The following is a 72,089-nucleotide window of genomic DNA, read 5'->3' as shown; positions in this document are numbered from 1 at the left end:
CTAATTTTTTTCCCATGGCAAAGGAGCCTCCACTGAGGAATCGCCCAGAGCACACAGACCTGTGGACATGCCTGCTGGTTATTGATTGATTATTTAGTGATGATTGGCGGCGGGGGCTCAGCCCACTGTGATTGGCATCATTTCCTGGGCCCAAGGGCCTGAGCTGTATAAGAAGCTGAGCCTGAGCCAGTGAGTGAGGCAGAGAACAGCGTCATCATCCCCCATCCTCCATCCCCCATCCTCCATCCTCCCCCATCCTCCATCCCCCCATCCTCCATACCCCCCCCCTCCCGCTTCAGCTCCTACTTCAGTTCTTACCCTGCTTCCTTCAGTGATGGACTGCGCCCCGGAAGTGTAAGCCAAATCAACCCTTTCCTCCACTGAGTTACTTCTGGTCAGAGTGCTGAGTCACAACAGCAGGGTGAAATAAGAGCACTGTCTTTACAACACCCTGCCTTGAAAATTGAGGTGTTTGGAAGTGTACCTAACCCTGAAGCACCCTCTTTTCTAAGCCATTTAAGGTTCAATTTATTTAACATAAAATTTACCCATTGCACTGACTTTTAGTAAACCTGCAAAGCCATGTAACAACATCACATTTGTATAATATATATTCATATATATATGTATATACTATTATATCTATTAATAGTTATATATTTATAAAAGATTGGTAATGGAATTTTTCAGCACCTCAAAACTATCTCTCACATCCACAAACAGTGGGATAATTTCCCCTCATCCACAAACCTAGACGTCTTAGTTAGTTTCTATTTGCTGTGATAAAACACTAACTAAAGCCAACTTGGGGAAGGAAGGGTTTATTTGGCTTACAGATCCCAGACCATCACTGAAGGAAGCCAAGGCTGGAACCTGGAGGCGGGGACTGACGCAGAGGCCACAATGGATCACTGCTTCCTGGATTGCTCCTTATGGTATATGCTCAGCCTGCTTCTTATCCAGCCCAGGACCACAGTTGGCAGGGAGGGCCCTTTCACATTGATCATTAATAGAGAAAACTTGCCTACAGGCTCACATGATGGAGACAGTTCGTTTACTGAGATTCTCTTCCCAGGTGACTCTAGTCTCCGTCAAGCTGACGAAAAGGCTAAAGCACATGGCAAACACTGACCCTTTTTCTGTCTGTACACATCTACCTTCTCCGGGCGATTTGTGTAAATGGAATCCCACAGTGTGTGGTCACTTGCGTGTGGTTTCTATCAGCTGACATGATGCTCTGGGGACCTAACCCATGTTGCAACATGTATCAGAATGCCTTTTCTTTCTAACAGTGGTTCCTCAGCCTGTGGGAACACAACTGGCCTGTCTTCCCCCTGTGGACAAGCATGTGGACTGTGCAGGTCCTGAAGGCTCCAGCCCTGGGGGATGGTGCTGGGAGGCATTGGAACCCTACGAGACAGGCCCAGTAGGAGGTGTTTATGTCACTGGCATTGCCTTTGAAAGGGGGTGTGGGGTCCCACATTTTTTGCTGTCTATGAGGTGAGGAGGTTTCAGCCACCCAATGTTTCTTCCTTGGCAAACTGACTCATACAAGATCAAAGGAACGCAGATGAATGACCAAAATGACCATAGACTGTGAACTTCAGTGTTTCTTCTAGTCTTCACATTGTAAGGTCTTGGGTGTTTTGTTTTGATAATGGGGAGCTAACTAGCAGCTTGTTTCTAACTTTAGCCACAAATCAAACTTACACATCTCAGCTGCTAGGAAGTAGGAGGCTTTCAGTTTACTCAGAAAATACTTGGTGTCTTAAAGCACTTGGACCAACATCAAAAGACTGGAGTTCCCAAAGTCATAAGTCATCAAACGATAATGTTTTGCTTACACACAAGTTATTTTCTACATTTCCTCTTTCTTTTACTGACAGAAGGCTTCAAATATTTGAGGCTAATCTTATTTTGCATTCATAATCTCATTTAATTCCCCAAAATAACCCAGAAAGCTAACACTACTTTTGTATCTCCTCAGTAATAAAGGGGTCAAGCCCTGGGTGATGTGTGAGAATCATGCAGCTAGGAGTAGGAGTGTATGGCTACTGTGGCACACGGACACCTCACACCTCAGCCAAAAACCCTAGAAAGCCATTTTCTGTTCTCAGGAAGCTGAGACACACCTAGTAAGTGCCATGGAGGCCTGTGTCTCCTGTCGCTGGAAACCAGCAATTGATACCCACATTTCCTTCCAGACAGTTGAGAAACAGGCCTAACTTTGGTCTCTTTCTTCTCTGGCTTATGCTGGTCCAGCTCTCTCTCAAATATATGATAGGCACTCAACAAACATGGGTTAAAAAACCATGGTATGGGTATGTCCTAAAGATTATGCTACGATATGTTTGTGAGCGAGTCTCCTTACACATCTAAGATACGATCCAGAGTATTCACCTCAGTTGGTTCATTGGATACCAGAACTCCAATGTTACAGAAAACTTGCTCAGTGAAACGTTTTATTTTGGAGTATTTGGGACAATCACAGCCCTTTAAAGCAAACTAAACAGTGGGATTGCTTTCCTCAATGGACTTGAGGTATCAAATAATGCCATTAAGCTAAAGAGAAACAGTTTTCCTTAGCTATCAGTTAAGACTGTGTCTGCCTGTGGGTTATAGAAACCTGATTAAAACTGTCTTCACAGGATCATTTTTTAAATTTCTTATGTGTGTGTCTATGTGCCTGTGTGTATATATGATGTATGTGCACTGCACGTATGCAAGTGCCTGTAGAGGCCAGAAGAGGGCATCAGACCCCCTGAAACAGGGGTTAAAAACAGTTGTGAACTGTCATATGGGAGCTGGGAACCCAACAAGTCCTCCTCTGTAAGAGCAGCTAGTGCTTTTAACCATGAGCCACCGCTCCAGCTCCTAGAGTCATTTTGAGTAGGACAATGTCCTAGCATCAGGTTATCCAGGGTGGTGTAATGGCCAAAAAGTCACAGAGACACAGATTGATTCTTGTTGTCTCTCTGGGTATCCAATCCCTACTAGCAAAGGGGATGCCATAGCGGCCAGTGGCCCCTGTAGTTTTCCATTGATCAAGGCTGAGATTCAAATAGAGAATTAGAGAATAATCGCAGACGCTAAGCCGGAAAGGAGATAATTGGGGGTGACACAAAGTCTCCAGAGCCATCTCTTTATTCATCTATGTAGCACATATGTGTTGAGTCTACCAAGTGTCTATCAGTGACCTGAACTCCAAGGATCCAATAGGAAGCCACAGAAGATATTCTCCATGCCTTCCTGGAGTGTGTGGTCTTCTGGATAGTCTCCAAAAGCTCATGTATCCTGAGCAACATAGTCAAAGTCTACACCAGGCTTCCTACACTCTGTACCACTGGCATTATGAGGTACATTGTAAAACACTCAAATACACCACCGAGCTCTGCAAACTGAGTGCTGGGAGCACCTCCCTCCTTCCCTTCCTCAGTTCGATCATCAAGGATATCTGCAGACATTGCCAGATTTGCCCCTGTCTTAGGGTTTCTATTGCTGTGAAGAGACACCATGACCATGGTAACTCTTATAAAGAAAAACATTCAATTGTGGTGGCTCACTTACAGTTCAGAGGTTTAATCCATTATCACCGTGGCAGGGAGCATGGTGGCATGCAGGTAGACACGGTGCTGGCTACGTCTGATCAGAAGGCAACAGAAAGTGGACTCAGACACTGGGTGGGATCTTGAACACAGGAAATCTAAGCCCCTTCCCCTCAGCACTGACACACTCACTCCAACAAGGCCACACCTACTCCAACAAAACCATGCCTCCTATTAGGATAGGATATAGGTAGATTATAATTTGTTTATCATCTTCTATGTATATATGCTTTATATATGTTTGAGACATTTTATATATTTACACAAATTAATTTTATTTTAAGTCTAAATATTTTCTTTAGACTAAAAGGGGTATTGTAGGGAGAGATCTTACGCACCTGTAGTGCTGACCACACCCGTGTGGGTGTGTTCACAGGTACATAGACCATACGGGTGGATAAAAAGAGCTAGGGGGAGGAGACTCTTTCTCTTTGGGTTCCGGTTTTCAGCCTGGAGAGCAGCATGAGGACCTTTGGTTCTCGGCTATCTTGGCTTCTCACGTAGTGATTTCTTCCTTAATAAAGCATCATAGGGCATCCCTATTTTATGTATCTTAATATTTCTGCATTACCCTATGAGCTTATGAGAAACAATTACATTCAAACTACCATAATCCCCCCAAGGGGCAGGAATCCCTCCATTGATGAATACTGGTGAAGTCACTTCCCTTAAGTGTTTCATGTGTATGAGCTCTGTGACCTTTGCACAAAGTCCATGAGGTAGTCACCATTGTCCCCATTCAGGAATCTAGAAGGAAAATCCACAGTCACTGGGACATGCAGTCAATTCTCCACATTTGCAAAGTTGGCCCAGAAACAGCTCCTTATCTGGTCTACCTGACATCCTGACTCTCACTGGGCAGTGGGGACACCATGGCCACCCCTGGTTGTATAGAATCCAGGGGCAATGACGACATGAAACATGTGGCAGAATCCAAATCCATTATGTACATGTTCTGAGTGTCTGGGACGTGGCAAGAAATATGTGAGTTACAGCCATTAGCATCATTACTCTCAGATCAGAGCACCTTGCCACCCAAAACCAAATTGAGGTTCATTAGCAAGAGAGAAGCTTGGTTGGATGTCACGACAAAGTGACAAATAACAGTGCATTCTATAATGGCACCTAACAGTGCTGAAAACACCCTGTTACCTAAAGTTGAGGGATCAATTTCACGTAACAGCTCTACCAAGTTATTGAAATGTAAGTAAAGTGGGAAGGAAGTTAAGAGGGGCCCTCTCTTCTGCCATTTCAAACTGGAAATCCATCCATCATGAGAATGCAGATGTGAGCATACGTCGCAGGCTCTAAGAAGCACTGAACGCTGGCATTATACACGGAGAGTGTTCAGTAGCTGTTGTTTCTATCCGCAAAGCCAAAAATGGAAGAGAGCCGCCCAAAACAGAGTGCAGCAAACGCCATCACCCATCACCTACAGACACAACTGGGACATGCCCAAAGTAGTCTCTTACTCTAAAGTCATGTAAGTGCTCACACATCCATGTACACACACACACACACACACAGGCATGCACGCATCCATACGTTTTTGTAGTTAAACTGTTGTACACAGGTCAAAATAAGAAAGAGAAGGGGCAGAGGAGATGGCTTGGTGGATAATGTTCTCCCCATACAAGTGCAAGGACCCAACTTCAGATCCTCAGCACACATGTAAAATGCCTGGCACATTAGCACACACTACAATCCTGGCTCTGGGGAAGTAGAGGCAGGAGTAGCCTGAGAGCACACTGGCCAGCCACTCCGGCCAAATCATCAAATTCTCAGTTCATTGAGAAACTGCCTCAAAAAGTAAAGTGGATGAGCCTCTGGTCTCCACGTGCATGTGCACAAATGAGTGTGTACACATATGTATACATGCATACCACACACACTCACACACACGTGTACAGGCACAGCACACACACATGTATACATGCACACCACACACATATGTGTACATGCATATCATTCACACATACATGTATACATACACACCACTCACACACATATACAAACACAACCCCCCCCACACACACACTCACACACATGTGTGTACATGCACAGCACACTCACACACACACACAATCACATATATATGTACACACCACACACACATACATGCACACTACACACACACATACATACACACCACACTCTCACACACATATGTATACATGCACACCACTCACACACACATGGATACATGCACACCACTCAACACACACGTATACATGGTGAAATGACACAGGACCACATTTGTTACTTGCAGTTGGGACCCTGGCTCTCTCTCTCGCCTCTCAGTCCTGCTCCCTCCCTCCCTCCCTCCCTCCACTGGCTTTGTGTTCTGAGACTCACCCTATGAATCCCATGGAGAACCCTGGTGGCTCCAGGATTACATGCTGTGCTCAGCTCTGCAGCCTGATTGACAGATGAGAGTCCAGCTTCACTGCTGTGACTGCACTTCACCACTGTGTGGCTTCCAGCACTTTCCTCCCGCCTCTCTGCCTGTCACTCTTGAGAGTGATTAGATAGCAAAGCTGGGCCTTAACACGCCATTCTGGAGACAGCACGGGGGCGAGTGTCAGACCTTAGTATTGCTGGTTTATTCATTCAGTCACACATACTGGGCAAGGTGGGCAGACATTAGGTGAGTGGCAGACCTTAGTACTGCTGGTTCGTCTGTTCCATCACACATACTAGGCTATGAGATGTGTACTTCTGCCCCAATCACTCTGGATAAACATATCCCAAGTATCCAGGAAGATGCCCAGGGTCCCCTTGGGGTCATAAGGGGTGGAAAGATTCTGTTACCTGTTTTTCTGTTGCTGTGATAAAACGCTGTGACTGGAGTCCACTTCGGGATAGTTTATTTGGGCTTATGGTTCCCGAGTCCACCATGCCGCAGAATGGAGGCATGGCAGCAGCACCAGGGAGCTGTGAGCTCAAATCTTGAACACAAACACAAAGCAGATGGAGAGGCAGACTACAACCTGGAAGTCCTGGGAGCATTTCCTCCCACAAGCCCACACCTAAACTTCTCTGAACAGGGCTGCCAGTTGGGGACCAAGTGTTCAAATGCAGGGGCCTATAGGAGACATTCTTGTTCAAACCACCATGGAGGTGGGCCAAGTCTGTTTTGAATCTTATAAGCTGAAAGCAAGAGAAGTGCTGATCTCCAAAAGAGAGTAAGTGAACTCTACCTCAGAGACGGCTCGATACAGAAGGAGCTACAAAATCGGGGGCAGGGGGAGGTGCTACCTGTGCTTTTAAAAATTAACAGGAGACAGAGTAGCTCACTCAGCTCCTGCAGTTGAGTCTCATTTCTCCCACTCTGTCTCCTGCTCACTGTTAAACCCATGTGACAGGACAACACACCCTAGGGCATCTTTGACACAGGCCAGAGTTTGAATGAGGAAACAGGGTGGTCACCTTTGCTGTTAAATTTGTCCCGAGAGCCTCCTGTTGCCTTATTCATTTCCTCTGGGCAAAACTACAGGAAGATTCTTGAAACTAGCTCTATAGCAAGCTGGTTTTACAGGGAGCAATTTGGGTCTCAAACGGCCTGGCCTGACCCTGTGATCCCCTTAAAAAATTTTTACAGAACTACACAACACTAAAGAATAGGAAGACTGTCTCATGCCACAGATTTCTAGTCTCTTTTAAATGAGATGAGACCTTGCGTTATAGGGCTAAACTTCCACTGGGACACAGACACTGTTCTTTTAGTAAAGGAGCAGTCCATGGACCAGCAACATCAGCATCTCGTGGGAACTTGTCACAATGGCAGACTCTCCAGTGTTACCCCAGACCTCCTCAGTCCTGGTAATTTGAACGCATGCTCAAAGGTAAGAGGCACAGAGTTGGCTCAAAGCATTCTCCACCTGGGCCTCCACATGCTCTCAGCAAAGGTTAAAGTGGACTTGGGTGAGCCAGGACAGGTCAGGGAGACTCTCACATTCTGCTTCACTCAAGGGCGTCTTAACATCCCCGCGTCCCTGGGCGAGTTTCTCTGCAAGCCTTGTGCCCTGGCTATACTGCTGGTTTGAGCCCAGTCCCAACCCAGTTGAAGAGAACACTGCTCTTTGTATCCCAAACACATAGTGCCAGGACTTGGCAGAAGTACAGAAAGACCTAGCAGATTTCCTTATGTTTGCAGTTGGAAATTTAAAAGGGAGAGAATGGTCTAAAGTTGAACTTCTGATGAGTGGTCGATCAGAGAAGAGAAACCACGTGTCACCAAGTCCCCCGATGCATGCCCCCCCAGCCGTAGTCTAGTGTACTGCAAAGCCTGCGGTCTGGGAAGTTAGCAGTGGACCACGAAAGCCATGCTTTCTAATTCGACTGTCAGCAAACCATTATCCATGGCCATCGCTCACAAGAAACTTGATTACACAACCAAACAGAATACAAAATGGAATTTCAATGTACATTCTCTTTTTCTTAGTGAGAAAAAAGTCATTTTTTTTCAAAAGGCAAAGGGGGAGAAATATTGCTTGTGATACCAAAATTGGGGATTGTAATGGGGGCAAGAAAAAACAAAAGGTGCCAAATTATACTTGATCAAATTTAAAAGACAACGATAGGGGGAGGAAGACAAACCTACTATACTATGGAAAAGAATTTATAAAATATGCATCTGATAGAAGACATGGGGACAGAGTATACAGGGAATAAGAGATGGGTGCCAGCAGTGGACAAAGGATTTGAGGAGATACGCCAGGAGGGAAGCTGTGTGGGTGGCAATGAGCTCACACATCGCCACTAATGGTCATTAGGATGTTAAAGGAGAAATGCTGCTCTATAACTTTTCTCTTTGGGATTTGTGTGTGTGCTGTATTGTGTGGATGTATTCGTGTGTGTGTGTGTGTGTGTGTGTGTGTGTCTGTGTCTGTGTGTGTCTATGTGTGTGTGTCTGTCTGTCTGCCTGTGTGCATGCATATGTAATTGTGTGTGTGTATATATGTGTGTGTGTGTGTATGTCTGTCTGTCTGTCTCTATGTGGTAGGTGCAGGGGCCACAGGTGGACATAGAGTAGCTTCCTTGTTCCTTCTCCGCCTTATTTTTGGAGACAGGCTTGTTCACTAAAGCTGCAGCCCACCAAATCAGCTAGACTAACTGGCTAGAGATCCCCAGGGATCTGCCTGTGACAGCCTTTGCTCAGACTTGGGGTCACTGACACGGTATGCCCAGCTTTCCACATGGGGACATTTTCCATGGTGCTAAGCTCAGGTTTTCATGTGCACATAGCAAGAACTTCAACTAACTGAGCTATTTCCTCAGCTCCCGCAACCTTGTAGTATCTGAAACTGAAAGGCTGGCTCTTCCTGGTTCTGCAGACACATTGCTTACCTCATGCCTGGCCAGGGGAGTGTAAACTGGTACACACATTTTGAGAAACAATTTTTCAGCTTAAAATACATTAAACCTCCACTTCCCAATCCAGTTATCCTTCCAAGAGCTTTTCCAGGAGAAATGAAGACATGTGTACACAAAAGGACTTAGTGGAGAATGCTCATAGAACTCTGATTTTAGAAGTCTCCAATGAAAAATGGCTCAAACATTCACCCACAGATGAATAGATGGATATTCTTCGTGGAATATACATAATCAGAGGATACGCAGAGAAGAGAAATGAAGTTGGGATGCCTACGGCCGGGACCAAGCTCAGAACCACTCTGCAGAGTGATGGGAGCCAAACATGAAAGGGTGTTAGGTAAATGGAGTTATATAAAAGTCTGTAAAATGCAAACTAAGTCACAGCTACATAAATATAGGTGTATGGTTTTATATAGCACATAAAGGATAGACATATGATCTCTTTAGTTGGTTTTGTGTTTTAGAATAGGCTCCCTAAGCAATCCAGACTTGAACTCATGAGCCTTACTCCCCAGTCTCACAGGTATTGGAATTAAGATGGGCACCACTGTGCCTAGCTTTCACCCCTCAATTCCTGTTTGAAGTTAAGGGACATCCCAGGAGGGCCATGATACCAGACCCAAGCCAAACTCTTAGCCCAATATCATAGATGTGATGAGAAACAAAGGCACGGCTGGGACTCCCCTAATGTAGTCACTGAGTTGAAGCTCTGACTACCAATTGAGTGCCTTCCTTGTCTTGAGGCACTGCTCTTGGCACACGGATGAACTTGACCCTCCCCTTGTTGTGTGCCCTAGGGTAGAAGGGCATAGAATTAGTGCCTGTTAGACACCCACCTTCTGCCTGTGCTCCTCCATGGAGGTGGTGGGTGGATATAGTTATATAGTTATATATATATATATATATATATATATATATATATATATATTACAGCATTTGCATGGGGCTGAGGGCCCAGGGCAGGGATGTATGGAAGTGAGTGGTCACCAAGGAAACTTCCAGAAGTGATGAGTTTATTTGTTGCCACAGAGACGATTTCGTGAGCACTCTCCTATAGCAATATGCATCACATTACGTACTTTAATGGGTACAATTAATCGCATGTCTGCTGTACCTCAGGCTGTTAATATTTAAAGGACGACAGCACAAAAGTGCCAGGGTTCTCTCCCACTGGAGCTCCTTGCTGTTCCTCAGACAAGCCACGGCATCAGCTGGTCCTTCTCCCTGGAACGCCCTCCGAATATCCCAGCCCTTCCTCCTCCCTTTCCCAGATTTACTTTGCTGGTTCGCACTTACTGCCTGATGTATGACATATTTCGCTTGTTTGTCTAGTCAGTCAACCACTCCTGCCTAGTAGAACGCAAGCTCTCTGAGCACGGGGAACTTACGACTTATCTATCCCTGCTTGTATTTCCAGCATCTGGAATAATGGTTGCCAGAAGGAGGAAGTTGATAACGAATGGGTGGGTCCCTGTAAGTCTTCCCTGTTCGGGTGTTTACAGCATCTTATGGGGACATTTGTGTGACCACCTTGTAGATATGTATCGTTAGATTTGACTGCTATCCAGAGCACCCATCAAAACTGTTCTTGAGTTACATGTCACGTAGCAGAAGTGGTCGGAAGATCCCAATTAAGTGTGACACGATGGAACGTTACAGTACCCCCAGACTTGTGAATCACTGTGAGATAACCCATTGAGTTTGGGGTGGCTTCACTCAGAATGAGACTCTTCAAGGAGTCTGGATTGTGGCTTCATCCTGTGTGAAAACGTATACACTCCAGCCCAAATGTTGATTAGCATCTTTGGGAAGCTGTGCAGTCCTTGAGAGCGTGTGCTGCGTGGCTCAGAGCTGGCCTCCTCACACCTTGTTCTGCCTGGCTACAGATCTCTGGCAATTCCTTTCACTCTCTATCCCTGCTTCCGCAGCTGTCAAAGGAAGGGGAAAAAGCTGTCCCATTCTCATTGGAATGTTGTACGAACAGAGTCAGATGATACTTGAAATCTGTCAGTCATACAGACCGTCCTCAAAAAACGTTATGCACCGTATCACTCCATCTTCCCTTTCGTTTTAATCTAGTTTCAACTCTGCACCAGTCTCATCTGATGCCTAGAACCTTCTCCCTACTACAGAGCAACTCGACCTGAGTTTTGATTTTGATATTTATGAATCTGGAAAGTGAATGCATTGGAGCAGCGAGTCAGTAAAAGTTAATTAGTGAGTGCTTCCAGGTAGAAGGATTCAAAAGAGACGGGGATTGCATTCCACCCACCCATCTGGACCCGGAGAGTCGGGAAGTTTAACCAGATTCCACACGGCTCCATTTTCAATGCCACAGTGAGCAGTACAGACTTAACTGCAATTAAATAGTCCCAACTGACCACTGAATATACAGTACGTCATGTCAGGCGAGGCAAAACTGTCAGATTAGTGGAAATTCATTTTGGGATTGCTGGGTAATTTCAAGAGCTGACAGCCAAAGAAAAATCTGTGATCCCTCGTGTGTGCCAGTATCCATCACTCTTCACCGGCAGTTGTCTGGGCTTGTAGCTCACTCCAGACACCAGCACTGGCTTCTAGAACACAGCTGGAAAAGAGCATGGCAGATCTCTCTTTTATATTTTATCTTATTGTCTTTTATTGGAGACAAGGTCTTGCTATGTAGCCCAGGCTGTGCCCAAATACACAATCCTGAGTACTGTGGACTCCAGGAAAGAGCCTGCACTGCCACACACTGGGAGGCGGTGGGGGGAGGACCAGCTGGAGATAGGGAGGTGACATGGGAGGACAATGGAGCAGGGAACCGGTGAGAAAAATGCACAATGGCATAGATTTGATGAAACCCATTAGATTGACTTATAATCTAAAATGCTGACTTAAAAATATAAAGTCTCTCTCTGTGCAGTCTAAGAGAGGTGAGCGTGAAGCCGGGGTGCACATTAGGAACCGGCCACTTCCCAGCTGGGCACTAGGGCTACTTAGTTGGATAATGGCCAGATATGGGTCAGAGTACTGGAGAAAACTTTGAGGCTTTGGAATTATTTCTTTAAATGGAAAGTTTTTGGCTTTTCGTGTAAGTTTCTTAGTTTACATCCCAACTAGCAACCAATCTGATACATCCTACATGAAGCTCCTTTGAGACAGACTCTCATGTAGACCAAGTTGGTGTGAGCTCCAACCCTTGTACCTCAGTCTCACCCCACACACTGGGATTAAAGTAGATGCCACTCCTCCACTCTGCATGGGAAAACTTTTGAGAAGACATTGAACTAAGCAAATTAGAAATGGAGTATTTAAAGCAATAACTAACTAGATGGCCAGTGTACGCACATAAAGGATAGACATATGATCTCTTTAGTTGGTTTTGCTTTTTGGAAGAGTCTCCCTATACAATCCAGACTGCCCTTGAACTCATGAACCCTTGCCTTGGTCTCTCAAGAATTGAAATTAAGGTGTGTACCATTTCACCAAGCTTTTACCCCTTAATTCCTGCTTGGACACTTTAAGGTTCATATTCTTACACCACTGCATGGTAAAGTAGTCTGGAAAGGTCCCGTATAATAGCCATGGCCATATGATGCTAAGAGACTGAGATTAGAATCCAGGTCGTCCCACCCAATAGCAAGCTCTCTTGATGAGGGGTGACTGCAGCTCACAGAGAGCACTGAGAGACACTTGGAGACATCTTGCGTTATTTGAATTCAGAGAGGCTGCTAGCTAAAGTCAAGCTAAGCTCACCTGTGATGGTACTGCTATGTTGTAATCCCTGGACCTCAAGCAGCATCAACAGGAGCAGTAGTGACCTTGTTGCGTCAGAGATGTAAAATAAAGAGCAGAAGAAAACCAGCCCCCTGAGGGGTGGGGTAGAAGCCGTGTCCATCCATCAGCCCCGCAGGGAATTCTGGTGCAGGCCAGAGGTTGCTATCAGAACAAGGGAGCTATGGCCTCCGCTTATTCTCAAGGAGCTCAGAGACATGAAGAGTCTGAAATAAAATTATCCATGGAGAATCTGATTTGTGGAATTATCTCTCTTGAAACTCTGCCTAACCAGGTAGCCTATTTTCTGAAACTGCAAAAGGATGCCACTAGCATGACGAGAACTTCCCCTGTGATGTCTGGTACCAGATTGTTCCTCCTAATTGAAGCATTCCACCCCTAAAGGAATCCTCTTAAGACTTGGAAAGTAAAAACAACTCACAAGTCTCAGTAAATCCCTGATGCACAAGGACCCTCAAGGTTACATAAGGAGTAAGAGCTGAAGGGGAGAGGAGACTCTTTGACCTGTCAATTTGCCTGCAAATTGTGCAGAAAGCCCCAGGCTAATAGCTTTTTTGAGTTGTCACCCACCCTGTGGTGGTTTTTCAATGATGCAGCTGCCTTTGAGTCATTCCTTCTCCTGCAAGTAATCCCAACAAACTCAGTAGCTGACAAGTTGGACTTGGGTATCCTCATCTTTCGGTCTGCCACCAATTCCCTCTCTTGGGATGAACAAATATTTGTCCTTATGTTCCTAGGAATACAATGGCATGGTGACAACTTGCTCAGCCATCTTCAGAGTCCTCATCATGATACTCAGGATGCCAAGCTATATTCCAAGGAACATGGACGAGATATATACCCTCCATGTGTGTAAGATCCTTAGCAGAATACACAGACACACATCACCACACCAGCTATTGTTAACTTAAAGCTAACAATTGCTATGTCGCAGCAGGATTTTCCACATGCCAGATGTCCCTGCTAAACATTTTCCCTGTCTGGTTTCACTCTTTTTCACTGCCCAGGGTCATAGGTTTTGTTCTCATGCCTCATTTAGAGACAAAACAAAGCTTATGACTGTGTCAAAGATGTTCTACCTGGGTTGCCAAACTCCAGAAAGTTCACCTCATCTATTGCTAAGCACAAAAAATACTGGACAGGGATCCTGGAGATTTGCCGCTCAACCAAAGCAGCTTGCAAATGTCTCCCCATACCAGCAGTAGGCATGACAAGCTGTAGCATTTTTCTGTTTTCTAAAGATCTGCACAATAACTTTACGTTGATGTTCACATTGGTTTCATTATATAATATTGATAGAGCATATTGAATTTTTTGGAGTGCTTTTTTACCCGTGATCCCACTTGAACTGACACCCATTCTGTGAGCTCCAGGCAGCAGCACAGTGGCTTCTTTGGTTCTTGGACACTAGTAGAAAGAGTCATTGGTAGCCAGAACCTATTGGATTTTTCACATCTGCTGAACAGTCCTTGTCCATTTGACTGTGACAATGACATTTTGATTTAATGATTACTAACACAAAAACTTCTAAAAATTGTGTGTGTGTGTGTGTGTTGCACATGCACACGCACATATGGGGTGAATGTGCCCTCAGAGAGCAGGAGAGGGCATCAGATTCCCTGGAGCTAGAGTTACAAGCAATTGTGAGCACATTCCATCACGTGGGTGCTGGGAACCAAATGGCTCTTTGCAAGAACAGTACACACTCTTAGCTCTTAACCACTGAGAATTCCAGCCCCACAAACCCACTATTTAGACAAGAAAACTGAGTTTCAGAGAGAGAGAGAGATCAAGGTCCAAGAGGGTCATATGGTTAAGTTCCATACCCAAACCAAGCTCTTAGCCCAGTATCATAGATGTGATGAGAAACGGAGGCACAGTTGGGACTTCCCCTAATGTAGTCACTGAGTTGAAGCTCTGACTACCAATTGGGTGCCTACCTCGTGTCTTGTGGCAGGCACTGCTCTTGGCACACAGATGTACTTGTCCCTCCCCTTGTTGTAGGCAGCAGGAGAGAAGGGCATAGAGTTAGTGCCTGGTTCATCCCACCACATCCCGATGATAGACATGTAGCTCACCTACCCTCTGCCTGTGCTCCTCCACGGGGGTGGTGGGTGGATCTACATGGTGTCTGCTCCCTTTAAACAGATGCAGTGGCCTCTTGGGAGACGAAGCTCGTTGGTTCTGTCACTTGTGAGTAATGCGCCAAAGCTCCCTAGTGGGGGGAATGCCAGATTATACAATAGCGCGCCTTGGTGTGCAACTGTCTTAGAATAACAAATCTCCTCTTCTGCTTGTGAGCATTATGCTTTAATAAAACCAAAAAGAGTGGCCACAAATCCCAGCTCGAGCTAAAGGGCATGTCGTGTAAATTCATGTTCGTTCCACCTCTCTCTGTGCCCTGCCTCCAACACACACCTTTCATAACTCATGGCGGTTGGGCAGTGCGTAGCTTTATTTATCTTTGTCTTTTTAGTTGGGGTGAGCGGGGGGGGGGCTGTTTCTGGGCTTGGTGGGATAATTCCTCACTGAGTGTTGGGGTAAGAAAAGACTCTGCTCTGTATAACAACGGGAGTTTATCTGTGCTGCTGATCTGGAACTACCACCAGTGATTTGGGGACAGTCCTCACGTGTTGAATCATGTCTTTGTTTGAGTGGAAAAACCCAAAATGTCTCCAGATAGTGCCAGGTGACCGGGGAGTGGGGTAGAATGCAGCTGAGGACCTCTGCAGGAGTAGAAATCCCCCAGCCAAGCTATGGAGAAACTTATGCAGACGGCATGCTTGCCCCTGTAATTGTGTTTTTTTCCCATTTATTCTGTATTCCCTGCTTTAGTTAGCATACACAAAGATGGACCTCAGTGTTACATTGTCAGACGTGTGTGTGTGTGTGTGTGTGTGTGTGTGTGTGTGTGTGTGTGTGTGTATACATGACTTTGGAGACCAGAGGGTGACACTGGGTGTCTCCCAGTCTGTCACTACTGACGCAGTGGACTGGATTCAGAATAGCCAGCAGCTCCCATCTCCATCTCCCCAGCTCCAGAATTATAGATGCATAGACTGCAGCTCCTAGCTCTTGCACAGACTTTGGGGGATGGACTGAGGCTCTCTGGGGGATGCACCCAGACTCTCTGGGAGATGGACTGAGGCTCTCTGGGGGATGGACTGAGGCTCTCTGGAGGATGGACTGAGGCTCTCTGGGGGATGGACTCAGGCTCTCATGCCTCCACAGCAAGTACTTCACCAGTGAGCTGTCTCCCAGACCCTAGTAATTATGCTTTGCTTCATTGGTCCTCCACATCTGTCCTTGATCTCCTTCCTTCTTCTAAACAGGCCCTTTCTGCTCTCATGTTATATACACATACGTGTGTATACACACACATAAAGGCATCTACATACGTGTGTTTGTATCCACAGATACATACATAGCTAGGTCCAGATTCTAAATATGACTTTCTTTTGTTGTCTCCTAGACACTCTAGGCACCCCCTCCCCATGGTCTCCCCTCTACTTTCCCACCATTCACGCGTGTCTAGATCCTGCATAGTATTTTTCCTCTACGGAAAGCCTTCCGTCCCAGCAGGGGTCAGCATGGCATGCAGCCTTCCAACACGACCTTACATCACTAAGATCAGCCATTACTCCCCCAGAGCCCTTTATGAAGGTGTTACCAGCATCTCTGCAAGCTGGCAGAGGGCACAGACAGAGAGCATGCTGGGGCAGAGCCCCCATCTCCCCTGGGCTCACACCACCTTCACACCTTCCAAAGTTAGAGGTGCAAAGTGCAGGTGAGAGCTGCGCAGCCACCCAGAGGGTGGCAGGTTGCAAATAGCTCTCTCCGGGGATGCGGATGCGGATGCGGATGCAGAGAGGATGGGTTTTCCGCCTGCCTTCAGAGCGGGGCAATATGGTAGAAGTAAAATTAGACACTCTCGTTTCGTGTGGGCTCAGAATCACGGTTTGCTCCCAGCGCTTCCTTTCAGGGGTTGAACATGTCCCTCCAAAGAACTGTTCGCCTCTGCAGTCTTTAAAGTTGGAAACCGCGGCCAACATTTGAAATCTGAGATATTGCTTATAAAGGTACAGGTGTCGGGCTTCTTAAGAAACAGTGTTGAGCTCTCAAGCCTGCTAGGCGACCTGAGCTGTGGCCGGGTCAGGGCGCCCCCTGTAGGCGGAAAGGTCCTCTGCAGTTCACCTAGGGCCGAGTCCCATTTGGACCAGCCTAGATTCTTCAGGGGCTTGGCTTATGTGCCCTCCTTTATGGTATTAAAATGTATTATAGAAGGTAATTCTCATTGGTATATCTGAAAATGCATCTAACGCATATGCAAACACCCTCTATGAGCCTACCACTAACTTTACAAGAACTTACCTAGAGTAGACTCATTTTTTTCCCTCCCTCTCTTGGCCTCCTGGTATATGTCACTTAAATTTTGGTTTCTCACATCCTATCTTTTTTGTATATGATTTTATCCCTTATGTATGTGACTTGAAGCCACACATTGTTTAGTTTTTTTTTAGGTTTGGTTTTATAAAAATGACATCATGGGAGGTTTGCTTTTCCACTCAACTCTAGGTTTCTAAGACCCTTCCACACGGCTGTACACAGTTATGGCTTCTTCCAACCCTGCTGTCTGGTACTCCAGCATCACTTGTTTTATCTGTCTCTTGGGGATCAGGCTGTAAGAATCCTGTCTCAAAGAGTCTTTGAAACTATCTTTCCAGAGACGATGAGTCCTAATCATTGACTATGAAACTTTTAGGGTTTTCTTCTCTCAAAACACTGGTGACATTTTCCCGGCACTCTTTACAATAGCTCACTCATAGCTTTCCTAAACTGCACGTTGTTCCAAGGGGAGGACCTGCCTGCCTATCAGCACTCAACAGTGGTCTTCACACACAATAAACACAGGGGAAAGAAGCAGTGTGGTGGTGCCTGCATAGCAACATTCCATCCTGAGACCTTGACAATGGCCATGAGGAGAAGCCATCATGGTCTATACTGTTGGAGACCATCTTGGGCATAAGGTGAGACTCCAGCTCCAAAAACACAGAACACCAAAACGCACATATAAGAATAGACACAAGACAATGAATATATTTTTCCTCAACATCTGATGTTCATGGACAAGAAAACGAGGTAAACTTTCAATCGATGCTGGATACTGGAAGTGATGACTAGACAGTCCTCCTAGTGGTGCACAGCGTGCAGGCACTGAATAAATGAATGCCAGGGCTGTGGTAGAGAAGTGGCTGGAATTCTGGGTCACGGAGCATGATCACCATGCTCATCCTTCCCGATCACTCCTTTTCCCTAGCTGAAGTATGCACATGACTTTGAACCATTTTAAGTCACACAAAGGATTGCCAACAACTGACAGCCCACAGGAGAGATGGGGGCTGAGACTGTGGGGCTGCTATTGAGGCTGGAGGTGAGGTAACAGAACAGATGTCTTTCTTCTTCTTAAAGTCAACGTCATATCCTGTCTGTACAATGGCATTCAAACTCCTATGCTCATGAGTAGAACCCATTTGCTGAATACCGATGGTAGCAGAGGGACTTCTGTTCCCAGGGAGATGGACCTGATTCCTGACAAGCCTCCTGACTCCACCTTCATTTCTGACACCCCCATGCTAAGGTGTGAACATGCACCCCAAGTCCTGCGTTCAAGTTTCTCCTCTATGATGGGAGATGTTATTCTGTAAATCTGTCTCTCTTATTGGTTGTTGAATAAAGCACTGTTGGCCAATAGGGAAACAAGATAGGTGAGACTAGGAGTCCAAGAGGACTCTGGGAACTGTAGTGAAGAGGCTGGTCGCCATGTGACTCCTGGGAGGAATGGGCATGGCAGGAACATGTCCTGGCAAAGATAAGTTCTTATAATATATATATATGTATATATATATACTTATATATATATGTATATATATGAGTAAATATGGGTTAATAATCAAGTCAGACCTAGCCGATAAGAAACTAAACAAATGGCCAACAGCTTCATAATAAATATAGTGTCTTTTGTGTTATTTGGGGGTTCAGACAGCTCGACAGGGCCAAGGCCATTGGCCGGAAGAATATGCATTACACCTCTGTTTTGTATGTTGATGGCATCTAGAGGTGAGGTTTTGGGAGGTTAGGGTTAGATAAGATCATGGGGGTGGAGTCCCAGGATGGCATGACTGGCTTCATGAGGAGCAGAATCCAGGGCTAGTGTCTGTCCCTCCATGTGAGGCCCCTGTCACATTCTGATGCAGCTGGAAGAGGCTCACCAGATGCTGGACAGATGTTCATGTGTCCTTAGACTCCCAAACTCCAAAACCACAAGCTAAAGAAACTTCCAATTTTTTTTGTTCACAGATTACCTAGTCTCTTGTATTTAGGATATAGTGTCAGACAACGAACTAATACACCCCACAGAGGTGTCAAGTGGGACCTCAGGACCCAGGGTCCCTCTCCAAAGCCCTGCTTCCTTCCCTTTTCCCACACTTTCTCAACAGCTGCTATGTCAGCAGGTTTTAAAATAGCACAAGAGGGTTGACCTAGCTTAGTTTTTGGAGTATCAGAGGGGCTGACATCAACAAAACCACAACCTTGCTCCGAGTAGTGGCTCACACCTGCCCAGAATTCAGAAGCCTCAAGAAGGAAGATTGACATAAATTTAAGATTAGCTTGGAATACATAGTGAGTTCAAGGCCAGCCTGTGCTACATGGTGGGAAACTGTATTTTAAAAAATAGTGATTGAAGAAATGGCACAGCTGTTAAGAGCACTTGCTACTCTTGCAGAGGACCTGAGTTCAACTCTCAGTACCCACATGATGGCTCACAACCACCCATACCTCCAGCTCCAGGGTATCTGAAGCTCTCTTCTAGTCTCTGCGGAAGAGTAGGGAGAGCAGGAGATGGATGGGGTGGGGGGAGAGGAGGAAGAAGAGGAGGAAGCAGAATCATCAGAAATAGAATTTTGAAACCCAGATTTCACTCTGGACCTTGCTCTGGAGCCATCCTGAGTTTTAGATCAGCTGAGATTCCATGGGTTTTAGATCAGCTGAGATTCCATGGGTTTTAGATCAGCTGAGATTCCATGGGTTTTAGATCAGCTGAGATTCCATGGGTTTTAGATCAGCTGAGATTCCATGGGTTTTAGATCAGCTGAGATTCCATGGGTTTTAGATCAGCTGAGATTCCATGGGTTTTAGATCAGCTGAGATTCCATGGGTTTTAGATCAGCTGAGATTCCATGGGTTTTAGATCAGCTGAGATTCCATGGGTTTTAGATCAGCTGAGATTCCATGGGTTCTGACATCTCCTTAACTGCCACAGTCCAGAACTGTTTGTGGCAGACAGCCAGGTGCCCTTCTTAACCAAGCAAAATGTGAATAAACCGTCCGTAGCTATGACAGCACGCTTTTCAATGCTCACAAGATCAGACCACCTGTGAACTGTACAGCAAAGGAAGGGACTTCCTGCGTGGGTCATTATTTGTACACCAGGAGAACGTTGAGGAACACCTGCCATGAACAATCATCTTAGGAATGTCGGCCTGCGTGTCCAGCCAGCACACAGTAATTGGCCAGCAGGAGTCCTTGTCTGGTCAAGGCCACTCCAGGGTGGAGATAATGAAACCAGACCATTCAAAAAGAGGAGGAGGCTGACTCTTCAGTTCTGGCAGTGTCCTTATTACCTTATTACCAGGGCTTGTCAACAACTCAACTAATAGTGACATCAGCCCACAGGAATCAAGACAGAAGAGTAACAACAAATGGTAGCCATGCTCGGAGAGCTTCCTACATGCCAGGGAATAAAGGAAGAGTTCTCATGCATTACCTCATTAAAGTTGTCCATGTACTGCCCTCATTTCCATCCAGGCTTGCAAGAGCCAAATCACATGGTGAAGGTCAGCCTAGCAGGGAATATAGATTCAGGATTCAAAGCCACTTACTTCTTAGCAATGACAACAACAGCGTTTCTCACACTCTATCCATGTTTGTGCCACGTGTGTCCTTTCCCCGTGTCTGTATAACAAATGTGTCAAGTGTAGCAAAAAATGTTTCAATTAGTGTTCTCTCTTTTGCTCAGCTGACTTTAGCTACAGAAAGTGCTAGGTGAAGACCATGTAGGAGGAACACCAAGAAGCCTTTGTCTTAGAGATGACCACCCAAGTTGTGTCCTGGTGTAGACAGAAGAGCACTGTGAAATGCCACACAGACTTTGCAGTGAAAGATCCCAGCCTAAGTCTGCTCTTGAGCTGATAAAAGGACATCAGCAAATGGGAAAGTTGAGGTGGGAGCTATGCTGACCTTTTGTCCTATCTCAAGAAGAAAGACCTGAACAGATTGTGTGGGAAAGACTCCGGCTTGTCCTGATGTTCCCTTGACCAGAATCTCTTTGTGTGTGTGTGTGTGTGTGTGTGTGTGTGTGTGTGTGTGTGTGTGTCTGTCTGTCTGTCTGTCTGTCTGTCTGTCATGAGCTCTGCCTTCATTACACACACACACACACACATCAGGACTGTATGGATACTTCTGAGGCTCTGCATCAATAATCTAGAGCTACACTGAGGTTTGAGCAACTATAAACCCATCACTAAAGTCTGATCACAGTCTAAAACTCAAAGCACAGCAGTGAAAGTTACAACTTTCTCCTCTGTGTTTACACACGTATTTATTCATGTGGGTGCAGGTGCACAAGTGTGCATGTGTCTGTGGAAGACAGCTTTATGTCAAATGTCTTCTACCTTATTTTTCATACAGAGGCTCTAACTGCACCTGGAGCTCACTGATTTGCCTAGACTGGCTGGGGAGTAACCTGCTAAGATCCTCCTATGTCCATCTCCCCAGCACTAGGATTACAGGTTTGAATTTCCATGTTCAGCTTTTTTATGTGGGTGCTGAGGATTCAAACTCAGGTTCCCAGACTTGCACAGCAAACACTTCATGCACTAAGCCAACGCCATCACCATCAAGATGGATTTTGTCCATCAACGAACACTCATTGAAAGTCACAAGGGCTGAGGATTTAAAAAATCCGGATATTCTACTGACTTCACGTTGCTTATGAAATAAAGTAATGGTGTGACTGTAGCTAAGCTAGGGAGTCAAAGTTCTATAGCAGCAATGGGATCATCAGAAATGAACCCTCTCTGCCCCCTAAGTGGGGAGATGTTAGACTGTCAGCAAGACATGCAGGAGAGATCACCTTGTGGCCTTTATGTCATGTTTTGAAGATCAATTGCCTTCAGAGTGCCTGTCCTGGGTTTGCTGGTTGGAGTGGAGTCAGCCTCTTGGATGCATCATTCAGATATGAGCTCCGGCTGTTGGAATCTCTTCCCTCTTTCTCCAACAGGAGAGCCCCAAACCTATATTTCGTGACTAGAGAAGCATCAAAGATCAGCCTGTGAGTGTCTGAAATCCAAAGGGCCCTGCCTCAGGTCTTGACTCTGTCACTCACCACCTACGTCATCTAGACATCTGAATCTCCTACTTTCTTCATTTGTCTGACAGGATCACAACACAAAGAACCAAGAGACAGAGACAACACGCTGAGCTATGATCACCGAGGAATCAAAGACATGTTCCTGCAAATTCCATAACTTCTGGATGCTGCAGGCATGCAGAAGTGGGTTGGCTAAGACCCTGAGCTCCTACATGGGAAAAGGTGAAAGAGCTTCAGAAAAAAATACACATGGAGATCTGGACGTTGGGGGCTCCATAGCAACTTGTTCCTGACGAAGAATCATAGTCACCACTGAGCCTGCTGCAGGGAGTCTTGAAGTGGAGAGATGTGTCAGGTTAGCTGCATTTTTGCCAAGACTGAGCTCCTTGTATGGGAAAGAGCTCCACCTGCCAGTCACGACACCAGGGTCTCTCAACTAGGGACTCTGTGGGCCTGTATGAACATTTGAGGATGTCAGGAGATGTCAGCTTCCCTGACTGGTTGAGGATTACTGCCAGCCTGCAGAGGACAGAAGTCGAGACGCACTCAACATTCTCTGGTGTCCAGGCCTGTCCCTAACACAGATGTAAGCCATCAGGGGAGTCATGTCACAACATGATACTAATAAAGATATTTGTATGAAAACAGCGCCTGTGGTGATCCTGGGCCCTGGGATGTCTACACAGGATGCTCAGGTCCCGAGAAAGACAGCGAATGTGAATGAAGGTAACAAAGACAACAGAAGGAGACAGGAGAATCAGACAAGGCATCTTTCTGCGACAGGAGAGATCTCTGCTAAGTGCACCCATGAATTCACGAAGAGTGGAGGAAGGGGTGCAATTGGGATTGTTCTGTTTCCTTCCTTTCCATCAAACCTCATACAAAGCAAAGGGCATTAAATGCAAACAGGGATTATGTGAGGGATACTATAGTACATGTGTTAGCTGCCTCTCCATTACTGTGAAAAAAAATACCTGAGATAATCATCTTGCAAGGAGGAAAGGTCCATTGTGGCTCCTGGCTCAGAGCTCTTGGTCCATGGTCACTTGACCTGTGGCCTTTGGGCTTGTAGGGAGGCATCATACCACCACAGGAAGCATGTGTAGGAGTGGACTGTTCACCCCCATGCCTGCCAGAAAGCAAAGAGGGAGGACAGAGTGCTGGGTTCCAATTCCCTTTTAGGGTGTGTCATCCAGTGAGCTAGCTTCCTCCCATCAGACTCCACCTTTTAAAGATTCCACCACCTTCTAGTCATGCCTCAAGCTACCCACTAAATCTTTAACTTGTGAGCTTTTGAAAAACGCTTACCCAATCATATAATTGTGATTCAATGATGCTTCACACTCTTCAGGGACCTCCGAGGGATGGTAGTAAGTGGACCAAAGATGTCTCACAGACAATTTTTGGGCCTTCAAGTTTTAACCAACCCAATTAAATAACATAAATATTAAAGAAGAGGAGGGTGACAGACAGCGTAGCAGCCTGAGTTAGACTTGATTCATCTAAGGGCTTATTATTAGAGGGGGCTTGGAAGGCAGTAGACAAGGCATAGAAGAACCTGGAAAGCAGAGAAAGTGATGGTTTCACTATTCACCTGGAAAAGTACTGATGTCACTAGGCCTCGGTATCTCCCTTTGACAAACAAAGATGCTGGGACCCCACCTTATGGCTCTCTAGGGAGTTGGGGTGACTAGGGGATGAGTGACTAGGGGATGGAGTAAGGTGGTGAGGATGGATAAGACTTCAAGGTTCAAGATAAAGAGACTATAAACAGTGATCATGCTAAATCTTGAGTGCGAATGTGCCTGCTTGATGTTGATATAGGCACCCAATGGTGAAGAAATGCTACCCACAGGTAGAAGAAATGTTACCCACATCTTGGCCTGCTATTGTTCTGAAAGAGAGGTGGGGGTTTCTGTTTTTGAACTTTCTAACTGAAATGAGATCCAGTCGGGGATAGATCACACACATACACACACACACACCTTCTATTTTCTGTCCAATTTACAAGCCAGATTTTCCTGTAAAACGTTGTTCTTTGGGGTAGCATATTCTTGAGACAGATGAAATTGTAGACAGCTCTCATTGCCTTCTGGGTAATCACATCTTTAAACTAAACTCCCGAGGCTTATTAAGAGACAAATTGCATTTTACCTATGTCCTTGGAGAGAAGTTCTAGAAGGATGGTGTTGGAGTGGGGGTTTCCAGGAGCACGTGATCTCATTTCAGAGCAGAAGAATACACTTTCAATGTTTTATGCTATACAGTGGATTCCTCTTACACCCATTCATGACTCTTTCACTGGAACAGATAATGGCTATCTGCTGCCATGATGGGAAGGACATTTTCCACTCTAATAATCTCAATCCCGTCCCATCTCTATGATGTGCCTAGAATTAGCAACTTTTGACCTGCCTTCTCCTGGAAGTATAAAATTCAGCGGTGGCTTCTGCGATGTAGCTCACTGGACTATAGTGTCTGCATGGTTTAAGCAGACGAAGGTATAATTGGAGTGACTGTGAAAGAGAGGTGGCAGGGACTGAGAACTGAGAATTGATGGTCATCCTTGGAGTGTCAGCTCTGTGTGTGTGTGTGTGTGTGTGTGTGTGTGTGTGTGTGTGTGTGTGCTGCATGCACAGACTGGGAACATCAGCAAGACATGGATTATGCATCTGGAGTAGTAACAGTGGAGTCGATCAATGAACCAGGCTTGAGTAACAAGGACAAGTGCCACCAAAGTCTGGACATGTGACTGCAGGCAGAAGACCCATAGACATTGCAATGAGTGACACTGCCACACCTTGGACATACAGCTGGGAGAGAGGTGGCAGAGTGGATGTCACAAATTCCCATGATCACCTTCTGGTCTTTGATGCCCTCCATGGCTACAGTAAACACAAAGCTGGAGGACAAAGACCCCGCAGCCAGGCAGGTGCCGGGAATAGAAGACACCCAGCCTGTGGTCCAAGAGAATCTTCACTCTTTGGCATTGCGTTTTGCACCAGGACAATGCACTCAAAAGAAGAAGGCAAGGGAGAAAGAGACAGGAGGTTTTAGGGTGGGGGCACCAGAAAAGGCAGCTACAGAGAGAAGAAAATTAGGTACAGCAGTAAACACCAGTTGCTATGGGAAAGCCGAAGAAGAGACCCTCCCTCAGCAGAAGGGAGTCAAGTCAGGCCACCTAAAGAAGGAATGTTCAAGTCGAACCCCGAAATGCTGGGAGGGGTGAGCCAGGTCAGAGAGGAGACTGGGGTGTTTACAAAGGCCTCAGAGGGAGCCAAAGTACAGTACGGCTTGTTTTCCGAGGTCAAGGGTGAATCTGGAGAAAGATGAGAAGCAAGACTGGAGAAGGAAATAGAAGGAGCTGGAAAGAGCTTTGGCTGTGACAACAAAGAGCTCAGATTTCATTCTCTAGACAAGGAGGAGACACAGCAAAGAATGACAAGCAGAAATTGCTACTTTCATGTTTTTCTCCAACTCTACTCCCAGGAAGTACATCCGATGCTGTCAACCTCGCAGCAAACACAGACCTGTTTGTCCCTATACTTGACAAGAAGAAAGTGAGTGGGGAGATTGGTTTGTCTCTTTAATCCATGGCAAAGATCCACAGACACAGACACACACACACACAGACACACACACACACACACACACACACACGCACACACACACACAGGCACATGCACGCACTCATGCACACACATACTCACGTGCATGCACACACACACATACACACACACACACATGCACTCACTGCTCCTTTGGGTAGACATACGTCTCCATGAGAAAGGAAATTACCAATGTAGCTCTCTGTCCTCACCACAGTACGCCTGAATAGAGATACCAGTATCTCAAAGGGCAACCTGATGGACCTTTGGCATTTAAGAGATAGAAGTCTCAAGACATCATGAGCCAAGGCTAGATTAATGGCCTTTCAGACTACAGGCTCACAGAAACAGAAGTAGGTCAGCCTCTCTGGGACACTGCAAAGTGGCAGCTTCCCATTGGTGGAAGCCACCTTAGGAAAGTGACCCTCAATACCTCCTAGTTGCTTTTAATTGATCCATTCTCTCCATCTCAGGTGTTGGGAGAATGAATGCAGACTCTCTGCAAAACACTGCCTTTGGGATTTTAAAAAGGTCACATACAAAGAGAAGCATGTGGACTCCCTCTTGGGTTCACCATTTGCAAGCTGCCCGCTCAGGTGGGAATGGGGGGGCTGGAGGCGCTCATTTGCTTTTTCTGTAAGTTGCATTTGCATGACTGCTTTGACACGGGTGTATTTATACAATAAACAAACCAATCTGGCCAATCAGATACCAGGGTCATGATTTGTTTGACTGTCATAAAAAATGTGTCCTGAAATTCTGAATCCAGAAATAAAAGTCTGACTCCTAACCCTGGCACTGAAATGCCCTGGGAGAAACTCCCAAAGCCTGCATCCATCCTGAGTGTGTTCTGATAACTCGGGCTGGACAGCTTTCAAAGTGTGGCAGAGTTCTACCAATTTTTTAAAACCTTCTTTTCCTGGATTCCTAAATTCTGCTGTTTAACATCAGGACTTACAGCAAGTCATTTCCAAAGGAGCAATAAATCTTCCCAAATTGAACCCATTCCTGACCTCATTATGCTAAATGTTTGTCAACATTTAGATTTATGTTTCTGCAAGGAGCTGTTTGGGCAAAAACATGGCTTTGCCACAAAGGTTCTATCTAGAATGATGACTGTTTCCTGGGAAAAACCACTCTCCCTGTGTGGTTCTGAGACAGGCAGGGGGACCCTCTCTATCCCTCCTGACACATGAGCAAGGTAAAAAGTGGGCTGATGATTCCAGCAGATCCCTTGGTCATACATCGGTCTGGAAATGGTTCTGTGTCTGATGTCAAGGCCAGTCGGAGAGACCCGGAAGACTGTACTAGGTCGTCAAGTCCTTGATTCCATTTCCACCAGTGTGGTGCCAGGAGCTAAGAACCCGTTCATTCTCCAAAGGAAGTGTGTAAGGACACGGGCTCCTGGACCTACCGTTGTCCCCCAGGGCTACAGCATGGGATAGGACACGGGCTCCTGGACCTACCGTTGTCCCCCAGGGCTACAGCATGGGATAGGACACGGGCTCCTGGACCTACCGTTGTCCCCCAGGGCTACAGCATGGGATAGGACACGGGCTCCTGGACCTACCGTTGTCCCCCAGGGCTACAGCATGGGATAGGATCAGAAAGATGGAGATGGTCCCCATTTGCATGCAAAGCCTGATAAGATTTCCCTGAGCCTATGACTGAGAGTGTCCTTGAGGAGCAATGGTTCTATTAAAGTTCTGCAGCTGCAGTCTTGAAATTTACCAGAGATTTGAAGACCTTTTGCATTATAGTGGGTCCTGGAAATTAGACAGACAATTGTGACAGCGTTTAGTGCTTGTTGGCATCCCAGAGCTCATGAGGAAATGCTTCTGTGGATGGTGGCAAAGCTCCCAAAACTGATTTGGTAAACATCTCTCACAAAGCCAAGAACACTGAAGATGCCCACTGAAGGAACTGGATATGGGTCTGTGAGAGGAACTCTGTTGCGGGGAGGGTGGGGAGTCTAGAAAAAACTAGGGAGACTTTCTTGGGTTGAATGGGAAGGGGAGGGTGAGACTCTTGCTCCGCATCCGAGTTGATGAGGGATTCAAAGCTTTCAGATAAGGACTGATGGAAACCTAAGTCCCCAAGTCAAGATCACAATGGGGAAAGACACAGAGACATGTGACCCGAGCTCATGGAAGCTCCTGAACTCTGGACTGACAGCTGGGGAACCTGCATAGGACCTCACTAGACCTTCAGCATGTGAGAGACAGTTTTGCAGCTTGGTCTGTTTGTGCGGCCCCTGACAGTGGGACCAGGATCGATCCCTAGTGCATGAGCTGGCTTTCTGAAACTCATCCATACAGTGGAATGCCTTGCTCAGCCTTGACACAGTGAGGGAAGGGGTTGGTCCTGTCTCAACTTGATGTCCAGGTTTCGTTGACTCCCATGGGAGGCCTTACCCTTTCTGGGGAGTAGATAGGGGGGAGACTGGGGGAGACAGGGAGGAAGGGAGAGCAAACTGTGAATGGTATGTAAAAATGAATTAAAAAAGAAACCTAAGACCCATGCTGCCTCAGTTTCTCCTCCTGTTACTGTGATGAAGTTCCCTGCCCAAAGCAACTTAAAGAAGGAAGGGTTTCCTTTGGCTCACAGTCTGAGGGCACAGCCTATCGTGGTGGTGAAATAAAGGCAGCAGGAGCTGGCCATAGTTAGCCACATCGCATACACAATCATGTAGCAGAGGAAGACGGACGCTGGTGCTCAGCTCATCTTCTCCCCTCTGTTCAGTCCAGGACCCCAACTCTAGAAAAAGGAACACTCACATCTCACAGCCAAAAGTGGGTCTTCTCACCTCAAATCACCTGATCTAAATCATGTCTCTCAGATGACTCTGGATTCCACGGAATTTATAGTCAGTGCTAACTATCACATGTGCTCAGGAAAGAGAAGGGGGATGCCCCAAATCAGCCCACCACGGGGCTCGTTTCTGCTACTGTGTAGCTATGGGACTCTGGTTGAAAGCCTAAATAAAGTCTCTAAGGTTCCATTTTCTATAAAATAAATCTACAATTGCATCCATATCACCATCATTTTTTTCTGATTTGTATTACATAATGCATGGAAAGCACATGACAGAGCTGGTCATACAAGAAGGCTTCAAATTTTTAATTAACTAATTTAGTTAACGGGTATTTGAAGTTATCGTTGGGGAATGAATAGTTGTAGTTGTCTGAATAACTGCATAACAGAAGTGAGGGAGCGAGGACTGTATACTCTCTGTGTTAAACAATGTTGTAGAGCGGCAACTCAAGCTTTTAGCTTCAGAAATAATGAGCTGGGGCTAGAGAGATGGGTCAACAGTTAAGAACGTGCCTATCTCTTACAGAAGACCTGAATTTAGTTCCCAGACCCACACTGAACAGCTCATAACTACCTCTAGCTAAAGTTTCAGTGGGTTCAACAGCTCTGGGTCCACTCATATGCACAGGTCCCCCAGAAACGTGTATATATATATATATATGTGTGTGTGTGTGTGTGTGTGCGTGTATAATCATATATATCATTAAAAATAAAAGTAAATCTTTTAAAACATGAGCATTCCAGAGTTTTGGTCTACATGGCTCATATTGGTCAATACTGCTCAGGGGAGAAACAGAAACTGGAAAATTTTTAAAGTAAATACTTACTTTATGTTAAATAATAATAAACTAACAATACACTATACAAAATCTGTTTCACATTTGCATAGATACCATATTTGTAAATAAATCTAATCAGTTTCCAAACAACAACAACAATGACAAAAAGATAGAAAGAAGTGCATTTGAAATTGTCTTCTAACAAGCGGCCAGCTTATTGGATCTTGTCCTACATTCAGACTGTTCACGTGTTGCCGTGGCTGAACAGGGAAGAAAGTCCAGTCTTCAGCATGTATATAGTTTGGAGAGAAGAAAACATTTTAAGAAGTGTTTGAGCTGAGTCTATACTACCACAAACTTTTCTTCTATAATGTTATGCTCAAACAGATGAGCTTTGAAAAGCTTGGTTATAATATTGAGTCTGAAATCGTCATAATAAAATTGTCTCCTGTGACAAACTTGCTTCACTCATTACACTGTCCTGCAGAGTTGTGAAGATGTGTCAGTCTAGTTCTGCACTGGGACAGTGAAATGCCTGAAGCAATCGATTTACAAGGAGAAAGGTCTGTATGAGTCATGGTTCGGAGGTTCAAATCCAGGATTGGTAAGCTCATTGACTTGGCTCTAGTGAAAACTGGGGGTATCAAGGGGAAGAATGCATGTCAGGATAAATAGTTCCATCACAAGTCAAAGAGACAGAGAGAGAGAATGAGGGAGGGAGAGAGGGAGGGAGGGAGGGAGGGAGAAGCACCTGGATCACCTTCATAGGCGTATTTCCAACGACCTAAGAACCTCCCCACTAGGCCCCATCTCTTAGCCTCCATATGGACCTCTGGGAGGCATGCAACCAACCCTAGCAAGGTATTCTGAATGTGGTCATGTTTTTATCACCCCTACTTTAATCGTAGAGATATATAACTATGGTGATCAGAACAATGAAGTCCAGTTTTTTTCTAAGTTGTGATTTTTGCACAGAAATAAGAATTTTGGTGATTGTCCAAAGTACCATCAGTTGCAGTTCTTCCAAGTCATTTTATTTGAGAGACAGAGAGAGAGATACAGAGAGAGAGATACAAATAGAGAGACAGAGAGAGATACAGAGATACAGAGAGATACACAGAGAGAGATGCAGAGAGATATAGAGAGAGATACAGAGAGAGATACAGAGAGATATAGAGAGAGATGCAGGGGGAGGGGACTCTGATAGACACTCAGGGCTGAATAGTCATAATTTTGCAGTCATTCTTCGAAATAAAAATGGTGTCTCATGTAAACAGGAAACGTCAGCTCCCAAATCAATTTCCTGATTACTTTCCCTGGAGACAACCAATGTGATGGTTGATTTTAATGTCAAATTGTCTGATTGCCTTGATTAGCATGAGAAGACTGACATGAGGAGGGGTGGGCAGTGTCTTCCGCTCACAGAGGGGCGTGGCAGAAGGAAGCTCACTCACTCACTTCTGTGGGTTTGGCCTTGCCTCTTGCTGGTAGTCCATTGACCAGGTCACAGCTGGTGATTCCTTTGCTTGTATCAGAACTAGGGTGTCCAGGCTTCCACAGCTCCCCAGGAAACCCAGTTTTCAGCACCAGCCTGGAGCAACTGGGGCACTGAGACCCGTGGACGGAGAAATCTCCATGTTGTCAGCCTCTCCAGTGTGAGGCAGCCACTCTGGTGTTATTCCCACGGCTGAGGCACCAGCCTTGGGAACCAAGCAGACACAGGTGAGTTTCCAGAGCTTGCTGGCCAGTCAGTCTGGACAACAGACAGTAGTTAAGCTCCAGGTTCTGTGATAAACCCTGTCTCAAAAACTGTGATGGAAAATGATTGGGGAGGACACCAGGTGGTGACCTTTGACCTTCACGTGCACATTCAACATGTTCTGCCTCTCCAGTGTGAGCCAGCTGTTGTCACTGTAGCGATGAGAGTTGATTTTTACAGTTCTTCTCTTTTCATCCTATAGATTCTGCTCCTATAGCAAGGCCTAATATAAGCGCCATGATCTCATGTACCATAGAAGTATATTCATGCACTTGTGTGTGCGCGCGGGATTTTATGTCTTTCTGTGTAAGCACCCAAGAAGTGACTTACTTCTACTATAGGTGATGCTTTCACCTGCCTTCAATGTTGGGCACCAGCATTCCTACAGGACATTGTTCCTGAACAGTTTGCGCTAAAGTCAATTCTCCCGAAAAAGCAAATAACCTCTTCATGTTTGTAATGGAAATAGTCTCAATTTGATACAGCACAGGCCTCTTCCGAAGTGTTCACACCTTCTAAGCATGGCTACGACAGACTGTCCACACACGCTGTTACAACTGCAGAAACCTTGGCACAGTGTTAGTGCTGTCCCCATTCTCCAAGTAGTAAGAAGAGGCAGAGCTAACCCGCTTGAGATGAACGGAGCCACCAGGGAAGGAAAAGGCTGAGAACTGTCTGCAGTGCAGGCTCGTACTCACTATGGTGATATAAGGTGTTTTTAGCACCATGTATGTATCAGCGCTTTGAGGTACAATGCAGTGGTGTGAAGAAAAACAGAATAGAACAGACTGAAACGGAAGCAGACCTGGGACTAAGGAGAAAGGCGAAAAGAGGAAGCCGTTTCTGATGGAAGATTATCCGTCATCCCTGAGCTTAAGAGACTTCCCCAGACACAGTCACACAGCACACTTAAAACAGCCTTAATGTAAAATACAATTTAGATACTTCAAAATCGGGTAATATGATCATGACAAGTGTAAACCCAAAGCCTTAGATGATAAACCTAGGTCAACACGCAGGTTCGAGGCGAAGGTGCTTAGGACAAAGCTAGTGTCTCTGCCGGCTGTACATTCCTTTCTCTTTACAGGCAATTTGTCGGGACTTATCCAAGCCTGTAAGAGCAATCCCTTAAGACCATCCAATTTCCTTTCTTTCTAATTCCATACTTAGCAGAGAAACCCTCTGATAATTAATTTGGTTTCTTAGGTAAAGTCAATACCTGGAAAGAGACCGACTAGAGCTATTGTGCCAGCAATACTGCCTGCTGCGATGAAAGAAATAGACCTGGGAATTTAACAAGCCACCACCCAAGAACTGAGCGTGCAAATGCCCTGTTTCCTGGGGGCAGCCTTGCAGTCTTTCAGGGACGCCTGAGCAAAGCAAGCAGGGCTTTGTTCCTTTCTTTTCTCTTCTGCACATGCGTGGTGTGCATGTGCCCCTATATGTGCGGGGCCTCTGCGTCTCCCTCTGTCGCTCTCCACCTTATTCCTCTGAGACAGCGCCTCTTCCCAACTGAGACTTTTTTTGGCAGGCCACAGAGATGCCCTTGGCTCCACCTCTGGTGCTGGGCTGCAGGTGCAAGCAGACACTCTCGCAGCTTTTGATGTGGGTGTTGGAGATCTGAACTCGGTCCTCAAGTCGGTGTGGAAAACGGCCATCATCCATGTCCTCAGGCCGCAGCCAGGCTCTTTGAAGCCTTTCTTTATACATGTATCAAGACATCACATGGTGCGTTATCATGAGGTACAATTTTTACTCATTTCACTAGCACATGCTAATTATACGCAGTAATTTTCATACATATACTTTGACATTATTGACAACTCATCTCTTTTCTCCTCCCAACTATCCTCCTTCTGCTGTCATGGCCGTGTTTTGTTTAGCATTTTGTTCTTCGACCCACTGAGTTCCATGAAAGTCATGGACAAGGGTGGTTTACGAGAGCATGAGTAATTTAGCAGTGGCCACATCATTAATGTCGCCCCACTCTAGGTAAAAGTCTGAGGGCGGGGTCTCACAAGTCCCTCCCCTCTCCATGACATGATGTTGATATTCCAATCTTGCACAGATCATGTGCAACTTTATGTGACGTTTAGAAAGATGACTCTCTTAAACATGGTCACTTTCGTATTACAGTAAGTACATTCAAAGATAGCCATGGGGCTGCCATGTTGGGGAAGCTAAGCTGTGAGTGGAGCTTGCTGGAACTGGGTGGTCCATAGCCCTGCTTCCACCGCATGGCAAATAAAATGTATTCTTTAAAAACAAAATAAGTAGAGAGTCTATGAAGTCGGCCACATGACGCTGGGTCACTCATTTCATTTGCTTTTAGCCGAAAGTTCCCAGCAAACAAACTGCTTGCTGTGTAAGTACACGAGCCTGAGTTCTAGTTGAATCACTGAGCTCTGTATTTAGGAAGAGAAGCTGTCTCAAAAAGTAAGGGAGGGGTGATTGAGGAGGACACCCAATGGCCACCTCTGACCTCCACATGGAACCCTGTACGTCACACACAAAATAAACAAAAGAAATCCTAGGCTGAAACGGTCTCCTTACACGCTGTATCAACTGGAGCCCTCTGGCTTCGGCGACTGCTCCATGTGTACAGTCGTCCCCAGCGTGTGGGAGACCAGGAGGTCCCTCCTTCCCCAGGTCTGACCCTGCAGGCATGATACACCTCCTTTCTCAATGCATCCCACACTCTTGACTCCTGCTTACTACGTGTCTGCTCGTCCCCCCTCCCCCATCCTCCTTAATTTACAGCCCCGTGCACCTCACCTATACCAAAAGAACTATGAGACAGAAATACAGCGATTGCACACAACCTACTGAGCATCCCAGCCGAGAAGCCACACAACACACTACAGAGTAGTGTCTTTTCTCCATGAAAACAGGGTGGACTGTGCTCAGTGCTCCTCGCCTTCAGGGAGCACCAACTGCTTATCGTTAGGAAAGTCTGTTATCAAAGACTTCAGGGGAATTTTCCCCCAACAGGCACTTGTGCAGTGTTGACAAATGAAAAATTATGGGCCAGATCTTCCTACAGTAGGACCATCTTTATATATATACATACATATACATACATATATATATATATATCTTTAAATTAGAAACAATGTCAATTCACATGTCACTTCCAGGTCCCTCTCCCTTTCCCTCCCCTCCTCCCGCGCCCTCCCACCAACCCCCCCAATACCCCCTCATTTCCCCAGGGAGGGTGAGGCCCTCCATGGGGGTGTCCATCGTCTGTCATTTCATCCAGGGCAGGGCCTAGACCCTCCCCCCAAGCTCCATCAAGGCTCAGCCTCCAAAAGGTTCCACATGCTCCCCAAACAGCGCCACCAGCAGGGGTAGAGGAGGACCAAATGTTCCAAATATGAGCCTTAGTGGGAAACACTTCACATGTGAACCACGACTGCACCCGTGGTGTGGTTTCCATCGCCGGGCTTCCGTGATGTCATGATATGGATCTGTAGTGGTGACTGACACCTCCCAGGGTCTTTCCCTTCCCCTGCTCCTCCACTTCAGTTGATTCCTCTGAAGGAAGTTCTCCCTAATCCCCTTGCATACGACCCTCCCTCTCAAACTCTGCTTTGGAGAATCTAATCTGAAGGCCTAGCAACAGCCTCTACTCTCACACTTGCTTATGTCCCTGAAGAGAAGTGACTGCAGCTGCCACTGTCCCTCGAAAGGACAAAAGGGAGAATGAACCATGTGTGCTTGTGTTCTGTATGCCTAGCCATCGTCGGGCACATCTGAAGAGGCAAAAATTACTGCATGGAGCAGGTAAAGAAAATGACTGCAAGGTGCTTAGGAGCTCAAAGGTTGGGAAATAATGCCAAAATATTGAGCGATGGGTTCAAGCTCAGTGCTCCTGCAGATCTGTTACCTGGCCCCAGATGAGTCTCCCTCTGATGAACGCAAGCTACTTTGCCCTCCCAGAGCTGGCCTGTGCTGAGCTTTTGATTCTGGCGAGGAAAATTATACAAGTGCACAGCTCTTGTTTCCAGCCTGCTTGCTTGAATTACAGCTTTGCAGCTTTTCAGCTGGCGAAATCTCGGGGGAGGCGTGAGCATGTCAGGGTAATTAACTCATCTGATGAGAGAGGTCTTGTTTACTTCCCCTACAAGATGCAGGTGGTGGGGGAGGCCCCTATTTTGGCAATATGAAATGTATTTAGAATAAATCACATTAAATAAAAAGGGAGACAAATGCATCAAAGGTACATTTTTTGTTGTTTCAAATTAAATTTGGAAGTGAACATCTGCAGACCCAAAAGCCACCAAGCTGCCACCAGCTTCCAGCCTACTCCTCTGAGAAAGGGTTAATTGCATTCTCAAGTTTAACCAGCGAAGAGCAAAAGAAAGTTGAGAATAGTTTTCACGCTATAAATTACTCACTGGATTTCTAAGTGCCCTCTCCATGCACTGGACAAGGCCAACTAAACAATTTGCATAATCACCTAAAGTAACAATACGCAATTCATTTCTCAAAATCCACAATGACATTTGTAAACACCATGGGCTGGGCATCAAGTAAACAAAAACAAGCATGGCAGAGTCTTGGCCACTGGGAGTCCACAGTCCAAAGCAATGTGGTTGACCAAGAGGTACTTCAAGGGCTGGAGAGATGACTTGCTGCTCTTCCAGAGGGCCTGGGTTCAATTCCCAGCACCTACATTGGGCATCATACCACTACCTGAAACTCCATCTCCAGAGGCTTCAACGCCCTCTTCTGGCCTCTGTAGGCAAACAGGTGTGCACACACATAGGCACACACACATATGTACATATGTAAACAAAAATAAATATTAAAATAATCTGTATTCTAAGAGAAAGACAGGTATGTGATAACATGGATATTCAATTCCCAAATTTTCATGGTGGAAGCATATTTGTGGTGAAAGATTTAAAAAATATAAACATGTATAGTTCACAACATTTATTATGAGTTAAAAAAAGCCATGAAGGCAAACACACAACTAAAAGAGGTATTTTTAGGTGGTAGAAACTTAGGTCAGGACAAAATGCTGATAAGAGGAAAATGTTTGCGGGACTGAGGAAGGTGACCACAGGAAGGCTTTGAAAGGCAGAAGAGACTAAGTCAAGAGCCTGCTTAATAATCAAACAATCCCTCATTTAGTTCTCACAATAGCTCCATGAGGAGTCTGCCTTTACACTACTTTGCAAGTGAGTGATGGGAGCCTTGGTGGTTGACACAGCTCCGCTCTCCTCACTGTTTCTCCATGTTGCTAAAGGTCTGTGCTCTCTGACTGCTTGTGGCCATGAGACCATCACGTGTCCCTTTCACACTTGGCTGGCAGGAGAGTCTTCTTGCTGTTCCCATGAGTGTTCTGGTCCCGTCCATCTCCCAAGACCCCTTTGCTCATGTTCTTGATCATGCTGTCCTAAGGTAACTGACTGAGTCGCCAGAGGTCCTGGGAGATGTTTAGTTATTACCTCTTCAATCCCCTGTCTCAGCAATGAAGAGCTTTGGAACTCAGGCTACAAGATTCAGAACAAGGAATTGTGATTTTGTTCATGTCCCACAGCCGAGATCCTCCTTGTAAGAGCCTTGGGCAATGGTTCAGTCTCCACCCTCAGTAAGGCTAAGCTTCACCTGCAGTGGGCCTTCCTGTACCCAGACACCTGTCTCAATCCTCCAAGGGGCATGGTTAGCCACCGAGAAACCTAGTAGCAATAAAATGGGGCACACCTTGGGATAAATACTGTCTGCCATTGTCATTTTGTGAGTGGACTGAGGGTGGGTAGGAATGGGAACATGAGCGATCAGGTTGGGGGCGTCATAGAAGGGGAGAGTGCTGAGAGGGTTGCTGGGGGGTGAATTTCAGAGTCAGGTGGTAGCCTGGGGCAGGGGAAATCTCACAGGAAGGAGTCTACAGGGAGGACCCCAGCTTAAACTCCTAGCAATAGCAGATAACCTGAACTTCTGACCAGATTGATGCTTGGCCCAACTGTCACCAGAGAGGTGCCATCCAGCAGCTGATATAGGAAGATGCAGAGACCCATGACGAAACATTAGGTGGAGTTATGGAACCCTGTGGAGGAGGAGGAGGACAAAGGAGTGTAGGAGCCAGAGGAGTCAAGGATGCCACAGTTAAGTCTCATGCAATCAACCTACCTGGGTCCATAGGGGCTCACAGAGACTGAATGGACAACCAGGCAACCTGCATGGGACTTAGGCACTTTGCATATATGTGACAGTTGTGTGGCTTGTTCCTCTTATGGGACTCCTAACAACATAATCAGGCTGTCTTGGACTCTTTTACTGGCTTTTGGGGCCCTACTCCTCATATTGGGTCACCTTGCCTAGCCTTAATACATGAGGAAGTGCTTAGTCTTACTGCAACTTGATATACCTTGTTTTATTGTTACTCATGAGAGACATGCCATTTCCTGCATGGAATCAGAAGAGAAGGGGTTGGGGGGCTTGGAGACAGAGACTGGTAGGGGAGGATGGGAAGGCTGTGGCCAGGATATAAAATAAATAGGTGAATAAAAATAAAGGAAATTAAAATTTCCCCAGGAATCTGCGGCTGGAGAAGAAAACTCTGAAGCCCTGGGGGCAGCCATAGGAGGGACTTGTCCCTTGGAGAAAGATTTATGACTTGGCAGGTGACCTAGCAGGAGGGGCTTTGGGGCTCAGACAGTGATTGTGTGGGGCCATACAAACCTCACCCTTGTGTCAGGACCCCAAAGATGGATTGGGGAGTTGTTGGATCGTTTGTCCCTCTTCCTAGTGCAGCCACACTGAGCAAGCCTCTTCTATCTGCTTTTCACTATTGCTTTGGCTTGTTTAATGGCTTATGGAGGTCAGGTGGTCAAACCCAGCTTGTTGGGAGTGTAGGCTATGACCCCCGAGTCTGATAAGCTATGCACCCAAACATAAGATCTACCAGTACTTTGGTCTTGGGCTTCGAAGCTTCCAGAACTGTGAGAAATAACTTTCTGTGCTTGATAACCTTCTTAGTCTGTGGTACCCTGTTTTAGAATCCTGGACAGAGATATCCCCAGCTGAGACTCCTTGCTATTTGTGGTGACACAGAACTATGTTGTTTTCCACAGCTGTCCTTGCTGAGAGCAGGTACAGGCAGCATGATAAACACAGAGTGTAAAAGTGTCCTCAGAGCCAGGAGTTACAAGATAGGCAACTAGGACATGATGGAGTTCAAAGACCTATTTTGTTGCTCTGAAAGAGAAAAGAAATAATCAAAGTGTTCCAAATAATACAGGTGCCTGGCTTCTCTTAAGTAAACTGGTCAATTTAAAGGCCATAGTCTGACAGGACAGGAAGTAAATGATTGAACTCTGGCTTGTTACTGGGCAGCCAGCATGGTACAGTCTCCATCCCTGATTTCTTATGTGTCTGATTCTCCCAGTTACATTTGTGTGATGTCCTATTGTATTTCTGTCACTACAATAAGACATCTAGATTTTTAAAAAAGCAATTAGGGAAGTAAGGGCTTATTTGACTGACAATTCCTGGTCCATCATTATGGGGAAGTGACATCATATCCAGAGTAAGGAACAGAGAGGAACAAATACACACATGCTGCCTGCCTGATAACTGCTATCCCCAGAAAGTTTTCTTCATTTTCCTAACGGTTCAGGGTCCTACCTTGGGAATGGTGCCACACACAATGGGCTGGGTCTTCCCACATCAATCGACAATCAGGACAATCCCCCACAGACATACCCACATGCCAACCTGATCTAGGTAATTCCTCATCAAGAATCTCTTCCCAGATCACTCTAGGCTATGTCAACTTAAAAACTAGATAAATAGACAAATAAATCAGCACACCAGGATTCTAGAAGGTGATGGAATCTGTAGAGTAACCCCTGTGAGAAAGTTCCACTAACTAATACAGGGCTAGCTATAACGAGGAACCTTCTCCCTACCCAATCTGGAACTCAAGCTCAAGGGACCAAGGTCCTGTCTACAATAGGTGTGTGCTATAATGACAATAGGACACAGGCATCACATCACTTAGAAGTAGTGACTGCTGGAGCTGTATTTCCTATGTCAAACAGTGACATGGGACTCAGAAAGTGGTGGCCAGCAAATAAAAGCAAACAGTTCTGCGATTATTCCCACAGTGGTCAGGCTGCAAGAAACTCATCAAACCTCCTTCATGAAGGCACACACACATCTGGACTGGGCAAACATCTGCCTGCATCAAGTCAGCGCACCCAGCTGTAACTCCCATAATGAAAAGCCTCGCTCACAGAGGACATCATGGAACCATGCTGAAGCTATGGGGAATGCGGGTAATGCCTATGACATGAAACTAGCCAATAGGAAGACGGGGATCAGTCATATACATGGGGCTGTGATATCGAATCATAAAGAACGTGGAGCCACAAGCATGATTCAGGAAACTCACTGAAATTCAAGAAATACCAGTGGTGCATTAGCAACTGTCACTAGGAAAGGAGATTTTTAGTTAGGGTTCCTGTTGCTGTCATAAAGACCATGACCAGAAACAATTTCAGGAGGAAAGCGCTGATTCCGGCTTACAGCCCTCTGGTTGCACTCCATCACTGAGAAAAGTCAGACAAGAAACTCAAGCAGGAACCTTGAGGCAGGAACTAAAGCAGAGAGCAGTGTGTCCCAACCTCAGCACCACTGATACTGGGGGTTAGAAAATTCTTTTTGGCGGAGGACTGTTCTGTGCATCATAGCACATTGTAGAGCAGAATCCCTGGTCTCTGCCTGCTAGATGTGAAGAGGCCGTCCCAATCAAAATTGCCTCCAGGAGTCACCGGTCATTCTCTGGAGAAGAAAACATTTTTACTGGCGTATTCCTAGTGGCTTGCTCAACTTGCTTTCTTATATAGACTCCAGGACCACCTGCCAAGGGTAGCCCCACCCACTCTGAACTGGGCTCCCTACATAAATCATTAACAAAACAAACAAAATGCCCCACAGACTTGCCTACAGGCCAATCATATGGAAACGTTTTTTTCTCAATTAAGGTTCCTCCCTTTCAGACAACTGTGGCTTGTGTCAAGTTGTAAACAAACAAAAAACTACTTGCTATCACAGCAAGTCAAAGTGAAGGAACAAAAGAAGAACAATGCACCAAGATGAGGTCTGGTCATGGAGCTCCCAAGCCCAAGCCACAGTCACTCATTCTAGGCTGTGGCTGTAAGCTCTGCCCTCAGCTGCCCCACTGCAATACCCTCACAGGAGTCAGAATAACCCGTTAGAAGGCAAGTCACATCAAGACACGACTCTGCTCAGGACCTCCTGGTGTCACAGCTCACCAACCCTCAATGACCATAGAAACCTGGATCTGTTCTGCCTGGTGAGCTGTAGGCCAGGGAGAATCCCTGTCTCAAAAAGCAAGGGTCTGAGGAATGGGGTGCATGCCCTCCTGTATCTGACCACATGTATGTGCCCATACACAAAGGACTTGTTAAGTTTGCAACAAGCTTGTTTCGCTAACAGCACCTGGGGCCTTGGCGAGCATCTCCTAAGGTGGACAGACAATGGCAGTCTTCTCTGGAGGGAAAGGACAAAGCAGAGGTTCTAGGACCAGAAGTAAAAATCCTGCCCTCAGTGGGTGGGTCTTGACCAGTTCTACATTTCAGTTCTCATCTGGGGTTGACATATGACTCGTCTGACCCTGAAATCACAATCAGCCTGACTCTGCACTCTCTCCCTCCAAAAATGGAGTTATTTGCAATTCAGTTCAGCAAATGTTCATTTACTGAATTTAATTTGCAAAGATGTTAAGGCTTCAGTGTGAAGAAATGGGAAAAATTTAAGTCGGTTAATTTTGCGAAGAGTTCCTCTTCCCCTCATTTATGAAGATTCATGGTAAATATAGGGCACCAATCTGATTGTTTTTTATTTGCACACATCTTTCTGGGGAAAAAAAACCTCTGATGGTAATTCGGTACTATGTGATGTTTACCTTCAAAACTGCAGAGGGAAGATCAACTAGGAAATGGTACCTTGGTGAGATGTCCATTCCCCAAGTGGGCTATCTGCATCTCAGGGCTGTGTCATCCATCTCAGTCCAGAAGACCAATCCTCTTCCAGAGTGGACCGCTGCTACATGGCCAGCCCATGGTCCAAGCAATGGAGCTACACCTGCTCACTCCCCTGGACAGCCACACGTCTGGGTGGGTGAGTATGATTTACATTTTCCTCTCTCCTCCCTTCAAGTTAGAGGAGAGATGTTGAAAGTCCAGAAAGCTCTACCAGAAATGCATCTTGCTTGCATCCTTCCACAGAAGTACATCAGAGCAGTGTGTCCCAACCTCAGCACCACTGATACTGGGGGTTAGAGAATTCTTTTGAGCAGAGGACTGTCCTGTGCATCATAGCACATTGTAGGGCAGAATCCCTGGTCTCTGCCTGCTAGATGTGAAGAGGCCGTCCCAGTCAAAATTGCCTCCAGGAGTCACGGGTCATTCTCTGGAGAAGAAAACTACTCCCTGTTGAGATGCACTATGGTAGAATAAGTTCTCTACACAGACTAAATTATACTTTCATCAATCACCCATGGCTAAAAATAACACATAAATAGGTAGCTGTCCCCAGTGGTGTGTTTTATAACTGTTCCTTCCTCTCCATGTGTAAGACTCTGTGTTTAAGGCTCTTAGGAACTATCCTAGTCATGAGGCTTGGTGGAAGGAAGGAAGGAAAGGAGGAAGGAAGGAAGGAAGGAAAGAAAGAAAGGAGGGATGATGGAAGGAAGGAGGGAGGGAGGGAGGGAGGGAGGGAGGGAGGGAGGGAGGGAGGGAGGGGAAGCTATGCAGTGTAGCCAAAGATCAGTGAATATCCATCCCACTTTGGGGACTCACAGGACACACAAGCGGCCAGTCTTTTTCTCTCCCTTCGTTCTGCTTATTTCATAATCACCCCCCAACACAGTAGCAAGAATCATCCCTTTTAAACATGACCCTGTCATGTCGCTCCCTGACTCTCCATCCCACTTGAAATAACCCCCAAGTTCTGGCCATGCTCCCAGAGAACTTAAGATCTGATACTGCCTGCCTTGGATCGTGGGCTCTTCACTGATTGCTTCTTCTCCGGCCACACAGCCCTCCTTGCTCTCCGCCATGCTCACGGATCTGGTCTCCGGTGCACCTTCCTTCTGCCTGGCATGCATCCCTGTGCCATCCCCTGGCCCCAACAGTTCTTTCTCAGAGATGCCTTCTGCAGACAGCTCACCTCACAACACCGATTCCTTGTCCTTCCTACAGCACTCTCAACACAATAACATAAAGTCGGGTTGTACTATCTGTTTATTTCTTTCACCTTTAGAAAGCAATCCCAAGAGAAAGGCCAGTTCCCATCACACTCCCGAAAATTAGAGCAACAGAAGCTGGAACTTAGGTAGGCTTTTAGGCCATGTTTGGCCAATGAGAGCATACATGCTGATTCTCGCCTTGAAGATGAATCTATGCTCAATACATTTCATTCTCCTCATTTCACTGAAGCCCAAACAGTTTTTTTCAGAGACCCCATAGAGCCTTCACAACCACAGCTCAGACCCTCTGTGTCTAGAAATCTTCTTTGACACCACTCCAGATGACTGATCTAGTTTCTGCATAAGTCTAAATTTGGAGATGGGGTATTCTATCTGACCAATTGTGCCTGGGCACCCATTCTTCCATTTTCTAGCAAAACAGGATCAAAACAAGGTCCAAAAGTGCAGATTCTGTGAATGGTAAAACTGGCTGGAAATTCAATTATTGGATATTTTAACCCCCTACTGTCTCTATTCTAACCATTTAACTGATATCTTAAGGAAACCAAGGAATAAAGTTTCTTCATTAGGTCCACTAATCAGAGTCTTACTGGCAGGAGGAGATGGCTGGGGTAACCTACAGGGCAGAGATAATTCCAGGGGTGCCACCACCCTCCCATGATTGGCTCATGGCAAAGAGTTTGATCTTTAGATAAAAACAAGTTTCCAATGCTAAAGCCAAAAGAGAATCAAGGAGGAGAATTTAGTCATGAAGCCTAAGAAGATAAGGGAAAATAAGCCCCAACTCAAAGTCAGATGTGACTCAGGATGACCATGTGGCTGGGTGAAGACATGTTGGATTGTAGTGGAAAGAAGGCAACAGTGACAATCAGTGATACAAGAAAATTGTACTTTTTTGTAGATTGTCCATGGGGTCATTCATTCTCACCCATCACTCAAGAAGGAAATCTTTTGCAAGAGAGTCAGCCCAGTGGAATACCAAGGCAATTCCTCAGCTGAAAAGACACTCAGATGCTGAAGAGGACACTTACCCAACACGTTGGTCATATATGCCTTTCAGATGAGATGTACAATGGGTCCTGAACCAAAAGCTCAGCGAGAGACAAGGACTGTTGCTGGGCATCACGCCCAGGAGATTTCTCATGATCCTAATCACCCTCTTCCATCATGGTCCAATCCATCATGGACACTACTGCCATGTTAATATTATTAAAATGACTCTAACAGTATGTCACTCTTTTGTTCGGAAGCTATCAGCCACTCATTGATGCCTAGCACATGAAGTACAGACATCTCAGTCTGTTTTAACAACCTCCCATGATTGATGATGTGGAGTTCATTGTGAAATAATCAAAAGGTAGAATATCATCTCTACATGTTGAGCTATGTTCTCCAAAAAGGATATTATACAGGAACCCTAACCCCCAGTGTAATCAAATGTGACCTCCTCTTAAATATCCTTGCAAATTTGATGAACGTAAGATGAGGTCTTTCAGATATGACTTTTGAAGTGTCTGGACACAGCCACAGCATGGAGGGAAGGCTCTGTGGAGACACAGGAAGATAATGGCCATGTGTTCACAGAGGTGAATATTGGAAAGAAGCATCTACCAAGTCAAAGAGCACAAGGATTGTCAGACTTGGAATTGCAATCTAGAAAAAGCAAGAAGAGACTACTCTGGAGTGATTAGAGGGAATCTGGCCCCCGGGGGAGTAGATGTCTTACACGAGAAGGTCCGGAACACTGATGTAGTTAATTTCTACTGCTTTAAGCCACCGGTTTGCAACGCTTTGATAACGAGTGCACCCACAAAATGACTTGACGGGATCACTGTTTAATTTCCATGGCAATAAGGTGGCCATTTGTCCCACTTTGCCCAGGATTGGCAGTTTTCTCTGATACCTTCAATACTGAAACAGAAAGAAAATTCTCAGAAAACTGGGCCACCCTGGTCACGTTGTGTGGCAGCTTTCTCAGTCCTGCCCCAAGGAGGAGGAGTTGTGCTCAGAGAACCTGAACCTCCTCTTAAAAATGAAGTTAAGCAAAGCAGTCAGGGTAGGGCATGGTGGTAGGAACCAAACAGAGTCATGTGTGGGAAAGGGGAAAGAGACTCCAAAGGCAAATTTAAACACAGTGGTCCTAGAACAGAGATGGATAAAGTAGTCCCCATGAGGACTAAATCTGCAGAGACAATAAATGGGAATCCAATTTCAAGTCCTGTTATGGTTTGAATATGAAATGTCTTTGTGATGGTTAACATTACACTTAAGGTTTTAATTACTATGCTTAATATATATATATATATGTATTTATATGCAAGAGGCAATTTGTTTTATGTATATGTATATTTGTGATTTATGTTGCTTTTCAAACCAAAAGTAATATTAAAATTGTGATTTATTTTATTAATTTGGCCATTGCTTTTTTGAGTTATACAATCCATAACCGCAGTGTGAACTCATTTTTAATAGAAAATGTTAATATTTTATCTCTGGGCAGGAAGGACCATCGGGTTAAAATTCTCATGTCTCCATTTGGTTTTAAGAAGTCATGTCATCGGCACTTGTTACTTTAAATGGCTCGAGTTCTTCCTTCCTGAACCGGGGTGAAGGGAGCACCAAATGGAAGGATGAAAGAGCAATTAACTAATTAGAGTCTTTGAAAAATGTGGCCGTGACACAAAGCCTGAAGAATCACAGACAAGAATGAGAGAGGATGTTGGGAAAATAATGGAGGGAATAAGACAGGGAATAAACCAAATTTTCAAAACCAGTGTCAGTAATAAAGCCGAGAAGACCCCAGGAAGGGCTGTGAGGATGCTAATTGGAAAGCTGCCATTTCCTTGTTAATAATGTTGTGTGTGCACAGTCAGGAGTGTGTGTTGTGGGTTTTGTTGTCATTGTTGTTTGTTTTGTTTTGTCTTATCTTGCTCTTACATTTTGGTAATTGGTAATATCCTTGGTTAGAACAGGTAGCAGCGCAGCCTCTGTAAACACTTGAGGGTTGAGTTAATGATAGAACAGGTATGTGGTATGCCTTCTTTGCAGACATAAATAATAATGACCTGCATCAGAAATCCAGTCTTCTGGTGACCTGGAGCCTCCCTGTGTCATCACCTGTGTGCTGGTTAGTTTATTGCCAAGCTGACAGGAGCTAAAGCCACCTGGGAAGAGGGAACCTCAATTGAGAAAATGCCTCCATCAGATTGGCCAGTAGGCAAGTGGTGAGGGGTATTTTCTTGATTAATGGTTGATGGGAGAGGGCCCAGATTACTGTGGGTGGGGCCATCCTTGAGCTAGTGGTCCTCCGAGCTGTGAGAAAGCAGGATATGTCCTCATGGTAACAGAAATGAAACTAGGACAAGGTGTAGGCAGGTCTCGGATGGGGACCAGCTACCCAGAAGATCAAGAAGTTTGGAAATGGCAGTTGTAACCCAACATCCAAGGCATGAGTAAGGGAGGAAGTTTGTCTGAATTAGCTGCACCTACAAAATGGGGCCTCCATTAATGAATCATGCAGAGCCTGGGGAAATAGCGCAGTCAGTAAAGGCTTGCCACACAGCTCCAGGACCTGAGTTCTATCCCAGAACCCACAAAAAAAAAAAAGTTGGCCATGCTATCTGTCACCTGTGATCCAGTGCTAGCGAGACAGAACCAGGAGTATGCGTGGGGTTCTCAGCCAGCACAGGACACCTGCCAAGGAAATCAGAGCTCTCCAAGAGTCGGTCAGTATTTTATTATTCATGCAATTTATCTTAAAAGTTATTTGACATGCATAAGGCAGTGTTATCAAATTTGATGGGTTACACATTTAGACTCTAAGAATGTGGCTCATCTTACTTTACTTTGTATTAAATCTTTTTAAAATTTTCTCATGCACAAATTCTTACAGCAAAGGTTGTATTTTCCTCATGTTTGCCCTCAGCTCAGCTCATGGATTAAATCATATCCATAGGTGAATGATTTTTTATTGTAATTGCATTTTCCCTGCAATTTAACTAACATGTGAGAGACACCAAATCTCTCCCTTCTTCTTTTCTAGGATGTGACCTTGACCTACATTGAAACCTCCTAAATTTAAGAGGACTCTGGGCCACTCCGTCTGAGGTGCTGGGACGTGGGTTGGTAAGGTGAGCATGACCTTTCATATATGAGGAAGCCACATTTGGAAAGTGTGCAAGGAAACGGCAGCCCCCACCTGGCCTAGAATTCTTTGTGTGCACCGCAGCATTGAGTGCTGGACAAGAACAGTCTTCCAGTCCATTGAAAACGTGCCGTGCAGCTCTGCCACCGTGAGCACTGATTTCCAAAGCTGCCACTGTCGACGTCTTGCTGATGAAGTTCCCTTGGAAGGGACCCCGCAGAGCCACGGATCAGTAACAGCTCCAGAGGACTGGGGCAGGGGATTCGTCAGTTGGTTAAGTGCCCACTGCACAAGCGTGAGGACCCGAGTTCGGATCCCAGTACCCACATAACAGCCAGACATGGAGGGGGCACACCTGGGAGGCCAGCATTGAGGAAAGGTGACAGATTGGCTAGCCAGGCTATCTGAATCGATGGGCTCCAGGCTCATTGAGAGTTTGTCAAAAAATAAAGTGAAGAACTACTAAGGAGGACACCAGATGTTGACCTCTGGAGTACACTGCCGCCGCACCACACACTCACACACCCCAATCTTCTCACCACTTACTTTTTGGTTGATTATGAGAAAAACAAAAAGCAAAAGAAAGTTACATTTCTGTAATTTTGAAGCACTAGGTGAACAGACCCCAAATCCATGTTTGACAGTCCAGGTCTCTAGAGTCCTGGGAGATACGGAAGTCGCTTGCTGATCAAATCCTCATGTTTGGCAGGTGGATCCTTCTCTGAGGCCGGTGACAGAAAGCCAACAGTAAGAACGAGTCGCCCCTTTCTTCCAAAGCATTGCAGGATGCTCTACAAGATGAACTACGTGGGAGCCGGCAAATGAGACCTGAGTTGTTGCCTTCAGTGGAGAAAATTCTGAATATTTGGCTATTGAAAATTGCCTCACTTTTCTCCTTGTCTGTTAAAGGAGACGCTAAACAAGAGGTTGTACATCAGTCTACCAAGAGTGGCTTGAAACGAGGATTTGAATTCTTTTTTTAAAAAACGTCAATGAGGAAATTCAAAGTTCTTAGCAAGACAAAGCAAACACTGTTCTATTGTGTGCTGGTGGCCGTCCACCCCGTCCCCCTGCTCGCCTTTCTAAAGCACTTGAATAAACTGTGTTGCATTTGATCTAGATAGAATATTAGCGATAGTCACCAGGGAGACAGCACCAACGGGCTAGAGATGGAGGTGAAAGGAGTTGATGCCCAAAGAAGGGAGGAGAGAACAGAATTCTAAATGCATGGAAGTGACAATTAACACATGCTAGCTGCTGCGGGGAGCCCTGTGTATGTGTAAGGAGCATGAAGTCCTGGGTGAATCTGTGCTGTGGGCATGAACTGGACATAGTCATGTCAAGAACCCAATGCTCTAGTCCCATGCAAGTGGCAAAGCCTCCCCCAGGTGAGGCTCAGAGGGCTGCCAAGCCTTTCTCTGGTCCAAATGTGAGTGTTCACCAACAACTGACCAATGTGTGAAAAGGAAAAGAGCCCAGGATAAGGGGTGGTCTCCAGGTGAGGGGCCCTCTCTCAATAAACAAGGTGGACAGCCCCTGAGGAATGACATGTGTGACTGGCTTCTAGCTTCCGCACACGTGTGTATTCCTACACACAAGGAATATATACACATGCACACAACAGGCCTAACCTCCTGTACCACAGACTCTCTGAGTCAAGATGGCAGTGGTCACGTCCAACCCAGAGAAAATGGCTGCACAGCATCGGAGAATCCTCACATCACTAACTTGAGATTATTTTACTCAGTCTCTTCAACTCCCTCACTAAATTGTGAGCTTTCTCGGGGCAAAAATGAACCTACATCACATGCCTCAGCTACATTCCATGCACAGAGCCTAAAGAGATGAGACACAGGCTAGAAGCCAAAAATCAGTCCATGATGAACACTTGTAGCCATTGTCCCTGGCGCCTGCCTGGGCCGACAGAGCTCTACCCCTGCCGCCCGATGGCCTGACATCCCTTCTGCCTAGGGGTTCTCTCTGATGGCCATACTGACTGCATCACAGAAGAGTGAGGGACCACTGCCCCTCCCTTGAGGGGAGTTGTCCTCAAGCAATAAATGGCAGAGACTGGTGTGTGGAGACCAGCTTCTTTGTGCCTTGTGTGGATGCCCCTGTGTGAGGTAGGAGTTCTACAGAGTCCTGCAGGGCCACAGAATGAGTGCACCTCACGTGCCCAGGCTGGAGGCTGCTCCCTAACACGTCTTCTGTTAGTCACTATCCCATCTCTGTCATCCCCCGCTCTTCTACAAGCATGGTTTTGGTTGTTGTCACGTCTCTGTTTTATTTCTGCTTTGTCTCCCCCATGAGCCCTCCACATCTGTGGGCTCAACCAACTGCGGGTCAAATATGTCCAAAGCTAACTACCTATGTGCTGAATATGTGTGAACCTGTCTTTCATATCATAGTGCCTTAGAAATAGTGTGATTACTGTTCAAGCACTGCTATATAGACGTATGCAGCATTTAATTCTATTGTGTTATAAATAAGAGTTGATTGATGTGAGTTGATTATATGCAAATATTATGCTAATGTCACAAGAATTCAGATCATCCTTGGGTTTCTGACATTCTCAGGGGTCCTAAGGTTCATCCCTCAAGGTACCTCTGAGCCTGACCTCAGAGTTATGACCTCAAGGAGCTGCCTCTAGCCCAGCAGAGAACTAACGAACCATGCTTTCTAGGAAAGTGATGACCACGGTATAAATATTATCATGTTCTAGCTAAAGCAGAATCAACCATGGAGGGTTCACTGGGAGTTTTCTCCTGCTCTTTTCTCCCTCAGGCATGTGTCCCCCATACATGAGAGGAGAATGGGAAGCGGAAGAAAGACCAAAGGGATGGGCCCATCAACCCACCTCTAGGTGTGAGCCTGGCATTCAATGAGATTGCAGTATTGTTCCAAGCAGAGTTTCGGGGCACTGTGTCTCTCAAATGGGGTTTCTCCATTTCTAGGGAAGAGCACACTTTTAGAAAGCAAGCCCCAGGCTATACGCCTCCCACAGCGCCTCAGCGGAGGTGCTCTCCTCTAGAGCCAGACACACCTGGAGGAGTTTGATTCATCACCCTCTGTCTCTTCCCCTCAGGAAATACGTCTCTTTCCAGTGAGAAACCAAGTCACTGGACCCAAGACAAGATTCTGGGGCGCTTCCTCTCCTCTGGCATGGCATCTCAGTGAGCTTCCAGAAACTACCCTCACAGAGAGTATAAGTGCTGTTCCTACTGACCTAAAACACACGCGCGCGTGCGCGCGCGCGCGCACACACACACACACACACACACACACACACACACACGCCGGGCAAATCACTAGACCACATCCCCTGTGTGCGTCAGGTCCAACTTCATACCCGCCCAGGCCTTTAGCCTCCATGGAAGACTGCATTTACAGAGCACATCCTGGGAATCTCGCTCATCATCTCCAAGACCTGGGTAGCACTGAGCCCATCTGCAGGTGGAGATACATGAAATAAACTTTAAAAAAATGATGGGAAGCCGTACCACACATCTACAGCAGACCTGGGATACTTGACCAGTAGCATCAGAATTCTCTTCTCCGGGTTTACCGTCTACGGAATGTAGGCACAACTAGGGGCCAATGGCTAGTAACACCTTCCAGCAATGATTCAGTCGTTGGGGACAGAGAGAGCTAGCTCAGTGTGTAAGATCACCTACTGACTCTGCAAAGGACCCTAAGTTTGGTTCCCAGCACCTGTGCCAGGCCACTCACAACTGTCTGTAACTCCAGTCCTCAGTTACACACACACACACTCACACACACACTCACAAACAGATCACATATCTATACAGAACCTAAAGATAATAAAAATAAGTCTTTAACGAAGGATTCTGTCATTTTTATTTTTATTTCATATATGTAGCCAATAATATAGTTGTATAACAATACTAGCATCCCATTTGTAAATGTATATGCACGTGCATACCCTACAACGTAGTGGCAGGGGGAGCTAATCTGCAAAAGAAAAAGAAAGAAATGAAAGTCAAGTGCAACTGAACAGAGCGGAAGACTTGGAGATGAACGCACCCCCACCAGAGAGAGTGAGGAAGAGACCCGTGCTCCATTGCACTGGGACCAACATGGCTGCAAAACCTCACAGCTTTCTCTGGAGTAGACGTGTGAAGCTTCCTGCATGGTCCCCATCTGCCTCACACTCAGAGCCTGGTGTCAGACTACATTTGTTCTGTTCTGATATCCAGCCCTAGCTAGCTGTGGGTGCTGGAACGGTTCCCACCTCACGTGTGAGCCTCCGTTTCCCACTGAAACATGCCTAAGGATAACCCTCTCCTTGGAGCCCTGCAAAGTGATGCATATAAAAGGTGTACCTTTGGTGCCCAGCCCATAATAAGCCCATCAGGATCATCTCCTCTCACCGGGGTCCTGAAAGCACCAGGGAGATGCATCCAGGCATCTGTGGCCTCCAACCCTACCTACTGACCTTGCCCACTTGGCCTCTGGGCTAAGGAAGCCAAGTGAGAAGTGCTGAGTAGTATTGTCAGTAGACTCCTGGGGGATGGCTGTGTGGACCACACAGCCACTGACTGACAGGAGGCAGAATCTGGTGTCGGCTCTTAATCTGTGACCCCTCCAGGATTGGATCTCATAGTCAGGACACAGAACAATCATAACTCTGTGATGCATGGGATCCTAGAGCACTTTGGGGTGCACTGGAAAGAGAATGGGTGCTTAGCAACAGAAACAAGAGGTCTGCACGGTGGGTGGTGGGGAGACAGCTAGGTAGCCAGGACAGCAGTTTTCTCTGGGGTGCGGGAGAATTTCCCCTTTACATATAATTATCCCCAGCCCTCACCAGGATGCAACAGAAGGATCCCACCATCCTCATCTTGTGGACTGGATGTTCAAGATCTGTTCACCTCCTCCAACTCCCTGGCTGGTTAGAGGCAGAGTTAGGGAATCTACTCTAGGCCTTTAGTCTCCCTCGTGGATCTCTCGTTTGTGATTAGTCTTTGGGGTGGGGGGGTGTGCACACGCATGTATGTGCATGTAAGTGCGTGTGGAAGCCAGAAGTCAACATCTCCTGTCGTACCTCAGCCACTGTTCACCTTGTGTTGGGGTTCTTCATGTTTGTTTGTTCCAAGCAGGTCTCACACCGGCCTGGAACTCAACAAACAGGCTAAGCTGGCTGGCAGGAAGGCCCGTTTGACCGTGTTGATATTACACACATGCACTGACTAACACGCCCCGGTATTTATTTCTTTTCACCCTTTTAAATTTTACTTTATGTGTATGTGCATTTTGCCTGCATGTATGTCTATACACCACACATACACGCCTGGTACCAGCAGAGACCAGAAGACAGTGTCGGATGTCCTGGAACTAGAGTGACAGATGCCTGTGAGCCTCCGTGCGGGTGCTGGGAACTGAAGACAGGTCCTCTGGAAGAGCAGCCAGAGCTCTTACCCACTGAGCCTTTTCTCCAGCCCAACCCACCCAGGCTTTTTAAAAGTTAAGAGATCTGGGATGACACTCTCACCCTCACACTTGCAAGGCAAGCTCTTTACAGACTGAGCCGGCCCCATGGCCCTGACTAGTGTTTCTATAGCTGTATGAACACGGGGTGCCCTGAATGCAGAGGGAGTGTCTATCAAATCTCTCCTCGCTGTCCACCGTGGGGCGTGTGGTCAGCACTGACTTGCAGCTATGAATTGCCAGCCGACCCATGTGATGCCATTACGGAGACGGAGCAGAGGAGAGAGTGAAGGCCGGAGCTTCCTGAGATGCCAAGACTCTGGCTGGCTACATGCTGTTTCGGGTACCGCCTCTGCCCAGTCTTGCCATCTCCCACTTTTTTCTTGTTAGTTGATCCCAACAAAACTTGAGCCTCCTCCCATCATGCTACAGGGTCTGCTGCCAGACAGCAAGGCCAACTCTTCTGAGAGACGCACAAAGCAGAGAAAGACCAAGAATATCGAGGGGGCCAAGAGCTCAGACCTTTTGAAGCAGAAAGGTAGGCCTAGACTCAGCCACTAAAATAAATAATAAAAAGACAGATAAACAAATAAATAAAAGGAAAAAAGGTTTTGATAGTGAAAAAGTTGAGATTGGGTGTGCAAGGACTCCAATGCACTCCCAGCCTGTGCACTTTGTGTGTGAGTGTGCATGCATGTATACATGTTTGTATGTGTTCGTGTGCCTGCTGGTACGTGTGCAAGTGTGTGCACGTGTAATCGGGCACCAGAGGTCAACACCACATATCCTTCCCCCTTTGTTGTCCACCTTAATTTTGTAAATCACGGTCTCTTACTAAGCCTAGGGGTCACCTCACTGGGAATACTATCCGGCCAGCAAGTCCCAGCAGTCCTGTCTCCCCAGTGCACACGGACATGCCCAGCTTTTGCATGGGATGCAGAGAACCCAAACTGAGATCCTCAAGCTCTCACAGTAAGCACTTGACTCACTGGCTTACCCCCCCCCAGCCCCTTGTCCCCTTTCTGTCTCCACGGTGTGCCACCAGGTGACCCCACTGAACTTGACATGAAACAGAAGACTAAAATCACTTCGTGGGATCGACCAAGACGATGCAAAAATAAATCCCAGCATATTCACAATGCCCATCAGTGTCAGCTTGACGGAGTCCTCTTACTCCATTACAGATGAGTGGGGACAGTTATTAGGGGCTAGGAAAATGCTCCTTTCAACCCCCTGTGACTCAATTCTGCTCACTCTGAGAAAAGCCAATGACACGCTTTTCCAAAAGTCTCCAAAATCAGCAGCCTCCAGCAGCAGGGAAGAGAGGAGAATTGTTATTCATCTACAGCAGAGCAGTAGCATATAATTAAATCATTAAGAGGCAAATTAACTCTTCTAGCAATACTTTTCTAAGTGTTTGTGGGCAAACCCATTAGTGAGATGCCAGTAAATCCCAAGATGTCTTTGCCTACAGACTGAGCCAAGGCAGCATCAAAGGCCGGATGGGAGGTATACTGTACAGGTGGTTTGACCTCCTACAGAGATACATTGGAGGGCTAGGGCAGAGGATGGATGAGTCGCTAATGGTGTGTTGTGACTACACTTCCTAAGCCCTTGGAGAGGATAGCTGCCAAATCCCCCTCCTCTGAAAGCCAACAATAAATCTATTCTTTTCTTAAGAAAAATATGATGAGAGCTTTTGGGCTCTCATCAAATACCTCCCATTTTTTTTAACTCATTCAGCTTGGATTATTGACTTTGCAGAAAGGGCCTAGCTGATGGAGTTACTGGGTAAGGAGAATATGTTTTCCAGTGGGACCCTTTGGAGGTACTTATTTAACCGGGTTTTCAGGATAACGAATGTGAAGTTGGCTTCGATTTGGGAGCCAAATATATATTTATGCTATTGACTCAGATTCACGTTGGCCAATCTGGTTGGCTTGTCAGTGGCCTTCAATCCATCTGGGCTTGAGTGTTCCCATCAATACAGTTGATCGTTTATATGATGACCTCGCTTCAAGCATTTAATAAATTGTAAACAACTTGAAAGTATATTGGAAGTCAACACAACTCATTATAGCCATTTATACACCCATCAAAATCCTAGTGGGGGGGTACCCGACCTGATTGGAAGTTTCCTCTGGAGCCAAACAATAATTTTAGCTGTGAAGGGAAATTTTATGGCATGTAAGATTAGACCACACTAATGCAAGGTCAAAAATAATAGAATCAATAGGCAAACTCAATACTGTTAACACTGCGAGAAAATTACTACGAGAAAACAATGTCAACGGCAGATTGAAATGGGTCTCCAAAGTCGTCTCATTGATTTCCTTTCTCTTTGGTAACATTCTAACTCTTTCTCTCCTGTGATACGGTATGTTTAGACTTTTGTGTTTTTCTTAAGCTCTCTTTTACATGGGGAAGATTGCCTTTTTCTGACTGATGGCAAATGTGAGAGCTGTCTGTATCCCGAAATGAATATGGACATTTGTTTCCTGATGTGTAGCCTTGAACTGGTCCTTCATGTAGGACTTAGTTGATAAAATCAGAAGTTATTCTCCCTACAGTAAGGCAAATAGTGATATTGACAAATGACCAACATCGTGCTGGAGACACAACCTCAGCTCTGTGGTATGTGGAACATGGATGTTGGAGAAGGAAATAGCTGTTTTGATCAGTGGATTGAGGTATCAGAGGTTCCCACCCATTAGCAACATGTGTTCCTCTAGCCCCAGAGAGCTAGCCAACCTATGGCAGTCCTTCCTGTCCTACTTCCTGTGTTGCTCCAGGGCCACCTCAGCTCTGCCACCTATGACCACTGGCTCATTTGAGCCCAAACCTTAGGAACCATCATTAATTTCTCTTTCCCTTCCTCCCACAGCCAAACTATCTACTGGCCTGGTAGTGTGAACTTCAAACTTCATTCTGAATCTTCCACTCTACTGTGTCTCTGATGACTCAAGACAGTCACCCTTTTTTCATCACCTGCTTTCATTTTTTCTACTTAATAGGCCGTAATTCCCATTTTAGAATAGAGCCCATGCACTTCTGTCTTTAAACTATTTCTGTAAGGTGCCACAGCATGCCGACTTAAAGCCTGGGCCTTCCTGATATGCCCTCACCCTTCTCCCCTCTTCTGTCCTAGGCCATTCTTGTTCTTTGACATTCATGACTTTGACTCTGGAATGTTGTTCGATTTCAATCCATTGAGCCAATGACTTTTGGGCAGCTAGCCCTAGGGCATGATCTTTGTCTGCCTACTTGACAACAAGCAAGCTGGTGGATAGGGTCTCTCACTCTCTTGCTCACAAGCTCTCTTGGGTGTTTGGAGAAACTGGATCAGCGGTGGTATCTAGCCTGTTCTGTATCAGTGAATGTTTGCCCCTGTTTTATACCTAAATAAATTCTTGAGAATCTTTACCAAGCCCTTGTGGATTTATGCCACACTGGAAAGTGATAAGTGTGTAGTTTGTGTGTGACTTCGTTGGCCCCACCCTTAGTATTGGTGACATACATGAGCATCTTCTGGAACTATAGACAAGAGGACAGACAGCCTACACAGCAGAATCCCCTCCCCATCACATTCCCTCTTTACAGCTCCTGATGATGAGGTCTTAGACGTCGAACCCACTCAGCCACCCTGTGCTTCAGTGACCCTCAGCACGAGGACTGTAATTACATAAATTCACATCCAGGGCTCCCTTCAGAATCCCTTCTGTCTACAACTTCAGAGCCCGAAGTGGTGAGGGCATTAATGACCCTGGCTGCAGCCCTTACAAATGACTGTTGGTCCCCAGGAGCAGAAATAACCAGTGCCCTTGCCCCAGATTGGTCAAATGTCTCAGACTCCCCTGTAGACCTGAGCCCAGGCTATGGCGATACTTCCTATGTGCTTGGCTTTTCTTTCCTGGTCTTACTTCCTCACTGTCTTGACCTTTTCTGGGAGCACTTTTCAGTTACAGATTAAGAGTCTCTATTCTAAATATATGAAATCAGAAACGCTCCCACGACAGAACTATACCATCTAGGCACAACACAGCCTGGCCCATGCCTTCATGAGACCAGAACAGTTGCAACGGTCCATGTGAGAACCTCATAGGGTTGAGCCTGCTAATGTCCCTTGCAGAAGTAGGGGAGTTACTGGGATGGGAGGAGTCTTCTTTAGGAGTATAGTTGCCTATGAGTGACCCCCCTGGCCCCTGCTTCTGTGAGTGATCTCCCACCCCTGCTTCTGTGAGTGATACCTCACCCCTGCTTCTGTGAGTGATCCCTCACCCCTGCTCATGTGTGTTATCCCTTATCCCTGTTCCTATGAGTAATTCTCACCCCTGCTCATGTGAGTGACCCCTCATTACTGCTCCTGTGAGAGACCCTTCACTCCGAACCTGTGAGTGACTCCTTACCCTTCCTCCTATGACTGACTATACTCCCCTGCTCCCATGAGTGACCTTTCATTCCTGTTCTTGTGAGCAACTCCATTTGAACCCACTGGCTTATCTAATGGCAGCTTTCTTAGATGGACTATTGGTGCTCTATCAGGAGTGAACAGGAATTGTGTGTGTGTGTGTGTGTGTGTGTGTGTGTGTGTGTGTCCAGCACAAGTCACAGAACATGATCAAATTAAATTTCATAGACATCAATACACATTTCAAAATTCAGAAGGTGCTAGATTTTTGGATGAGGAATGCTCAACTGATTAAAACCTGTGTAAATATTCCAAAATTCAGCAAAGTACAAATGAACTCTGACCTTGGAAACTCTTCGAGCCCCACAAATTTCACATGAAGGACCCACTGGACCTGTGTTCTGGCAAATCCCCACTTGGGCTCTGCTTCTGAGGAACACAACCTAAGACACTTTCTTTTTGTAAAACATTTTTCCTGTCACATGGAAAAGAGCTAGCAGACAGACCCATGCAGAACTTTCCAGGCTTGTCAGATGTGAACTATGGTGGCCAGACAACTGAGTATGCGCCAGGAGTGCATCCGGAGGCAGAGCCTATGGGTGGGATTGCAGATACGTACGGTACAGAGAATGAGAGAAAGAGACCATGAAGGGCAAACTCAAGACATATGCAAATTATCTTGCATAAGGAGCCAAGCAGCACTTCACTATGGAGAGCGGATGTTCTTAGAATATCAGTTAATAATAGCAAACATCGCCGTTAAGGAGAGCTGCAGACATACAATAGAATTTAATCGCCGGTACCACAGCCTCACAATGGGAAATTACAATGCCCTGAATTGAATAGGTTTCATTTTTCAAAGTGAATATTTTGCCTTTACAATCTCTCAGTGCCAACGATGCTCTTGGATTAGAACTGATTAGAGTCTTTTATGGAGAAACAAGGCTCTTGGCTGTTTACACAGATCGCTAAGCTTTATCCAACTGAAACAAAAACTCTTTACACCCCTCTTCATCCTTCCTTCTCCCAGAGCCTTTGATTATCTAGAGAGGACCTCGCCGCCTATTTCAGCAAGCAGTGATATAGAAAGAGAAACAAAGCCACTAGGGACGCTGGAAGAGCTGGAATCCACTCCACCGACCCAGCCCTCGGGCGGGTCCATGGGCTCCTGGACTGATTTAATCCCACTGCTTGCCAGGCTCAGTTATAGGCATGAGGGTAGAGACAAACCCATCCCAGTCTCTTACCACATAGAGTTTATAAAGGTCAAATTACTTCCACTGGAAAAATTTAGTGGGGTGAGTGGAAGTGTGTGATACTGCTGGGTTTTTTTGCAATTTCCCTAGGTTCTGTAAATGTCTGCTTCTTTCTAATGTTGTCCATTACAATTCAGGTGTGTGTCTTGTATACTCCACAGAAATGATTATGTATGATTACAGCAACCCATGTTTTAACTTTTAAAATGGTTTTGGAGAATTTCACACACAGGTACTATTCACACCATTTCCACCCTCCTTCTCCCCCTCCAACTCCTACCGTGTTTCCCCTGCTCCTACTGTGTTCCCCCTGCTCCTACTGTATTCCCCCTGCTCCTACTGTGTTCCCCCTGCTCCTACTGTGTTCTCCCTGCCCCTACTGTGTTCTCCCTGCTCCCACTCACATTCATGTCATCTTCACCTATTGTTTTCTCATTATGTACATATATGAATATAACTGCTGAGTCATTTAGCTCTCTCTCTCTCTCTCTCTCTCTCTGTGTGTGTGTGTGTGTGTGTGTGTGTGTGTGTGTGTGTGTGTGTGTGACCACTTGGGATAACCTAACCTATCAGGGTGCCCCTTCCTAGAGAAGACTCCCTTCCTCAGCGCCCACTCATTGTCTGTAGCTCTTCATCCAGGGATGTGGCCTTGCGAGATTTCTCCCATCTATGTTGGCATGTCAGCTGCTGTTGTCACTGCACAAGCCTTGTTTAGTTACCACACTGTTGAGATGTCCTGGATGCTGCTTCCCTGTCACATCAGAAGACACTATCTTCCCACAGACGTCCTGGTTCTGTGGTCCTTAGACTCATTCTTCCATAGTGTTCTCGGAGCCTTCAGATATAGGGTTGCATGTGGATGTATCGGTTGGGTCTAGGCCCACCATTGCCACTTGTCTTCATGATGCAGCAATTTGTGATCTCCCCCATTTAGAATCCTGCCACTCAAATGTATGGCTGAATTCAGGTCTCCCTTGGACCTTAGGTAATTCAGTTCATATACATTAGGTAACCATTCCAAAGATAATGGTGCAGATTTGTGTCATCAAACATAATATTTATGCAAATGTGATCACTGCTACTCACCAGGATGAATAAAGATAAATAAATATATATGTGCATATGTGCCTATTCATACTTATGTATGTGTGTTTAGTTTAATCCTGGCCATCAAATTAATGATAAAAATCTGAAAATATACCATTTGGTTTCAGGGTGTTTTGGATTTCCCCCCAGAATTACATCCAAGAAATTGTGGGTCTATAGCTCATAATATGTGAAATCAGGAGGACATGGGTTAGGGCTTAAAAAACAAATTTATCAAAGATATTCATTACAGTTGCATTTGCTGTGATGGTATCCGACCTCTAGATGACCTGGCTTTATAAATAAACTTAAAGCACCTCCAACTTCATTACTATCTCATTGATCCATAAAATATTCCCAAGTACATGTATTTATCAACTTCCCAGAAAGAACCTATGTGATGCAGAAACCACACAGAGACAGACGAGCAGCATGGCTCTGGTGTCCCAGATCCTAACTCTTATGCACATTAGTAGTCAGATACAATATAATTTTTAAGACCCCAGGAGGGACCCTTGAAAGTTGGCATGACAGAATTGGACCATGCCATATGGCAGGCCTGCTTAAGATAGCGATATCCAAAGTGATCTCTTTAGCTTGCACATTAGAGTCAACAGCGTCCGCTTACAAACCTCCGGTGGCTTCCCACTGCACCTAGATGCGAAGCCAGAGTCCCCACCTTCACCTGGCACAGTCTGACCTTCTCTGTCTCTCTCTAAGCTTCCTCATGGTCCTACCACCTGGCCTTCTAATTCCTCTGGCTCCCCAGCCTCCCCCTCCCCCATGTCTCATGCCTAAATACTTGGGCAGATCCCACTCTTTACCCTTCAACATTCAGATTTGAGCTGAATATCACCAAACAAACACAAGAAAACAAAACTCTGACCCCCCCTCTTATGGGTGGGGGCCAGGGTCACACCCTGTTTGTCTTCTTCAAATGACCCCCAAGCTCTGAAGCTATGCTCCAATTTACTTGGCCTTCTTTTGTATTATCGCTTATCATCCTTGGCTGCTTGGAATCTGGGGCAGTGGCTGATTTGAGGCAGGCTTATAAGGTCGCTGAGTTATGACATTGTGAGGTCAATACCACTAAGAGAGAAGTCGAACGGGACTCTCCAGTCTCTGGCAACCAGAGGTGAGCCCTGCAGGACAGCAAGGAGCTGAGTGCCAGGTTATCTGGATGCTGAAAGCCGCAAGAGGAGGGTACAGACCTCAGCCTCTTAGGGGGTCCACCCGAAAGGCAAAGACGGTGAGAGTGCCAGCAGAGGAACCACTGGTTTGAATGACTCTCGTGGACTGTGGGCGTAGAAACTGTCCCAGCTTTCTGGTCCCAGCCTTGGGCTGACATAGCATAGTGGAAATGCTGACTTGGTGTGTGAAAGTTAGAGAAACGGAGTGTTGTGAGGTGTCAGTCACAGCTACCCTCAGTCTAGCCCCAAAATAACGTACGGTAAATCAACAAATAACCAAATTCAAGAAAACTCAGACCCACCGCATGTAACACCAAAACCCAAAAATAAGACCGGGTCTATAAGAATTAAATTGATTTCTCTCTGGCATGGACTCGGATCAGAGGTAACAAATTCAGTGGCAAGGTGACAGTGGCCAAGCTGTCACCAGGGAGGCAATGCTGTCATCTTTCTGCTCCACTATCCGGGCTCTGTGCTGCCCCTCTGCATCAGTTTGCCGTCAGCTGCCTCCTGCTGCTGTAACCAATGCCCACTTTCTCAGTGACTTAAAGCCACGCAGCTTAATCACTGCACCGACCCAGAGGTCACAATGCAAAATAAGTCTTATGGGACTGAGAAAAGGTTGTTAACCAAGGCTGGGCAGACAGCTCAATTTATAAAGAAATTGCCATACAAACCTAAGGACCTGAGTTCAAGGCCCAGAACCCCTGTGAAGAAAGCCAGGCATATGGTAGTCCATGCCTGCAATCCCAGAGTCAGAGACAGACAGATCCCTGGAGCTCCCTTGCCAGTCAGGCTAACCTACCCGGCAAGCCCCGGCTCAACAAGAGACACTTCCATAAAGAACAAAGTGGTACAAGATGGAAAAGGACGTCTGCAACTCTTCTATATTCACCCAAGTGCTTACCAGCACCCACGCAAATTTGCACATACACACTTACATAGTTCACCTGTGCGTTCACCTTCACCCATGAAATGTGCACCCCTTCCACATTTACGGAACAAACACACACACACACACACACACAGAGAGAGAGAGAGAGAGAGAGAGAGAGAGAGAGAGAGAGAGAGAGAGAGAGAGAGAGAGAGAGTTGTCAATAGCAACCTTCTAGAGCTGGGGCCTTGGCTCAGGGGCTCAAAGCCCTTACTGTTCTTTACAGAGGACCTGACTTCAGTTCCCAGCACCCAGGAGGGGAGGGTTGTAACTTCCTGTGACTCCAGTTCCAGGGAACCCAACGACCCTTTCTGGCTTCTTAGCATCCCCTACTCTCGAGCACATATACATAAGAGGCATAAATAAAAATTAATAAATCTTTAAAGGTTGTGTTTTTCTTGGCAGCTCTGGGGAATATCAGTGTCTTTTTATTTGTTTATTTACTTATTTATTCATGTGTTTACTCATTCACCCTCCCGTGTCTACGGCTACCCGCTTTCCTTGACTCCGAGCCTGTCACCCAGCTCTCAAAGCTCATCCCCTCTGCTTTCATCCCACACTCCTTGACTCCTTGAGCCACTTCCCTCTGTCTTTTAATGACCCTGAGGATTGTGTTGTCCCACCCAGACAGCCTCCTCTTCTCAAGATATCCGTACCCACGGTGTTCCTTTGCCATAGCAAAGAGCCTATCACAGGCTTGGAATTAGGCCAGGTCTACCCTTAGGAGACCATGGCCCTGTTCACTGTGATGTGTTCTCTGAGGCGGCATCTAGCTTCAGGTGTCAAATCCACTCCTTTCTTTCAGTGACACCCCTCTTTTCTTATCAGCAGCGAAAGAAACTAGTCAAGACACGGCCTGACTATTCTAGTTTCATTAATGTTTCTATGGCAAAATTAATTCATCGACAAAAAAATAGGGGAGAGAGGGGTTTATTTCAGCTTATGATGCCAGGTTATGGTCCACCACTGCAGGGAAACAAGCAAGGAACTGTAAACAACTCACCATATCACATCCAGTCAAGAGCCGGGAGAGATTGCTGCACTCACGGTGATGCTCATGCTTGCCTCCGTTGCTCCTCTCTCAGGATGTCTTGCCTAGGGAGTGAAAAGCAGGGAGAAATTATTGCATGCACGGTGATGCTCATGCTTGGCTCAGTTGCTCCTCTCTTACAACTCAGGATGCCTTGCCTAGGGAATGGTGCTGCACACAGTGGGCTAGGTCTTCCTGCATCACTTAATGAAGACAGTGTCCTGCAGACACGCCCACGGACCAATCTAGTATAAACAATCCTAAAGACGGAGGTCTCTGGTCCACCTGGTTCCACAGCCCATTCGCCCCAAATAAACACATGGATGCTATATTGATGATGACACTGTTGGCCGATGGTTAGGACTTCTTACTGGCTAGCTCTCTCTTAATTATCAACCCATTTCGATAACCTAAGTATTTCCATAGGGTTTTATCTTACAGGAGAAGGGTTCTGACCTGCTACTCCTTCTTCAGCAGCATGGAATCTCATGACAGCCTCCCTCTATTTTCTCTCCCCAGTCTTCACCTCATCTGGTAGGCCCGCCTATCTTCCTGCGTGACTACTGGCCAATCAGTGTTTTATTCAACAACGTATATACAAAAGTACATCCCCCATCACAATGCCTCACTGAGATTCTCTTCCCAATGACTCTGAGTTGTGTCAAGTCCACTGTTAAAGTTACCACTACACTGGTTTTTCCTCTCCTTTGTCAAAAGTCTGATCCTCCCATTGGCCAGCCAAGTCACACGGCCACTATTGCGATGGCAGTGTGCTTCAATGTCCGCCATCCTCTGTGGGCTCCTCTGCAAGTCCTGAGATATGGAATTTACAAGGAATAATATTATACAGAAAACATCACAGCTGCTTATTTCCTGCTGCACTAATGTCACTCGGAGAACAGATGTTGGTCAAGGAATATGTCAGCAGCAATTGAGTTCACCAGCTTTTGCCAAGAGATCATAAAAGAGTTCGTGATTTTAATCAAAGTTTGCCATCCACCCAGAACTTCAGAAGTGGATTCCCATCAAAGCTACCCAGCCCAAGAGGAACAAAGGTGAACTCTGGGTCCAAAAAGAAAATAAAAAAATCAATCATGACAATTATTTCACTAAATTATTTTAAACCTCGGTGTATCGAGAAGGCTCAGGTAAATGTCGGCTGTCACGCCAACAAGCAGAACCATCCCAGTCCATGACCTTTTCCTTGTTAAAATGCATGTCAGTATGCAAAATAGAAGCACTCCCTAGCAGAACAGACCAAACCTTCCCTTTCTAGAAGGTCTCAAAAATAATCTGCAGGAAAATGGAACTCAGGGGGAAATTCGACTTCATCAGAGACATGAGCAAATCTTTAAAAATTGCTCTGTCGTCACATCAGAACCTATTTCAGGGGTTTGAACCTGGATTGCTTCAAAATAAAATACTTCTGAGTGGGATGCCCTGACAGGAAAATCTCCCAAGATGCCTACCTGTCACTTCCATCCACTCAACCAAAGGTTCTCAACCTTCCTAATGTTTCCACCCTTTAACAAAATTCCTCATGTTATGGTGACCACCACCCAAAACATTATTTTTGCTGCTACTCCATAACTGCAATTTTGCTGCTGCTGTGTCATAATATAAATATCACCTGTGTTCATCGATGGTCTTAAGGGACCTCTGTGCAAAGGCTGATCGACCCACAAAGCTGTCACCCCCACAGGTTGAGGACTGCTGCATGAAGCCCAGGAGCAAACAAAAGCAATTCTGAGAAGCTTAAGAGAGGGGACCAAACCCAAGGTGTTTACTAAAGAGCAAACTGCAACCGGATGCTGGGCATCTCCTTTCCCCGTCACAGTTCCCAGGGGATCCCTCAAAAGACCCCAGCGGAGCACATGGCAGCCAGCATCGCCCAGGGGAAGTTGGCCGTTAACATCCTTGGTTCAGAAGGGAGTAGGATGAGGCCTGGAAGGAGGGGGTGGGAACAGGGCAGGAAGAGGGCAGGTAAGGGGTGGGAAGCAAGTAGCTTCTAGAGTCAGATGTGGAGAGATGTGTGCAAAAGGCCACCGTGCTGATCAGAATTCTCACTTCTGAGACAAATACCGGAGACAAACTGTAGCTTGAAGGAAGAATTTGTTTTGGCTCATGGTTTCAGAGAGTTCTGTCTGTGATCTCTTGACTCCATGGCTGATGAGCTTGTGTGAGGGGAAGCAGAAGGCCCCCTCTGGGAACATGTGGTAGTGTGGGCAGTGTGGGGAGAGGCCCAGTCTCAAGGACACACCCCATGGTGAACTTTCTCCAAGAAGATGGGGTCGGGTGTCATTGTTCAGATACCCATCTTCTTCTTCAGACAGAGTTTCTCATTGACTCCAGACTCAGCTAGACTATCTGGCCGGTGAAGGATCCACCTACCTTCTCCTCCCTAGCGGGATCACAAGTGCACACCACTGTGTCTTGCATTTTTTTTATGTGGTTTTGTTCTAGAAGTTAAACTCAGGTCCCCATACTTTTAAGGCAAATGTTTTACCGACTAAGCCATCTTTCAGGCCCAGGAGATGGCTTTTTGGAACTACAGAAACCCTTTCGTGGCACTTGTGTGAGTGGGTAGGATAGAGTGGGCGCGTCAGGGAATACCTGTCAGTTTTCTATTTCTGTCTTTTAGATGGCCAGTAACTCAGCATCCTTGCACAGTGCCCATTTGCTGGTTGTAAGCTAACAGGTCAGGGGTCCAGGTATGGCCTCTCTCCTGGGGTCCTCTCCTCTGGATATCGCTGAACTGAAAGCAAGGTTTACATGGGCAGTGTTTACACCTGAGGGCCAGGGATAGATCCATCTCCAAGTTCCCTCAGACTGTTGCAGGAAGTCACCCCCTTGAGGTTGAAGGACTGAAGGCCCCTTTTTCTTTCTGGGCTCATCCTAGACTGCTCACGGCTCACACGACACTGTCCACATCTCTTGCCATGTGGCCCTGCCAGCTCTACAGCAGCAGAGGATTAACCCCAGTATTCTTTGGGAGTCTCCAGAAATGACCCTATTTCTCTTAAGGGGCCACATGATCATGTCTGGCCCACCCACCCCCAATAATCTTCCCAGCTACAGGTCAACTAACAACTTAAAATAACCATGGTGGCAAGCTCACAGGGTCATATCACATGATGGTCGCAGATCCTCCCACAACCAAGGGGGAAGGAATTAAATATGGATGAGGGTCACCAAGGGTCACTTTAAAAATCTGCCTCCACCACCTGGCAACGCTTGATATGAGGTGTTGAGTAATAGAGGTCCATAGAACCTTCTGGTACGTTATAAATCCATGGGCTTCACTGATTAAAGTTGCAGCCTCAGAATTAGACTGTGGGGGTTCCTCCCTGGCAGAGACCTGTTAGGCAACTTGTTTGATTCTACCACACCTAGGAGCTGTTTCTTGCTCCAGCTTCAGATACATAGTGCCTATCTCAGAGCACCACAAAGAGGGACAATGAAAGTCACGTGACTGCCAAGTACAGTATCTGGTAAGGGACAAGCACCGAGCTCCTAAGCACACAGTGGCATTAGGATGATTATTAGCACGGCTACCCATATCTGACTGCCATTCATATGTGGATTATCTATCCAGCATTGAGGTAAGCCTAGGGCAAGCTCACAGCATGGCTGAGAAACTTCCTGAAGCTTGTGCAGCTTCACATGGATCCTGGGAGCTGTAACAGTGGGCCCTGACGCATCTGCTCGGGTGGCCTCAGGCAACAAAGTACATCTCCAGAGCCAGCTGCATTGACTTACCACACATTACAGATCCCTCGGAGAGCAAGCACACAGAGAAGAAACCTCAGCTCTTGTAGCAGAGCGAGGCCGGTGCGTGGAGCACCATGAAGAGCAGAGGCAAGCACACAGGAACCGGGAAGGAATGGTCCCATCCCCTCAGATCCCTGAGCTCTGATGAGCCTCCCTGGTGTTCGCTTTCACTTACATGGCCTGCGTACCGTCTCCATCCCACACAGCGCAGCAGCCAGCCCTCAGATGAGGTATAGGGGCAGTCTTTCTGAAATGGTGCCATCTTTAACTGGTGAGGGACAAGGGCATGCCCTGAGGTCTTTTTTCAAAGTGGAAGGCAAGCAGAAAAAATAAATCTATGCATGCTAATTCCATTTTTCAACTTTTATTTTTACTTGTGTGTGTGTATACTTGCTTGTCTGTATGCACTCCATGTGTGTGCAGGTGCTTATGGAGGCCAGAAGAGGGCATCAGATACCCTGGAACTGGAGTTACAGGTGCTTATAAGCAGATATGTGGGTGCTAGAAATTAAATCTGGGTCCCCTGCACGTGAAGCCCCTGCTGTTAACCACCAACCTCTAAAATGATTCTTATACTGAAATAAGAAGCTCAACTATGCTACATTTCAGTTATTTGTGTATAGGAGATGCATGTGAACACAGACATACGTGTGCTCTGGTACATGTGTAGTGGTCAGAGGACAAGCTCAGGGGTCAGTTCTCACATTTTCACCTTGTTTGAAGTAAGTCTATCTTACTCGTGTGCTTCCAAAGGTTCTCTACTGGCTCTCCACCCCCAGTGTCACCACAGGAACACTGGCTTGTGTCTGGCTGACTTTTTATATTGGTTCTAGGCATCAAACTTGGTTGGGTCCTTACACTTGAGCAACAAGCATTTACCTACTGAGCATCTCCCCATCCCAACATTACATTTTAATCTTCAGCTTGACCCGCATGCTGCTGGGAAAAGATGGAGTTAAGGACTCTACAACGGAAAGGGACAGAGTGTAGCCCAAGACATCTCACCAAGGACTCCCTCCGCTTACCCATGCCCAGAAATCTAGACCACAGAAAGCTGTGGTTAAATTACAACCTCTACAGAGATGCACGAGCATCCTGTCTGCCACAGCCTGTGAGCGTGAGTGTGAGCATGAGCATGAGCGTGAACGTGGCATTTGGAAATGAGGCTTTGTGGGTCACGCTACAAAAGGCCCTACCCCATTATAATGCTCTTTGATCCAGTGATGGGTGTCCTGATAACAGGGTAAAGGACACAGAGAGACATGAGGATACCCACGTGACAACTGAAGCACAGACCAGAGTGACAAGTCCCTATGCCAAGGAACACTAGGGACTCCCTCAGCACCAGAGGCTCAGAGAAGGACATGGACCAGACACCCTGAGACCCTTGGAAGGACGACCACACAGAGATCCCTCAACTTTGGACCTGGCTTCAAGGCCGGGCAGGGAATAGAGCTCTGTCACTTCAGCCAGACTAGCAAGTGTATCTTTGCTGCCACAGTCCGAGGGAACAAACACACATGTAAATAATAATCTTGGCATGCTCAAGGAGGGAAATAGAGAATCCATGATGGTGGACTGGAGTACAAGGGATTCAGGAGGGTCAAATGGGCCAGTACCTGCTCAGCCACGGCAGGACAGCTGTCACAGCTCTCCCTGCAGTGGGATGTCTGGGTGGGAACTCTCAGCAGGAAAACGGTCTGTTGTGGCTCACATTTGTCAATACCACTGGGGCACTATGACCCAGGACAAGGGGGGTGAGCCGGTGATGCTGCATGTGGTGAGCACTGTCTGAAGCAAGGGGCGGTTTGACACCTGGCAGCAGCAGCATCAATGTGCTTGGAGAGGTGGGGACCATGGACTGGCTGTGGGGCATGTGGCATTCTACAGAGTCAGGGCCACTTCGAAAGCATGTTACACTCCTAATCCCTGAGCCCTCCCGCCTTCCCGCCCCAAAGGATCTCGTTAGCAATCTCCTCCAGTCCTGAGTTCACTCGGGGCTGAGGCATACTTTTTTTCATTACTTTCATTCTTACGTGGTTTGACACCTTTGCACATCTACGTGAAGAATTTTAGTTTTACACACACTCCTTCTCTTGTGCGTCACCATACAAGCATACCACATCGCACACTGCCTGAATTCCGTGTCGTTCTCTGCTACAGGCGGTCACCCTGTGCTATCTCTTTCTCCCTCTGACTATCAAAAGGCCGCAGTTTATATTTTCCCCACTGTGATCATTCTGTTTTTGTGACTATGTATCAGTTTCCCTGGCAACATGTAGACTTGGAGCTGATTGGCCAGGTTGACGGGTTCCTTGTGAGAGCCACGGGCCCAGTTTTGAGTGGTGTATGTCCGCATACTAACCACAGCTGCACAGGAAAGCCTGGTCAGGAAAACCCAATTGAGCCAGAACCTCTGCATCCCCTCTGCCTTCCAGGGGCACACCCCTGCCTCCCCTCACCACCCCCACCACACCTGCTGTGCAAATGTCACCGTGTTGCAATGGAACAGATGCAGGGACTCAGTTAAGTCTCTGATGTAGCTGCTAGGAAATGGATTTAGTGTTGGTATGTTTGGGCCACAGCTCAGAATCTGCTTTTCAATGACAGGAAATGAATTCTCGGGGCTGGGGAGATGTCTCAGTGGGTAAGGTGCTTGACTCAAAAGCACAATGGCCTAAGTTAAATCCCCAAAGTCTGGGGAGTGAAAAAGAATACTGGGTATGGTGATACGTGCTTGCAATCCCAGCCCTGGGGAGGAAGAGTCAAGCAGATCACTGACCAACCAGCCCAGCCTACCTTGCTGAACTCTAGGCCTGAAGTTGCCCTAACGCCCTACAAACACATACATACATGTACCTACGAGAGCACACCCACAGATACATACACACAAATACTCATATCACACGCACACACACTCACACACACACACTCACACACTCACAAAAGAGACAGAGAGGGAGAGGAAAGTGAGAAAGGGGGAGAGATTAGTTGAGGGGAAACTGGCCAGTGAGTGATTGGTTAGAGCCTGCTACACAGATGGAATTTAGACTCCTTGCACAATCATGTGTAAGTCATCCACTCAGAGACATGCTTCATTTTCTCAAACTGAATTTCATTCACACAAAGAGAGATTCTCGTCTTAAGAATGAGGTCGCAGGAGTACGGCATGAGGAATACTTAAGTTGGAGTAAAATTACAACTCCGTCTGTTCCAAACAGATAATCATTTATTTATTCGTCATATCTGACATTTACTTCAGTTATGTGAACTGCCTCTATGTATGCACTGATTGTCATGGCTGCCTATCATCTCTCTACAACCAAAAATCTGTGTTACCCCATGAATTAAAAAAAAAAAAAACACCCACCGAAATAATGAAGTATGTGCTATTGCCTCAAGAAGCCATACTGTAATATTTTCGCCGATTTGCAAGTCGTCCTACCTGGCCTGCTTTTTTGCAATTCTTGTGTTTTCGGAAGAAGTTTATCGTTGGCACGTAGAGACACTTCATTCTGCACTCGAACATATTTGGCTGTGCTCTGGAGCCAGCATAGTCTTAATATAGACAGAAAAGTCGCTGGCAAGTACTCACTTTTCACCTGGGCTAAGTGCAGCAGGCTGTTCTGCACAGTAAAGCTAACATTTAGGCTGTCCAAAGAAGGGGAAGAAAATCTGAAGGAGAGAAGCAAGACACACTTTCCAGATATTCTTTCCAACAAACTGATTGCATAATAATAATTAACTCCACTAATTACTATATATGCATGTATGTGTACATATGCCTTCTAAAACTCATAGTATCACCCCTACCCTCCTTTAAGGGAAAAAAATCTTGTTAGTTGCTCACAGAGCCAAAAAACCTCCATCCAGTCAGCGAACCAACCAACCAGCTCCCTGCCAGCAAACCCAGTGCTACCAGCTTCCATACACGGCGTTTTCCCGGATATCATGGGAGGCTGGATTTTGTTGGCATCCTTTTTGCAAGATTATCTATCAGCTGTGGATAAAGATAAAATTTGCTTATTTCCTTTGGATTTGTACAAGACATGTTTATTTTGATGTGAACATCTTTTTCCTTTGGTGGGTTTGGTTTGGGACTTTTGAGCCAGGGTCTCTCTCTGGAACTCACTCTGTACCCCAGGCTACACCCCTACCCCAACCTTAAGAGTACCGGGATCATAGGCATAATAACATATACCATGTAACATCTTAAATATAAACACTTTAAATACAGCACCATTGCTCTTTGGTCCATCTCTTTTGTGTTTGTGCCCCCGCCCCCACCACAACGCAGGGTTTTGGGGCATCTGCCCCCAGGGAAGCTTGCTTACCCCAGGGCCAGGGTCTCCAGGGAATGATGGCCATGTAGCCAGGAGGCCTTGGGTCAGTTGACACTCCCATGGACCCCTGGCTTTGGGCTGTCCCTCCCTGACTGTTCTCCTGGCCTGCCCATTAGAGACCACCATCCTTGATATCCCCATTGCTAGAAGTCTGAGTCCCAGGTAAGTGTCCAGAACATCACATTCATATTTTCAGAGGACATAGCAGCAGAAGTAAAGGAAAGACTTGTTGCAAGTCTGTGGGGATGGAATTCACTGAGAGGAAAAGATACTGAGGTCAAAGCCAGAGATGGGGAGTGGAGGAAACAGCAAGGCTTCATTTGGAACCAATGGAGATGATCGGAGAAAACACAAAGAACAGACTCGGAATGAAAGACTCCGTGCAAGCGCAGGCAATAGATGTGGAGGTGTGGAGGAGACAAAGGACACGGGCAGTAACAGAGCAGAAGGAAAAAATGAAAACACAACACAAAGCCCCGTGGTTCCGCATACAAGCCAAGGTACATACACGCGCCAATAAAAGCAGAGAAGTGAGGAACAAAGGGTGTCATAGCAACCTCGGAGAGCCCCGTTGTGCTACAGGCTGCAGCACACATGGTCCATCCATCAAAGGCTCTCCACACCCAAACACACGTCCATGCCGGGATGACTCTGCCCCCCTAGCCAGAGGAATGCGGACCCCTGCACACACACTTACCTCCCTTTCTTTATTCTTCCCTCCCCCTCTGAAAATCCAAGCCAATTCTACACAAAGCCTCCCTTCCCTTTCCCAACAGCTGCCTCTCTGAGAGGCAAAGAAATACAACCTGGACCCAGAATCCTCATGCTCTCAGATTAATCTATACCCCCAGATTACAGTTCCCAAATTATTGCAGATCAGGGCAAAGTGTGTAGCCCTTCATTCTGCCCTAAAGGGAAAAAAGGAAACTCCTGCTCTTTGAAAACAAAGACAGCGATGATAGCCAAAGAGACAGCACGTGAGTTTTTGCATGCCGCTACAGACAGCAAGCCACCACTCAGATGTATAAGGACTGTGCTCTCCAGTGGGACATGCCACTCATGTACTGGTACCTAATTCAAAAGAGATGCTCATCTCCTGCCTCTACCTTCCCCCGGAGTTGCAGCTCTCTTCTGTATTAGTAGGCCACCATGTCTTTCTACTTCCTGGTGGTTGGAGCCGGGGGAGTACTAAGAAACTAAAGGGACAAAGGGGAAGAAAAGGCAAGGTCCAACAGTGAGACCCGAGCCAAGGGAACTTTCTTGAGACCCTAATGGGGATATTGACACGTCTGTCTGGGAAGCTAAACTTAGCCCGATGCAAGGCAAGCACAGGCTTTCTCACTTTCTCTCTGAATTTGGAAAGTTTCAACGGCTGCTGCCATATGAATATTTATTAATGCGTGTGAATCAGAACCTGCGATTATTACTCAGGCTCCCTTTTCTACCTTACGAGCTTCAACTCAGAAGAATAAAAACACATCTGCTTTAGCGCTTCCCATATTTTATTCAATGTTTGAACAGCTTTGCTGTAAATATCTCACCCATTACGATTCAGTTGTGACTGTATCGGCTGCACGTCTCCTGTTTCACCGCTGTCATCACAGCGAGACAACACACTGTTAATTCCGTTAACTAACAACTTCATTGTTCGAGCTAGGCAGCGATCTCCCGCTTGTTGGGTCCACATGTTAAAAGAGAATTGGTTATAAATCAAAGAAGGGTCTAAGTGAGGCGCGCTCCCTTTGTTCAAATGAGTGGGTCTTTATTCGAAATTGTTGCTTAATGTCTTGCCATGGAAGACACGAGTATATCTAAAGACAGGGCCGAATGCAAGGGTGTTGGGTGTTGGGTGAAGAGGTAGCAAGCCCCCTCAATGGTTTCAGAAAATGTTCTGGGAGCTTCTAATAGAACTCTCTGGCCAGCTGGTTGACTGGTTTGGCTTGCGGGACTAGAATAGGGGCTCTCTTCCCTTCTGTCATGTATGTTAAACTGCTCATGGAAGGAGACTGCATGTTGGGTCCTCAGACAAGGTTTGGGGACAGGTAGAATGCCTCATCACCAAGGACTGGCTCTTCAGGAGATCAGC

At 46.3% G+C, this 72,089-nt stretch overlaps 1 long non-coding RNA gene across 1 annotated transcript; it reads right to left on the bottom strand.

The window, feature by feature from the left end:
- Positions 1–14,851: 14,851 nt before the first annotated feature.
- LOC121134428 lies at positions 14,852–65,086 on the bottom strand. Its single transcript, XR_005871507.1, has 4 exons — positions 65,008–65,086; positions 64,503–64,644; positions 61,863–61,954; positions 14,852–14,973 (listed from the first exon to the last, which is right to left on the bottom strand). It is a non-coding gene; the product is annotated as an uncharacterized LOC121134428 (long non-coding RNA).
- Between the last annotated feature and the right edge of the window lie 7,003 nt (positions 65,087–72,089).

Source organism: Mesocricetus auratus, unplaced genomic scaffold, assembly GCF_017639785.1.
Source record: "Mesocricetus auratus isolate SY011 unplaced genomic scaffold, BCM_Maur_2.0 Super-Scaffold_100028, whole genome shotgun sequence".
NCBI classification, from domain to species: domain Eukaryota; kingdom Metazoa; phylum Chordata; class Mammalia; order Rodentia; family Cricetidae; genus Mesocricetus; species Mesocricetus auratus.
This window is presented reverse-complemented; position numbering and strand designations above follow the sequence as displayed.